General features: G+C 49.6%; 2 protein-coding genes and 1 long non-coding RNA gene across 6 annotated transcripts; 2 read left to right on the top strand and 1 right to left on the bottom strand.

The window, feature by feature from the left end:
* The first annotated feature begins 20,095 nt into the window (after positions 1-20,095).
* Positions 20,096-21,020, top strand: LOC147912429 (uncharacterized). Its single transcript, XR_015549853.1, has 3 exons — positions 20,096-20,328; positions 20,559-20,654; positions 20,951-21,020. It is a non-coding gene; the product is annotated as an uncharacterized LOC147912429 (long non-coding RNA).
* A 27-nt stretch (positions 21,021-21,047) lies between these two features.
* LOC101403029 (P2X purinoceptor 6-like) lies at positions 21,048-43,070 on the top strand. 4 transcript variants are annotated; one of them, XM_087423922.1, is made up of 5 exons: positions 21,048-21,107; positions 21,511-21,600; positions 30,891-30,984; positions 31,057-31,137; positions 32,421-43,070. In XM_087423922.1, the coding sequence occupies exons 3-5, from the start codon at positions 30,911-30,913 to the stop codon at positions 32,569-32,571; spliced, it is 306 nt and encodes a 101-aa protein (XP_087280048.1). In that variant the 5' UTR covers positions 21,048-21,107; positions 21,511-21,600; positions 30,891-30,910; the 3' UTR covers positions 32,572-43,070. The 4 variants fall into 4 exon arrangements, 2 of the variants coding, with proteins under 2 accessions (XP_087280048.1, XP_087280047.1); XM_087423921.1 differs by having other exon boundaries at positions 30,627-30,984; XR_015549944.1 differs by having other exon boundaries at positions 30,627-32,061.
* On the bottom strand, positions 35,306-37,926 carry LOC101403288 (cationic amino acid transporter 4-like). Its single transcript, XM_087423923.1, has 4 exons — positions 36,930-37,926; positions 35,976-36,616; positions 35,617-35,749; positions 35,306-35,516 (listed from the first exon to the last, which is right to left on the bottom strand). Exons 1-4 carry the CDS (start codon positions 37,909-37,911, stop codon positions 35,344-35,346), a joined length of 1,929 nt encoding a protein of 642 aa, XP_087280049.1. The 5' UTR covers positions 37,912-37,926; the 3' UTR covers positions 35,306-35,343.
* Positions 43,071-70,660: the final 27,590 nt, after the last annotated feature.

The following is a 70,660-nucleotide window of genomic DNA, read 5'->3' as shown; positions in this document are numbered from 1 at the left end:
AACAGAATTGAAAGCCCAGAAATAAAACCACATATACGGACAGCTAATTTTCAACAAAGGTGCTAAGAACATGCAATGGAGAAAGGAAAGTCTCTTCAATAAATGGTGTTGGGAAAACTGGACAGCCACATGCAAAAGAATGAAAGTGGACCATGTGCTATCGCCATTCACCAAAATTAACTCAAAATGGATCAAAGACCTGAAGGTGAGACCTGAAACTATAAAACTCATAGAAGAAAATATAGGCAACACACTATTTGACATTGGTTTTAAAGGAATCTTTTCAGATGACATGCCTACCCAGACTAGGGAAACTAAAGAAAAAATAAACAAGTGGGACTTTATCAGATTAAAGAGCTTTTATAAGACAAATGAAACCAGAATCAAGATGAACAGACAACCAACCAGCTGGGAGAGAATATTTGCAAAACATACATCTGACAAGGGGTTGATCTCCATAATATATAAAGAACTCACACAACTGAACAACAAAAAAACAAACAACCCGATCAAAAAATGGGCAGAGGAAATGAACAGACACTTATCCAAGGAAGATATACAGATGGCCAATAGGCACATGAAAAGATGCTCAACATCACTAATCATCAGGGAAATGCAAATCAAAACAACACTAAGATACCACCTCATGCCTATTAGAATGGCTATAATCACCAAGACAATAAACAACAAATGTTGGAGAGGATGTGGAGAAACAGGAACCCTCATACACAGCTGGTGGGAATGCAAATTGGTGCAGCCTCTACGGAAAATGGTATGGAGATTCTTCAAAGAATTAAAAATAGAGATGCCCTATGATCCAGCCATCCCACTACTGGGAATTTATCCAACGAACCTGAAATCAACAATCCAAAGAGGCTTAGGCACCCCTATGATCATTGCAGCATTATTCACCATAGCCAAGAAGTGGAAGCAACCTACGTGTCCCTCGACTGATGATTGGATTAAGAAAATGTGGTATATATACACAATGGAATACTACTCAGGCATAAAAAAAGACAAAATCGTCCCATTTGCAACAACATGGATGGGCCTGGAGCGTATTATGTTAAGTGAAATAAGCCAGAAAGAGAAAGACAAACACTGTATGATCTCACTCATATGTGGACTATAAACCAACACATGGACAGAGAAAACTGGACTGTGGTTACCAGGGGCAGTGGGGGTGGGGGGTGGGCACAAGGGGTGAAGGGAGTCATATATATGGTGATGGACAAACAAAAATGTACAACCCAAAATTTCACAATGTTAGAAACCATTAAAACATCAATATAAAAAAAAGAAAGTGAAAAGACAACTCATAGAATGGGGAAAATATTTGCAAATCATATATATGACAAGGGATTTATATCTGGAATATATAGAGAACTCTGACAACTCAATAATAAAAAGACATCCCAAATGAAAAAAGTACAAAGGACCAAAATAGACGAAAGATATATATCCACAAAAGATATACAAATGGCCAATAAGTACATGAAAATATGTTCAACATGATTAATTTAATTTCTATTAAATTAAAACTACAATGAGATACTACCTCACACCCACTGGGGTGGCTATAATCAAAAAGACAAATGCAGATGTCTCCAATTTATGATGGTTCAACTTACAATTTTTCGACTTTACAATGGTGTGAAAATGATATACATTTATTAGAAACTGTACTTTGAATTTTGACCTTTTTCTGGGCTGGCAAAATACAGTATGATAGCCTCCTGTGATGCTGGGCAGTGGCAGCGAGCCACAGCTCCCAGTCAGCTAGTTCATTAGAGGTGCCATGTGGGCAGCTGGTTTGGAAAGTCCTGGGCTCTGAGCCGCATGGGAGCCAAGCAGACCACTGGTCAGCCCCTCAGGAGGCTCACCTGGAGGTGGCTGATGTGTGAGGATGCCAGGGGAGAGGACACAGATTGGAGCCCCTGACCCTTCAATGGACTTCCTTTCAGGAAACGTCACAGCTTTGGGGGCAGGGATTGACAGGTGTGGGTGGAGGCTGGTGGGGTGTGTGCCCTCTCTTGGCTGACATGCCCCCTATGTCCCCACAGCAACCTTGAGGCAGGAAAGCGTGGGGAGTGGAGGGAGGGTACCCCTTGTTCATGAGTCCAGGACATGATCTAGAGAACTTGGGGGTTCAGGGGTCTCTATCCCCAGGGAATTAACTACATTCCTGTCCCAGATCCACTGCATCAGTGTTGTGACTCTGGGCACGTCACTTAAAATCTGTAAATTTCACTGCCGTGAACCACAAAATACGGGTCACAGCGCCTGCTCTGTGCATCCCACGGGGCCGATGTGGGATCATGGGAGATGACCACAGAAATTCTCCATGAGACGTAAAGCATCACCCACATGAAGGCTGAGAAGGAAGCTTCCACCCTCCCTGCCCTGTCGTCATCCAAGTCTCCTCTCTGGAGGCAGCCACTACTAGGTTTCTTGCTTATTCTTCCGGACATTTCATATTTGAACGCTTAGGTAGCGCTTATGAAGTACCAGTCATTCTTCTTCAGGCGCTATCTGAATTTTCTCATATTAAGCTTCATGACATAATACAGTAAGTAGACCCTATTGACATGTCCATATCACAGAACAGGGAACTGAGGACGGAGGGGTTAATCACTTTCCCAGGTACGTGTGGCTTCTAGAATGACTTGCTACAGGTCATCAGACACCAGCTCCCACACTCTCGGCCACTGTGCTGTCTTTCTAAGTTGTCTCATCTGAATAAAGTCATGTCCCCACACAACCAGTCTGCTGGGTATGTTAAGTGCGCACTACCTGGCAACATCCCTCTTCTGAGCCCAACTCTGATCTGCTTGGCTCCCTAGGCAGCTGGTGAACAAGGAGAATGGAAGTGTGACCTGGGAATGAATGAATACTTTCTCACGGCCTTCTGCCATCAACACATCTATTTGTAGTGTCTTTTCCAGGATCATTGCTCGGGTTACAAAAAGAAAAGGAAGATCACAGGGGATTCAAACAGGATGCACAAGAGAATCACCTGCGGTCACGGAGACCTCCTGGCCGTCCCTGGCCGTGGTTGAGCAGCATCCAAATGAGCATCCGGCCAAAGGGCAGGGTAGAGCCACAACTGTCACCCCACCACCCACTCCACGGAAGGTGTGGAAATTCAAGAGTAATGAGTTCAGTTTGTAGAGCAGAGACTGGGTCTTGGTGAGGAAGGACTTGGGCAGGGAAGGGGCACGCTCGGGGCCAGTGCAGCCACTGCCCGCTCTCACTGATCAGACGGCTGCTCAGCTCTTCAGTCAGCGAGACGTGGGGGCCTGCAAACGTCATTCATTAAACCACCTAAGCTCCAGCCCAGCAGACCCCCTTCCCAGTTAGTTAATAGTAACCGCTCGTCATCCAGCTTTGGTCAGTTGACGGTGAAGCTAATTCTGGTGCAGCTGTCGTGGGGGCAGTTCGTGTGGACTGTCCTGGGTTCTGAGGCAGGTGGAGGTCAAGCAGACTACTGGTCACTCAGGGTGGTCACCTGACCACTGGGCAGTTCTCTGCAAGGCAGCTGACAGAATCCAGGGCTGGGGGCACATGAGGGGGAGAAGGACACATGTTTGGATCCCCCAGGTCCATCAGGGCGTCTTTATTTGGGGGAAAGGCATTGAATTTTGGGTCATAGACAGAAATGTAGAGCCAGGCGTCTGGTCAGGATTGGAGCCATTCTCTTGGAACAGGCACCTCCTCGGGGCACCAGCGGTCTCCCCGCAGCAACTGGGGCAGGAGGATGTGGGGGAGTGAGAGAGCTCTTGGTTCACTGTCCAGGGCATGATCTCAGGTCCAGGTGTTCAGGGATCTCTATCCCAGGGAACCTTCCAGATCCCCTGCCTGAGATCCATCGCTCATCAGTGTTGGGACTCGGGGCAAGTCACTGACTCTCGCTACATTTCAGTGCCCTGGACCATAAAAGATGGGTCACAGCCCATCCTCTGCCCACCCCACAGCGCTGACGTGAGCCTCACAAGAAAGATGTTTCCATGAGCTCTAAAACATCCCACGTCAGTGTGGAAAAGGAAGGTTCCAGCCTCCTCCCTCGTGGCCTTCCACGTGCCCTCTCTGGAGGTGACCAGTACTGCACTCCTGCTTATTCTTCTAGAACTTTAATAACTGAACACTGATGGAGGTGGCACTTATGAGGCACCAATCATTTTTCTTCAAGCTTTGTATTTACTTACTTTCAGCTTCATAACAACAACACTGAGAAGCAGGTCCTATTAACATTTCCAGATCAGAGACCAGGGAACCGAGAAAGAGAGGGCTCAGGAATCTTCCCAGGTTCATGTGGCTTTCAGATGGGATTGATGTCAGGCCACCAGGCAGCGGCACCCACGCCCGGTCACTGTGTGTGCCTACCTCCTACTTGTCTCATCTACATAATAAAGTTATTGTCCCGTGTCAGCAGTCTGCTGGTGCTCTAAGTTCACACCAAACTCCAAGCCCCATCTTCCTAGGCCCCTTTGATTCTGGCTCCTTGGGCAGCTAGTGACAAGATCTGAAGTTTGACATAGGAATAAATTATTTATATAATAAACTATTAATACTTTTGCAGGAAGCTGTCGACAGCTCTCACTATTGTGAATGCATTTCCCAGGGCCTTGCTTCAGGAATATGAAAAGAAAAAGACAATGGATTCAAACCAAGGATATACATAGGGGTTCCTCCTAGTGAAGAAAATATTCCCGCTGGCCCTGCTGTCATTCAGCAGCGTCAGAATGGGCCCTGGTTGAGGGCCGGCCCAATGGCGTAGTGGTTAAGCACACTCTCTCCACTTCGGTGGCCCAGGGTTCGCAGGTTCGGATCCCGGGCATGCACCGAGGCACCGCTTGTCAAGCCGTGCTGTGGCGGCGTCCCATATAAAGTAGAGGAAGATGGGCACAGATGTTAGCTCAGGGCTGATCTTCCTCACAAAAAAAAAAACAGAATGGGCTCTGGCCAAACAAGTTGGGGCCTCAAATGCCATCCCGCACAAGCTGCTCCACTGATGTCACTGTGGGATTGCATCAAGTTGATTCAAGGATAACGACTGCAGTTTAATCAGTGCACCACATTGAGAGATGAACTACGAAAATGTTGTCACATTCTTTTTTTATCGAGATATAATTCCCATTCCATAAATATTTTTTTTTTTTTTTTTTTTTTTTGCTGAGGAAGATTGTCCCTGAGCTAACATCCGTGCAAATCCTCCTCTATTTTGTATGTGGGACGCCACCACAGCATGGCTTGATGAGTGGTGTGTAGGTCAGTGGCCAGGGTGCAAACCAGTGAACGCTGGGCTGCCGAGGCAGAGTGTGCAAACTTAACCATTATGCCACCAGGCCAGCCCCAATATCACCTTTTTTAAAGTGTACCACTTGGTTTTTAGTATCTTCAGGTTTTTGCAGTCATCATCTCTAATTCCAGTACATTTTCATCACCCCAAAATGAAACCCCATACCTCTTATCAGTTAATCTCATTCTCTCTGCACCCACCGCCCCCCAGCCCTGGCTCTTTCTGTCTCTAGGATTTTCCTATTCTGGACACATCATATACATAGAGCCAGTCAATGTGTTGCTTTTTGTGTCTGACTTTCTTTGGCAAGCAAACATTTTCAGTAAGCAATACCCATGTTGTAACACACATCAGTACTACATCCTTTTTATGGCTGAATAACATCCACTGTTTGGACATAACACATTTTGTTTTCCTGTTCCTTGGTTGATGGACAGTTGGGTTGTTTCCACCTTTTGGCTACTGTAAGTAGTGCTGCTGTGAACACTCATGTACAAGTTTTTGTGTAAACAAATGTTTTTTATTTCTCCTGGGCATATACCTAGGAGTGGAATTTCTGGGCCATATGGTAGCTTTGTGTTTAACTTTTTGAGGAACTGTCAAACTATTTTCTTTTGTGTATCTGCACCAGAAATGTATGAAGCTTCCAATTTCTCCACATCATTGTCAACACTTGTTTTTCTGGAAACTTATATCCATACTAGTGGGTGAGAAGTGGTACCTCACTGTGGTTTTGATTTGCATTTCCCTAATGACTAATGATTTTGAACATATTTTCATGTGCTTACTGGCAATCTGTGTCTCTTCTTTGTAGCAATATCTATGCAAATCCTTGATTAATTTTTATAATTTGGTTTTCTGACATTTTACTGTTGAGTTGCCAGTGTTCTTTATATATTCTGGATAATAGACCTTATCAGAGATATTATTTGCAAATATTGTCTTCCAATCTGTAGCTTGTGTTATACCTTTCTTGATGGTGTTCTTTGATTTTAATTTTGATCAAGTCCTATTTATTTTTCCTTTTGTTGCTTGCATTTTTGGTATCATACCTAAGAATTCAGAGCCAAATGCAAGACCATGAAGATTTATCCCCTTTTTTCTTGGAGATTTGTATAGTTTAGCTCTTACACTTAACTCTTTGATCCATTTTTGATTTAAAGTCCATTTTGTGTGATATTAGTATAGCCACTCCTGCTCTCTTTTGGTTACTATTTGCATGGATTATCTTTTTCTATCCTTTCACTTTTAACCTGTTTGTGTCTTTGGATCTCAAGTGAGCCTCTTGTAGACAGCATATAGTTGGATCATGTGTTTTTATCCATTCTGCCAATCTCCATCTTTTGATTGGAGAGTTTAATCCATTTACATTTAAAGTAATTACTGATAAGGAGGGACTCGCTTCTGTCATCCTGCTATGTGTTTTCTAGATGCCCTGTTGCTTTTTTGTCCTGCATTTCCTACATTCCTGTCTTCTTTTGTTTTTAGCTGATTTTATAGTGAAATGTTTAAATTCCTTCTCATTTCCTTTTGTGTATATTCTATAGCTATTTTCTTTGTGGTTACCACTGGGATTACGTTTAACATCCTCAAGTTATAACACTCTTAAGTTGAATTTAATACTAGGTTAACTTCAATAACATCCAAGTTCACAAAGCTGATAGATCACCCTATTCTCTCAATGCAAAAAGACTTTCTCCAAGACACATTGTAATGAAATTATTTAAAATCAAGGATAAAAAATGAATTCTAAAAGCAGCCAGGCAAAAAAAGGATGGCAACCTACAAAGGAACCCCCATTAGGCTATCAGCAGATTTCTCAGCAGAAACCCTACAGGCCAGCAGAGAGTGGAATGACATACTCAAAGTGTTGAAAAAAAAAGTTTTCCAGCCAAAAATACTCTATCCAGCAAAGTTATCCTTAGATGTGGAAGAGAAAGGAAGACCTTCCTAGACAAACAAAAGCTGAGGGAGTTCATCGCCACTAGACCTGCCTCGCAAGAAACACTGAAAGGAGTTCTTCCAGCTGAAGTGAAAAGATGCCAATCAGTGACATGAAAACATATGAAGGTTGACAGCACACTGGTAAAGGTGAATACACAGTCCGACTTACAAAACTCTAAATCTGCAATAGGATGGTTGATAACCACTTAACTATAGTAGAAAAGCCAAAGGAAAAGAGTATTAAAAAATAACTACAGCTACTATAATGTATTAATGAATATACAATACAAAAGAGGTAAACAATGACATCCAAAGTATGAAAGGGGGGAGTAAAAGGGTGAAGCCTTTGTAGGCAATTGAAGTTAACATGCTGTCAGCTTAAAATGGACTATTTTACCTATGAGATGCCTTATTTAAGCCTCACGGTAACCACGAAGCAAAGCCCTAGAGCAGACGCACAAAAGATAAAGAAAGGGGAAACAGAGCATTCCACCACAGAAAATCACCAATTTACACAGGCAGGCAGAAACAGAGGGAAAAAGAAACAATGGAAATACAAAACAATCAACAAGATGGCATTAGGAAGTCCTCCCATATCAGAAATCACTCTAAATGTGAGAGGATTAGATTCGCCAATCAAAAGGCACAGAGTGGATGGAAGGATAAAAAAACAGGACACAACCTGTGCTGCCTACAAGAGTCTCACTTCAGCTTTAAGGACACACACAGGCTCAAAGGGAGGGGATGTAAAGAGATATTCCATGCAATTGCGGTCAGACAAATAGACTTTAAACTGATAAGAACAGACACTACACTCGGGCTTAGCCAAAAGGCTGAGATGATAGACAAAATAAACTTTAAGCCAAAAATGCTAACAAAGGACAAAGATGGTTATTATATAATAATAAAGGAATCAAATAATCAAGAAGATATAACAATCGTAAATATATATACACACACCATTGGACAACCTAAATAGCTTTAGCAAATATTAACAGATCTGAAGGGAGAAATACACAAGGATACAATAATAGTAGGAGCCTTCAATACCCCACTTTCAGCAATGAATAGACCATCCAGACCAATCAACAAGGAAACAGTGGACTTCAACCATACACTGGACAAAATGGACCTAACAGGCATTTATAGAACATTCCATTCAAGAGAAGCAGAATACATATTGCTCTCAAGTGCACACAGAACATTCTCTAGGACAGACTTTGTGACAGGACACAAAACAAGTCTTGGCAAATTTGAGAAGACTGAAATCATACCAGCTATCCTTTCTCACCGTAATGGTATGAAATTAGAAATCAACAAGAGGAAAGCTGGAAAATCTGCAAATATTTGGAAATTAAAAAACATGTTCCTGAACAACCAATAGGCTAAAGAAGAAATCGAAATCAAAAATTTCTTAAAACAAATGAAAATGGAAACATAGCATATCAAAACCCATGGGACACTGCAAAAGCAATTCTGAAAGGGAAGTTTATAGTGATAAATGCATATATTAAGATAAGAGAAATATCTCAAATAAACAACCTAACTTTATATCTCGAGGAAGTAGAAAAAGAAGAACAAACTAAGCCCAAAGTTAGCAGACAGAAGGAAATAAGAAAAATCAGGATGAAAATAAGTGAAAGAGACCAGAATAACAATAGCAAAGATCAATGAAACTAAGAGCTGCTTTTTCAAAAAGATAAACAAAATTGACAAACCTTTAGCTAGACTAAACAGGAAAAAAAGAGAGAAGACTCAAATAAATAAAATCAGAAATGGAAGATGAGACAGTACAACTGACAGTCCAGAAATACCTGCATCACAAGAGACGACTGTGAACAATTACATGCCAACAAATGGGATGACCTAGAAGAAATGGATAAATTCCTAGAAACACAACCAACCAAGACTGAACGAACAGAAACAGACCATCTGAAGAGGCCCCAGTACTCCACAGACTAATGCTCCACTCTGTAAGGAGCAGTGGCCCAAATGTCTCATCCTGGCGGTCGCCTCTGAGCCCTTCCACATGCTCTTCCTTCTGCTTTTCAGGCCCTTCCGGGATCTGCCACGTCCCAGCAGCAGGTCCCCGGGCAAGTTTCTCAGGCCCACTGACCTCATGTACAGACGGGAAACATACAGGTTGTGACATCACCTCACAAGGTCATCGTGAGGACCAGGGGATGTGTGAGAGCACATTATAAACTGTAAAGCCCTGCGCCGCATGAGCTCACAGAGCACAAAACAATGGACGCCTGGGGGTTAAGACAGGGAGGGAACTTACGAGACAGAAACAACGACTGAGTGGCGCTGGTGGAAGTGACTGCTCCACATTCTGGTAGGAGAGGCTTCATGAAAGTACAAGTGCAGAGAGAGACAGTGGGATGAGGGCGGGGACAGAGGCCAGTTGTGGGGGGAGGCCGGATGGTTTGGACTCTGAATCCAGAGGGAGGAGAGAGCTGGTTTGGTGTCTAGAAGAGACAACTCCTCCAGGGGAGGGGGAACAATTTCTGCTTGACCCAGATGGATTCAAAGCTTGCCTCTGCCATTTTGACATTAGGACTCAGTTTCCTGACCTGTAAAGTGGGCATAATAACAGTACCAACCTCAGAGAGCTTCTGTGATGCTGAAATTCATTCTTTGTCATTCAAAAAGATTTCCTATAATACATTATAACCAAAGTATGAAATAAACATACATGAGTTTATATTGATATCAACAAATGAATCAACAAACAAGTAAATGGGGGAGAAGAGACTAATTTTTCTCAGAAAGAATTCCAAACAGTAGACTCCCCACTTTAGGAGGTGAAGCTGGATCCTCCCCTCCCCTTCCCCAAGGGTGGGCCAGATCTAGAACGTGCTTCCCAATAAGAGTATAGAGAAGGAAAGAGAGTAACTTCACAGTGGAGCAGCCTGGCACACACGACTTTCACAAGTGAGGAAGGTCAGCGTCCTGTCGCGTGCACCTCGTGCACTCCCTGCTGGGAGGGAGGACAAGGCACGGCGGCACCTCACCTCTGTGCTGTTCTGTCCAAAACCCCACACCCTCGTCTACTCACGAGAAGAGCCTCAGACAAACCAAATTGAGGCACATTCTACAAAACACCCACCAGCACCCTTCCAAACTGTCAAGGTCATGAAGAACAAGGAAAGAAGGAGGAACTGCCCAGACCAGAGGACCCGGGCAGCAGGACAACCAAGCGCAGGGTGGTGCCCTGGGCTGGATCCCGCAAAGGAAAAGGACGCTAATGGAGCAGCTGGTGCGAGGAGCCTGGAGTTGAGCTGATGGAAATACACCCACGCTGGTTTCTGAGCCGTGACAAATGTCCATGGCGACGTGAGGTGCTGACAACAGGGGAGACCGGGTGAGGGGACATGGGAGCTCTCTGTCCCGTCTCTGCAACTTTTCTGTAATTCTAAACTTACGGCAGCCTGAACGGAGCTTGGTGCCCCGCCGCCCCAAGGCAGCAGTTCCTTAACGACAAATTGGCACAGCCTCGTCCTTCGCGCCCAGCGTGTCCGTCCTCCAAACCCAGCCCCAGCAATGTCTCAGAACACGCGGGTCTGACTCCACCCCCCGATTAAGACCCCCGGTGGCTCCCCGTTTCCCACCGCCGAGAGCCCAGCCTCCCCCCGTGGCACCGGGGCCCCCTGCGGTCTGGCCTCCAGTCCACTTCCGGCTCCTTCCACCGCTCCCGCCACCCCCACAGCGGGCTCCGCCCCCCGCCCCACCCGCTGTGCCCGCTGTGTGCTCGCCGCCTCGCCCCTGCGCGTGCTGTTTCTCCTCCCTGGAGTGTTCCTTCCCTCCTGCCCCTTCTCCATCCAGCAAACTCCTGCTCAGCTTCCAGTTCATATGGTGCCTTCCCTCGGGATGCCTTGGTTTCCGGAACACGTAGCCTCACTCGCGTAGCTGTGTCAGGCGAGTAGAGGGAAACCAGTTTCGCCAATGAAATCTTATTATTCTCCTTATGCCTTTTGACGTAATCAGAGAAGGCAATTCTATGTCTCCGGTCCAGCTCAAAGAAATACCTTTCAACCGCCATTTACAGAGCTGGAAACCCTCCCTCCACCCCTCTCCCCACGTTTATTGGTCTACTTGCCCAGAAGAGCATATCCCATCGGTGGGACCTGCTCCTCCCCACTCCAACCTTGTGTGTCTGGAGGAAGCCAGCCTGGATATGGGGGGGCATCCTTGAGTCTAGCCGGGCCAGCCTGAGTCCCAGTGCCCTGGCCACAGTGATTGGTCCAGGAATTGGCACGTGACCCAAGCTCAGCCAATCAGAGGACTTCCCTGGGGGTTTCTGACTGATGTTGCTGGGAAGCAGCCCTATTTCATGTGGTCACGAGGCTCTAGGTTTGGAAGTCCAGATTACATCGTTATTTCTGCCTTCCTGCTCTCCTCGCCCCGCTCTTCTGGAAACAAACCTCCCCTTTCCTGAGAGGACACACAGATACTTAGATTCAGCCTGTGAGGGTAACAGCGCATTTGTTTCCTTTCTGAGAGCTGACCCCTGAAGCACAAGAAGTGTTTGATGACTGAGTGGACTGATGAGGAATTCTAGCAAAAACAAATAACAAATAATAATAAAAATAAATGACTATTGTGTACTCACTGTGTGCTAGGCACTGTGCTAAGCAGTTTCCATTCTATTCCCTGGTCCCCCAGCCCAGCCCTCCCAGCTCCTTGTCCTCTGGGGCTCTGGTCCTGCCCACAGAAGCGCTGCCCCAGGCTCTCTCTATCCCTGGGATGTGCTGTCTGCTGGGCACGGGCAGGCCTCGAACCTGGACTCCAGGGCTGGGTCTGCCGCTCAGGGCCTGCAGTGGACTTGGCCACTCCCCACCCCCCTCCTCCTCAGCCTCAGTATCCCTGTCTGTGAGATGGGCCAGTTGGAAGAGTCCATCTGTAGAGTCTCCTCCAGCTGGAAAGCTGTACTCTGTTCTATGGCAGGGATGTCAGAGATTCTGGGCAGGAGCCCCTTCCTGTGTCAGTCGTGGCTCCCCTGCCCCTCTGAGGTCAGCCTCTGCTGTGCATGAGCGCAGGCCCGTGAGCGAGAACGCACTAAGGAAGGACCCTCTCTTGCAGGCCTGGGTCCTGACCCGCCTCCTCCTGACCTGGAGCTCTCACGGGCCTGTGGTCAGGCAGACCCATGGAGGCCTGAAGGGCGTGGGAGGGAGGCAGTGGGACCACCCCAGTCCTGCAGGAGCTCGTCCTCTGGCTGGGGAGACTGGGTGCCCACACTAAGCAGCAAGGGGAGCTCGACCGGTCAGTGGTCCAGGGACAAAGAGCCACGGGCCCTCTGAGGAGGGGCCACCAGGCAGGAGGACTCTTGACACAGAGAGCATTGGGATGGAGAGAGGACGGGGCACGCTAGGCAGGGAGAATGGCTTGAGCAAAGGTGCGGAGTCAGGAATGTACTCACGTCTCAGGGGTGAGGAGGACACTGTGGAGTAGGGGGCTCAGAGCCCAGGCTGGAGCCAGTGGCTCCACCAGTGCCCCATCCTGGAACTGGCCTTGCACAGCCTCCACCTGAACCCTCCCTCCTGGGACCCTGGCCATCCCTCGGCACTTCCATGTGGCCCCTGCACAGCTGCTACCTGCCACACACTGGTCTGTGTTTTCTGGGATCCCGTGTCTGCCCCATGGAGCTAACAGGGACAGTCTTGGGCAGGGGCTGGAAGAGAGGATCCCTCACCCCCACCCCCTTCCCAGGTCACCGTGAACTAGTGGCACCAAAAGGGAAATGATAAAGGTACCCACATCCGGCAGTGGGTTGAACAGTCACTCCCCCAAAAGATACGTCCCCCTGGAACCTGTGAACGTGACTTTCTTTGGAAAAAGAGTCTTTGCAGATGTAATTGTCAAGGATGTCAAGGTGAGATCATCCTGAAGTAACCAGGTGGCCCTAAATCCAATGATAAGTGTCCTTATAAGAAGAGGAGAGACACAGACACAGAACAGAAGACACAGAGAAGGCCACGTGACGACGGAGGCAGAGTCTGGAGTGGTGCAGCCATGAGCCAAGGAACGTTGGGGCCTCCAGAAGCTGGAAGAGGCAAGAAGGAACCTAAAGACCCCAGAGGGAACAAGCCCTGCCGACACTGGGATTTCAGACTCCTGGCACAGGATGGGGGCCCAAGCCGCAGCACACCCTACTGCCCGGGCTCCTTGAACCCACCATGGTCCATCTGGCCCCTGGTGGTGTCCTGAGGGCCAGGTCAGCTCAGGCTGCTGGGGTGTCAGTGACGAAGTAAGGCACCTAGGGGGGTGAGTGGGTGGAAAGTCAAGGTTAGAGTGGATAGGTTGGGGGGGCGGGGTGGCCAGCCCTTGAACTGGGGTAGGAGATGGAGGCACCAGCCTTTCTCCCAGGGCCTGAAGTCACCTCCTTTTTGTGAGTGGATTAGCCCAGAAACTCCATGCTTTTGGATACGTCGTTCTACGTTCTTACGCTTCTCCCCAACGGCCCCACTGGGGGGGGACCTGGATCCAATGAGTCAGAGGGTCTCTTCTTAGATGCTGTAGTCACACATCTGAGGCCAGGCCTGCAAGCCCACAGGAGGGGCACAGGCCCCAGATTTATGAGGTGGAGGAAGAAAGGTGGGGGGCATCTTGGAAACACAATGAGGTGCCCTCCTACTAGCACAGCCTGCGGGTCATAGGTCTGGGGTCCAGTCTGGGATCCATCCAGGCCGCTCTCCCCATTGCCAAACTTCCCACAGAAGGTCCAGCTGCTGGGGTGTCCACAGCGGCAGGGGCCATGGAAGGTGACACAGAGGAAGCAGGGCCTGCATGGGGAGCGGGGGCTGGAGTGCTGAGGTCAGCCAGTTGACACCACCTGCCTTTCGACCCCGGGAAGCCCGTCCTTAGAAGGAACAGCCCTCTCGGCTTTGCCTGCTCCCCTAGAACTGAAAGTCTCCCTCGATCCCCACCGCCTCAGTTTCCTCATGTGCCCTCTTCCTCTGACCTGGTTAATGTATCTGGAACCTTCTCCCTCACCCCCACTCTGTCATCTGGGGACTCCAAGAATCCCAACTAAGGACTCTGGGACATGTGTCTTGTGTTAACTGCCCAGAGGTGCTGCAGCGTGAGGGAGGGTAAAGGAAACAGGCCCTCATCACCCCCGTCATCCCGAGTCTGCAGGACTTTCCGCACCAGCAGCTTAATTCCAGTGATGTCCGCCCCACCGGGAGGACAGAGCCGTCCTCCTCCTGACGCAAAGTCAAACAAGGACACTGTCTCCGCCCACGGGCTTCCTCCCACTGACGCCTGGAGGCAGAGACAGGCCTGTCCAGAGCTCCTTCGGTCCCCACTGCCCTCTGCTTCCTTCGCCCCCCTAGCCCTGCGACCCGCCATGGCCTCTACGAGGGCAGCCCAGGCCCTTGTTCTCATGGACCCGTGGCCCAGCCAGGAGGCCCAGGTCCTAGGGGATGTGTTCTCAGAGCAGGCGACATGAGGCTGAGGGTGGCTCAGGACAAGGTCCCCCTTCCCTGTGTGAATGCCGGCTTGGCGAGCAGCAGCGACAGGCTCCGCACCCTGACCCAGGAGGTGAGGTGGTGGCTGTCCTGATGCCGGCCATCCACTCTGCTCTGACGCTGCAGCAGAGAGGCCGTGAGGCAGGGCCGCCGGCACCCAGGGTCCTGCTGCTCTCGCCCTCACCTGGGCCCGGGTTCAGACTTCAGGTGGCCGCACCCAGGGAGATTCCCCCGCCTCTGCCTCCTCGCCCCACAGGCCCACAGGTCCCCCTGTGGGACATCGGCAGGAAATACAGTAGACTGGGAGGACGCACACCAACACTCGAGGGGGCTTTTATTTTCTTCTTTCTCTTTGTCCGTTCTTTCCAACTCTTCTGTGATGAGCACATCGTAGACTGGAAACCATGGCAGCAGGCCTCTTTCTATTAACTAGCTATTTTCTAGGGTATGAGAGATCGGGGCACATGTTACAAACTCAAGCAGACTAGAAAGACATCAGGTGAGAAGGAAAAGCCCCCTCCATATTCCTGTGGCCCACCGCCCAGAAGGGAGCGCGGTCCACAGCTGCCTGATGGACCTTTCAGGAAGCGTCTGTGCACAGGCCTCAGCCTTCCTCTGCTTGAAGTCTTCTACTCCTAGCCTCGTCTCTCGGATGGGGCCGCATGGAGCACACCTGCTCACCATTAGCTAATGTCATGGCAGAATACATCAATTGTAGGAGCCCGGGTTCACCCAGGTTCATGGCGGTATGATTCTAGTAGCCAAGAAGTGGAAGCAACCAGCATCCATTGACAGCTGAATGGATAAACAAACATGCTGTATCCATACACTGGAATACTATACAGCCCTGAAAATAATGAAGTACTGTCACATGCCACATGGATGAACCTTGAGGACATTATGCTAAGTGAAATCAACCAATCACAAAGGGACAAATACTGTGTGATTCCACTTCTATGAGGGACCTAGAGTAGTCAGATTCATACACACAGAAAGTAGAATGGAGGTTTGCCAGCACTGGGGAGAGGGGGTACAGGGAGTTAGTGTTTAATGGGAACAGAGCTTCAGTTTGGGAAGATGAAGATGTTCTGGAGGTGGTGACGGTTGCACAACAATGTGAATGTAGCTAATGCCACTGAACTGTACCCTTAAAAATGCTTAAAATGGTGCATTTTACATTAGGTGTCTCTTAGCACGATGAAAACAGAGTAAGTGCCTTAAATGGCAGCTCTTATCGTCACTGGAGCTCCTGGGATGACATCATAATAGGAGTTAACAGTGGGTGAGCGCATGCCAGGGACCTTGCTATGTGCTGTACACAGAAAGTGTTAACTTGGCCAATCCCATAATAATCCCGCGATGAGGTGTTATCATGACCCCATGTGACAGGGGAGGAGACCGAGGCACACAGCAGTAAGTGACCTGCTCTCTGTCACATAGAGGGGTGGAGAAGGGCTCACATGTGGGTGGTTGGAGCCCCAGCCCACACTTGGACCATTCAGCTGGGGGTGGGTGAGGGGAGGTGGGTGCACCCCCGGGGGTGAGACGGGAGGTGTTCCCTGCAGCAGAGGCATCGGTGGCTCTCCCTCCCCCTCACCCTCCTCCTGCCTCCCTCCCCCATCCCCTGAGCAGGTAGGTGAGGATGCTGCTGCGGCTGGGAGAGCAGCTGCTGGCGGAGGTGCAGGCATGGTGGAGGGTCAGGCTGCGGTGGGCCAAGGCGTCAGGGTGAACCGGCGGAATGGTGCAGCTGTTGCAGACGCCACTCTCAAAGCCTCTGTCGTCCACTGAGGAAGGTGGAAACACAAAGGACACACATGGTGGGCTGGGCTCAGGATGAGCAGCATGTGTGAGTGAGGAAGACCTGGGGTCCTGCTGAGGTGGCCTGGGCCAGCGATGCCCAGGTGGGTGTGATCCTTGGGTGGGCATCATATCTGGACAGCTGTGAGACCAGGCAGGTGTGATACTGAGGTGGTTATACACAGGTGATGCCCAGGGGGGTGTGATACCCAGGCAGGTGTGAGACCAGGCAGCTGTGATACCCAGGTGTGCATGAGAGTCAGCAGGCATGATACCTGATGGGGAATGCCACCAGGCAGGTGTGATACCTGGGTGAGCATGTTAGGCAGACATGTTAGCAGGTGGGCATGACACCTGGGGGGGCATGACACCTGGGGGGCATGATCCTCTAGCAGGCATGATACTCCGGCAGGCACGTCAGCAGGCAGCGGCTGAACGGGTGGACACAGAGCACTCCTGGGCCGTCCTGGGCTGTGCAGACACTGCAGGAGGCAGAGCAGGAGGGCCATGCCAAGGGCACGTCTGAGGACCTGGGTGAGTGTGTGCGCATCCCGCCCACTGCCTCTCACTGATGCACAGGACCCATCCCCAAACCTAAAGAGACCTTGAAGACTGTCTAGTCCACCCCTTCACCCTACAGGAAAGCGAGAGAGGCCCAGAGAGGCGAGGCGCAGCACCCAAGGCCGCACTGCTGGGCGGTGGGGACCAGGGACGGCCACCTGGCTTCTACAATCATACCAAGCTACTTCCAACCGCTCTGAAGTGGAGGAGGTCAGGGACACTTGAAAGCAGCTGGTGGGAACCCCCGGGGCCAGCACCTGCCCCAACTCCCCCAGCAGCAACTGGGGAGGTGTCCTTGAACAGAGGGGCATAGTCAACCTCCTGTTGGGCCATCATCCTCCCCCCACCAAACCCACTGGGGCGTGAGCTGATGGCTGCCGAGCAGACGGGGGTGCTGGGGTCGCACCCCTTTGACGCGCAACCTGCCCGCAGGCCCAGGAGGGGAAGCTGCCCTTCTCCAGACCTGCTCAGAGGGTCTCAGCACTTGGCTCTGCACCTGCCATGGATGGAGCTGTGCCCCCCAAATTCACGAGTGGAAGCCCTAACCCCAGTGTGACTGTGTCTGGAGACAGGGTCTTTAATTAAGGCTAAATGAAGTCATAAGGGTGGGGCCCTAATCCCACAGGATTGTGGCCTTATAAGGAGAGGAAGAGAGAGCTCTCCCTCCTCTCGTGAGGACACAGCGAGGAGGTGGCCATCTGCAAGCCAGGAAGAGAATCTTCACCAGCACCTGACCTCTCTGACCCTGATCTTGGACTTCCAGTCTCCAGAACTGTGAAGAAGAAACACCTGTTGTTGAAGCCCCCTGCAGATTCTGTGCCTGTGTCCCAGGGAGAGGGGAAGTTGATGGGAGCCCCTCAGGGGAGAGCTGTTCATGGTAGTTAGCTGAAGGGCCTGGCCCAGACCACAAAGTTCATCAGAAAGAGTGAACCTGACAGAGGGCCAGACCTCAAAATAGGAAAAAATCGAGTTGCCTTGTGACAGCTGGGCCTGGGTCACCCAGGTTGGAAGTCTCCTGAACAGAAGAGAGCTGGAGGAACTTGGGGTTTCTGGGAGGGGATGGGGTTCGGGGAGGTGGGGGGTGGGCTGCGCCCTTCAGCCAGGAGAAGGAGAGCTGAGCCACAGCGCTATGGGGTCTGAGAAAACGGTGGGGAGGAGGTGAGAGCCCCAGGGCACCCTGGCTGGTCTCTGGGGACTTGGGCACCAGCCCCTCTTCTGGCATCCCCTCTGGGATCTGTGGATCCCTGAGTTCCGGAAAGCCGCAGGAGCTTCCCGAGCTGGGGGTCCGCAGGGTTAGCCCAGGCTGCTCTGGGCACCGGTGGGAGTGCAGGGTCAGAGCCGGGGCAGGAGTGGGGTGCTGAATGCTGGGCCGATCCCTGCAGAGCCCGCGGAGGGAGAGGCCGCCCCTGCCTCTCTCCCAGGAGCCGACCACGAAGAGTCTGGGGGCAGCAGAGAGGCGAGATGGGGGGGCGGTAATACGGCTGCAGGGCACGCTGGAGGGAGCACTGACTGCCGGTGGGAGGGGCGAGTGGCCACTTCTGGGGGCGACAACAAGCGACCGTGGAGGCTGTGCCCGGGGTGGCGGCGGGTGGCGGGTCGCACTCACCGAGGGTCCACAGCACGTTCCGGGGCCGCCCGGTTCGCGCAGCGGAGCCCCAGGACCTGCAGCACAGCCCGGCCCCAGTGAGCGCAAGGAGGCGGCTCTAGACCCCAACCTCCCGCGGGCATCAGGTTAGCACCAGACCCCGCCCCGGATCCGCCCCGCGCCGAGGACACGGGCACGTCGGGCCCCGCCCCCGGACGCCCCGGCCCCGCCCCTCGCTCCCACTCTGTGGTTCCTGCGGCCCCGGCTGAGGCGACTCGACCCGGAGACCTCGAGCTGCGGCGCCAGGTGAGTCCGCGGTGGGCGGCGCGCCCGGGACGGAGTGGGCGAGCTGCCGGGGACGGGCCGGGGTCGCCCGGGGCGGCGGACGCGAGGGGCGGTGCGGGTCCGAGGGTGCGGGCGGCTCCCCCGGGGACCCCCATTCGCCACCCACCGCGTCTCCCCCTGGGACCCCCATTCGCCACCCACCGCGTCTCCACCGGGGACCCCTATTCCCCACCCACCGCGTCTCCACCCTGGTCCCCTCCGCCCTCCGCCTTGTTGGGCCGGCGGGCCGCGAACCGTTAGCCGGCGTGGGGTCTCCACCCTTAGACCCCAGGGTTCGGGCAGGCGGCTTCGGGGCTGGGGGCCGGGTTCTGTCCAGAGCAGGCTCGAGGGGTCCAGGGTGAGGGGGGTCTGGGGCCGGCTCTGCGACAGGGGGCGCCAGGATCCTAGAGGACGCTGCGCACCCTGAATTAATCGAGGAGCCTCTGGTTTTCTCCCAGAACCGACTAGAAGCCCTGGGGCTCCTCTGGGGATGTGAATGGCCCAGTGGGGGTTGGGGTAAGGCGGGGCCTCAGGATGGGAGACACCCCCTTCCAGCACTGCAGCCCCCCTTAGTGGGTGAAGCCCCGCATGGTGTGCACATGGAAATCCTCTAGTCCCTCAGGGCCTCCAGTCCCCCCACCCACACCCCGCCAGCCAGGTGAGGGTGCCCCCGGGCTTCTCTCTGCACTGCTCCCCATTAAATTCTCTGGGGAGGGGAAAAAAAAAGCAAACAAATTCTCCCAGGAGGAGAAGCCGTGAGTCTAATTAGTGTTTAGACTTCTCATTGAGAAAGCTTTTCTCACATTCTGCCTGGCCAGCGTTGATGGAGGGAGAGAAGGCCCCTAGGGTTTGGGCAGGTGGGGTTCAGGGGAAACAGTGAGCCGGTAGGGGGGACATTCCACCTTTAGTTGAGGCCTCCTCTGCACGGGTTGTTGCTTCCCCTCTCAGACCAGCAAGGGGGCGATTAACCATCTGGGTAAGACCTCCTGGAGGGGAGACAGATTGTGCCTCTCTTGATGCCCCTGGACCCTCCCCCCACCCAGCCTTGTTGCTGGGTTCTCTGAAGTCTAGACCCTGACTGCTGGTCTGTGTTGCCCCCTCACCCACCCAGGCGTGCCCTATTCTGTGAAGGTGCTGGCTCAGGCCAGGCCCTCAGGCCCCTGCGTGGCCCACCAGCCCTCTGCTGCCCGCCTGCAGCCCTTCAGAGACAGCTGCCCATCCCTCCCTGGCTGTCCCACTACTCTGTGCAGTGGGTGAAGATGGACTTCATGGTCAAGTTCTCGGTGTGGCTCACGGTCATTCCCCAGTCACCAGCCTATGCTGAGGTGGCCTGACTCCTGCCCCAGGTGAGATGTCTGTCCCTGCTGCCGGCCACATGCCCTGTGCAGGCCCTGACCCCACTCTGGGCCTCAGCTTGCACTTAGAAATGGTAGAAATGCATAGTATCCCCTCCAGACAAGCGGGGCACCCAGGGTTCCAGCCCCATGGGGCCAGGAAGCCTTGGTTTACAGCCTTGGCAGCCTGTGACTGCCTTTGGGCAGACACACGCCCCTGTACCTGCTCTTGTCACACACAGGCACCCAGCGAGTTCTGGTTGCCTGAGGGGACAGCGGAATGGCTCACTGCAGCCCTAAGAACGCTTTCTCAGACTCACGCTCACAGAAGCTCACAGGTCAGGTCTTTGTGCTCCTGCAGGTGGCACCCGGGGCCCCAGTTGGGTTGGGGGAGGAAAGAGGTCCCCTGATCCCTGCAGGTTACACCCGTGGATAATAGAGGGTGAGTGTTTACCCTGCCTGTGTGCACTGGTGTGCCCAAAGTACCCAGTGGGCACACAGACCCCTGTGCTCAGACGTCTACACCAGGGACCCTGTGGGCGTGCTGTGTGCCTCCTGGGTGCGCGTCCCTCTCTCTCCCCAACAGTACGGCCTCTACCATGCCTTCATGGGTGCTTCCTGCATTTCTTCCCAGGCACCTCCTGGGATGTGACTCTGGGCCCCACGGCCATCATGTCCCTCCTGGTCTCCTTCTGCACCATCCATGAGCCCGCCTGTGCTGTGCTGCTGGCGCTGTGCTGCTGGCCTTCCTGTGGGGCTGCATGCAGTTAGCCATGGGCTCCTGCGCTTGGGTAAGACTCTCGGGCCTTCCTGCTGTGGTGGGGGCTGCGGTTCTGCTCTTCCTGGGGACCCGAGGCACCTGCCTCCTGGTGATGCCCCTGCCCTCAGCTTTTCCTTCTTTGCATTTCGAGGGCTGTCCCTGCATGTGTGTGTGCGTGTGCGTGTGTGTGTGTTGGGGAGGATGTGCCCTCAGCCCTACCCCATTCTGCTTAGAGGCCAGGACACTTGGAGAAGTGCCCAGGGCCTCAGAGCTAGCCTCCCTTTCCTGCTCTCCAGACCAGCCCAAACAGGGCATGTCACCCACCACCTTAGCTCCAATCCCACCCACACTCCTTCTCCCAGCCCACATCCACCCGTGTCCTCTGGGACGGGGCAGAGCTGTGACCACCTCGGTATTTCCTCCTGGCCGGCCAGGGTTCCTGCTGGACTTCATCTCCTGCCCTGTCAGCCATTAAAGGTTTCACCTCTGCTGCTGCCATCACCATGGGCTTCGGGCAGATGAAGGTAGGCTCGCTAGTGGGCACCGGGGCACCTGCAGTGTAGCAGGACCAAGGCAGGGTCCTGATATGTGTGGGCCAATGGACATCTTGCTGTTCCAGAGCTCGAAGGACGTGGTGCTTGCGTGGGGCCATAAATGAAATGACCCTTTGGTTTGGCAGAGGGTCAGATTCTACATCAAGTTATTTGGGGACCGGTAATGACAGCCCCCGCTCTTGGTGGAGTGTTCCCCCGGTGCGCTTGGATCCATCACAGAGTGGTTCTGTTCCACTGTCTCTGCTGCACGCTCAGCCAGCAGCCTTCACAGGTCACAAGCATGCTGCCAAAATTTCCACGAGCAAATGATTCCCCCATGCTCATTTAGCTAGGTGATTTCATTTTTATGTTTTTTTCCAATTTCTGTTGACTATTTTCAAATGCCGTGTGTTTTTATATTTCTATTTAAACCTCTATAAGAAGTGCTAGATGGATGATCACCAGTTATCTGAGGACGTCATCTATTCTCCTTTCACTGGGTTGAAGTTCCTGGGAGGCAGGAGCTGTTTTGCTCTGACCGTGGCCGCCCAGCGTGTGCTTGGTATAAAGTGGGTCAGCGCTCAGGTGTGCAGGATGGACCCGAGCTGCATTGTATAAATGAAGCCATGGGGCACCTGCCTCGTGACCTGGTGTCCCCACCCGGGCCTCTCCAAGGCCTGGTTCCCACGGCAAGGCTCTGCTCCAGGCTGGCCCGTGACAGTCTTCCCTGACGGAGGGCAGTGAGCAGATCAAGGGCAGGAGGAGACGTGTGTGAGAATCAGGTGGCTGACACTTCTTCCCTCTTACTCTGTGCTGGGACTGGATCCAACACTGTCCCTGTGCTTAATTCTACCACACCCCTGGGAGGCAGGTTTCTCATCATCTCCATCTAGAGAGGAGGGAAGCCCTTAGAAAGGTGTGGGTGAGTGTGGTTTATATATTATGTACACACACACGTCAGGGGAAGCTTGGCAAATGCTGTTTCATGGGGAGGTCTGTCCTTTATTCTGGAAACAATATCCTTCCTTTTTAGTGTCAGAAGTGTTCCTTGAAACGATCATAGTGCGTGTAGAGTGTAGCTTCTTTGTGTGTTTATACTTGCTGATCCTAAGCTCTGCCAAACTCATTAAATCCTTGACTAGGTCACGACAGCCACCTGAGAGCCGCCAGGCTGGGGTGGGGGTGGGTCCTCCTGACCCGCCCAGGACAGAAGTGGAGGAGGTGGAGGTTGGAGGTGTCACCTGGCTAAGCAGAGGGGACTTCTGTGGCTCCACCACTTCAGGCACCTCAGCCCTGGTGAGCGGTGTGCCCCCAGGGGAGTGTATTGTGGTCAGTGATGGACACGTGAACTGAAGGGGGGCAAAGGTTGATGTCAAGAACAGGTACACGCGTCGTTGACAAATCCGAATGTGTTTGTATTTGTGTTTGATCACTCGGGAAAGGTACATTAAAGCCTGATGAATTTTAATAGACACATGCCCTGAAATATCCCTGCGAAAGTACTGAATTTTTCATGATCCTTTGTTACTGTGCCTGCTGGTTGTGCTGATCCACGTTTATGTCTATTATCTAATGTACAATTTAGGATTAGATTCAGGGTCAACAAATAGCCTTTAAAAGCACTGTTGGATTCTTTTTAGTTTTATCCTGATGGCATCCATCACTTCTGAAATCCATTCTAACCACGAGGAGGAGAGTCACTTCAGTGCCTATGACATGGAATCTTCAGAAGTTTTTAGTTTTAAAATCAGGAATTTAGAAGATTTAGTTCTTCATGATTGCAAAGTATTTATTTCTTAATAGTTTAGTTTTTGCACAAGTGATGCTTTTGAAAGAGATATTGTTCATTGGGCTGTTCGACTTCTGAGGTCATCTTTGGGGTGGAGCAGTGATAAATGTGGGTCCACTCTCATATTCAGGGTGCAGATCCCTGTGACCCAAATCTTACACTTCTTTCCCATTTGATGACTTCCCTGTGTTCCCTTCCCCCTGAGTGATGATGATTCTTTTTGACACTTGTGAATATGTTCTTTTAAATCTTAGATGCATTTTTTTTAATTAAAACGTGGAAATCCTCATGAATATTTCAGGATGTCCTGGTACCTAGAGTGTTAACTAATAGAACTCCTCTGGGTTTCCGTTGCCCTAGTTCAGATCCTTCAGTGAACAAGATTCTGGACTCCCTTCTGGGGGTTACTTTCTGTGTTGACGATTCATAATGCAGTCTGTTAAAATCATTGTCACAGCTTTAGTGAGATATGGTTCACATACAATACAAATCACACTTGAAGGTGTGCAATTCAGTGTTTTTTAGTATATTCACAGAATTGTGCAACATCACCACAGTCGATCCTGGAAGCTTTCCATCATCCCTCCAAAAGAAACACCTTCCTCATTAGGAGACAGTCCCATTTCCCCTAACCCCTAAGGCCTAGGCAAACACAAATTCACTTTCTGTTTCTATGGATTGGCCCATTTTGAACATTCCATATCAATGGAATCATACAATGTGTGACCTTCTGTGTCTGGCTTCTTTCACTCAGCATAATGGTGTCAGGGTCCATCCATGTTGTGGCGTGGGTCAGCCCTTCATTGATTCTGATGCTGAATAATATCCACTGTGTGGCTGTAGCACAGGGTATTTCTCCTTTCCTCAGTTGAGGGACATTTGAGTTGTATCCACTTTTCGACTGTTATCAATATTGCTGCTGTGAACATTCCTGTACAAGTTTTTGCGTGGACATCTGCTTTCATTTCTTCTGGGTGTGTACCTAGGAGTGGAATTGCTGGGTCACATGGTAACTCTGTTTCACTATTTGAATACCTGCAAGACGTTTTTCCAAGGTGACTGCACCATTTACATTCCTGCCAGCAGTGTGTGAGGGTTCCAGTTTCCCCATGTTCTCACCAACACTTACCATCTGTCTTTCTGATATAGCCATCCTTTGGGTGTGAAATGATATCTCGCTGGGGTTTTGATTGATATTTCTCTGACAGCTAATGATGTTGACATCTTTTCATGTGCTCAGTGGCCATTTGTATATCTTCTTGGAAGAAATGTGTGTTCAGTTCATTGGCCCATTTTTACATTGGGTTATTTGTCTTGTTATAACTGAGTTGTCATAGTGCTTTATATATTCTAGGTTATGTTTCTTATTAGGTGTTATGAGCTGCAAATTTTTCTCTGTATTGTGGATTGTCTTTTCACGTTCTTAATGGTGTCCTTTGAATCCCAAAAGTTTTGCATTTTGGTCATGCCTAATTTATGCATAATAGAGTCTTACTAGTTGGAAATGATTTAGACATTAAATCATATCCTCATCAATATTTTGTTTATACACATTAAAGGCTAAATGTGAAAGGGTTAGGGGAAGATTTGAATTAGTTCATTTGAAGATTCGCCGTAGATCCAACAGAACTCATCAGGGAAGATATCATTTCTCTGTTCAAATATTTCCTTATTATCCTTTTAATGTTCATGGAATCAGTAATTATAGCCCCTCTCTCATTTCTGATATTAGTAATTAGTGTTTCTCTCTTTTTTTTCTGAGTTAGCCTGGCTAGAGGTTTATCCATTTTTTCATCTTTTTTAAAAACTGGTTTTGTTTTTATTGATTTCTCCATTGATTTCCCGTTTTCGTTGTCCTTAATTTCTGCTGTAATTTTTATTATTTACTTTCTTTTGTTTGCTTTAGGCTTACTTTCTTCTTCCTCTAGCTTAGATTATTGTTTCACATCTTTCTTTTTTCTAATATGTGCATTTACTGCTATAAATTTCCCTCTGGGTACTGCTTTCACTGCATTCCGCACATTTTGATTAGTTGTATATTCATTTTCATTAAGTGGAAAATATTTGCAATTTCTCTTGAGACTTCTTTTTTTGACCCATATGTTGTTTAATCTGCAAATGTTTTGGTATTTTCCAGCTATCTTTCTACTTTTGTTTCCTACTTTAAAGTCCTTTTTGATCTGAGAACATACTTTATATGATTTCTATTGTTTTAAATTTGTTGAGGATTGGAATTTTTTTTTTTTTACCTGGAATGTGGTCTATCTGATGAATGTTTCATATGAGCTTTTGAAGACTGTGTATTCTTTGTTGGGTGCAGTGTTTTATACATGTGAATCAGATCCAGTTGATGGTGACACCGTTCAGTTCGTCCTTACTGATCTGCCTGCTGCATCCATCAGTTCCTGAGAGAGCAGTGTTTCCTGCTGTACTGGTGGATTTGTCTATTTCTGTGTCTGTCCACTAGGATAGTGGATTTGTCTATTTCCCCTTGCAGTTTTATCAGTTTTTCCTCACATATTTTGTTCTGTTCTGCATGTATGCATGTATGTTGAGAACTGTTCTGTCTTCTTGGAGAATTGACCTCTTTAACATTATGGAATGCCTCTCTTTATCCCTGAGAATTTTCCTTGTTCTGACGTCGGCTTTGTCTGACATTAATTCAGCTGCTCTAGCTCTCTTTGGATGTGTGTTCCTGGCTGATCTTGTTCTGTCCTTTACTTCTAACCTCTCTGTGTGTTCATAATGAAGGTGGGTTTCTTGTGGACAGCATATGGTTCCTTCTTATTGTTTTAATGTCGTCTGATAAAATCTGTCTCTTAATGGCTGTGTTTAGACCATTCCTATTTAAAGTGATTGATATAGTTGGATTAGTATCCACCATATTTGTAACTTTCTATCCGTTGCTCTTATCTTTCTTTTTTCGTCTTGCACTTTTTTTTTTTTTTTTGTGAGATCAGCCCTGTGCTAACATCTGCCAATCCTCCTCTTTTTCTGCTGAGCAGGACTAGCCCTCGGCTAACATCCGTGCCCATCTTCTTCCACTTTATATGGGACGCCGCCACAGCATGGCTTGCCAAGCGGTGCGTCGGTGTGCGCCCGGGATCCAAACCGGTGAACCCCGGGCCACCGCAGGGGAGCACGTGCACTTAACCACTTGCGCCACCAGGCCAGCCCCATATCTTGCACTTTTTAAATTATTTTTTGCTTTCTCTGGTTTTAGTTGAGCATTTTATGTGATTCCACTTTTTCCTTTAGCTTATCAGTTTTACTTCTTTTACAGTTTTTAAATGGTTTCCCTAGAGCTTACAATATAAATTTACAACTAACCCTCAGTTCACTTTGAAATGACACTGTGTTTCTTCGTGGTTAGTGCAGGTCCCTTGTAACAGAGTCTCCCCAGTTCCTCCCTCCCATCCCTTATAAAATGGCTCTCCTACATTTCACTTATCCATGAACTGTTATCACCAAAGGTATTTTTACAATTATTATTTTGAGCAAAATGAATCTGTTAGATCAGTTAAGAATAAGAAAAATAAAGACTGAACACTTGTATATTTTACCTTGGTTTATTCCTTCTCTAGGTTCTATATATCTGTCAGCTTAGTTTCTCCTGTGAGTTGGGAAAACAGAGCCCTGATCTCATTTCAGGAAGATGTGGGACACCCGTTCTTTGATGGTTTTGCTAGGGTTTTGCATTTTGACATCATTCTGGAAGTGTGTTCTGATGGTGGAACAACTAATGCTGCCAAGAGCATTTCTGGGAGGGCCCAGGGCTGAAGGGGCCGCCGGCTGCCCTGAAGGGGTCCCACGGAGGGAGGGATGCACTCTCTGCAGAACAGGGGTCCCCTGCCCCCTTGGCCCCAGCCTGCCCTCTCCACCCTTGCCTAGAAGCCCCCAAGGTGAGGAGACAGGCCTGACCCCCCTTCGCTGGGCACCTTCTGTCTTCAGATCAGAGTCCGAATCCACGTCTGAACCCCTCTCAGCCTCTGGGACTCCTGCAGGATGCCCAGCAGCCATTAGCCACCTCTTCCTGCTCTTCGTTCTCCCCAGGCCTCTCGCAGGGACCCCTCATGGTTACGCCCATTTCACAGTTGCAGGTGCTGAGGCTGGGACTGAGCCAGGCCCCTCCTAGAGCACATCCGGGGGTGTTGGCACACCCGCTGGCTGCATGGACCAATCCACTGTGGCATGCAGTGAACAGGTGCCCCGGCAGCCAGTAGAGACGTGATCCCCCCCGGCGGCAGTCGCCCTGGCAACCCCATGCTGTTGGTGCTGCAGAAACCAGCGCTGGCCCATGCTGACCTTGAGCCTGCTCCTGGCCAGGGTGCAGAAGGGCGTGCCACAGGCCAGGCGCAGGTCTGGGCACCTCGTGGGCGCTTGTTCCCCGTGCCGACTGGTGTGGGTCCAGGATCGCCCCCATTCCACGGACTGGGGACCCTGCCTGACTCCAGAGCTGGGCTTTAGTCCCTGCACTGGGGGTGGGGCAGCTCTGCCGGGCATCGCACAGGAAGGCCTGGGAACCTTGCAGAGCCAGCCAGCCTCCTCTCTGGAGCCAGAGTCCCGCTCCCACTCTGTGGGTCCCAGTTCTCTCTCAGGCTCCAGTGTCGCATATGCGGCTTCCTCCTCGAGGAACATTCCTCCCAGCTGTGCTTGTAGAACTTCAGAATCTGCAGGTGTCAGCTCAGAGGTCCCTTCTTCCTGAAGCTTTCCTTGTGCCCTCTGGCAGCCAGCAGGACCTGAGAGCATGAGCTCCCCAGGGGCCGCATCAGGCAGGGGGCTTCTGGGTTACAGAACTGAGAAGTAGGTGATGACCAGGAACTGGGTGGTGGGCGCCCCACAGAGGCTGCTGCAGCTCGGGGTCCTGGTCTGCGTGGTGGGGTAAGAGAGTGGCTCCTGGGCATGTTGGCTGGAGGGACCATGACTGGTCCTGCTGGGCTGAGGGTTGGGGGTGTGACTCCTCAGGGGCTGGGCTGGTGGTAGTGGAGGGGGCAGGTTGGGACAGGGTGGGGGCAGAAGGAAGGATCTCAGTCTGTGTAGAGGCAGCAGGTACAAGAGCAAGCCGCGTGCTCGTGTCCTCCTGTGTGCCCACCTGCCTCCTTTCCTGGGCCTTGTCCCCAGCCCCATGTTGGGCTCTGGGCACAAAGCAGGATGGGTGTCACTCTGCCCAGGAGGCCCTGGGAGGGGCAGGAGGTAGTCCCTGACACCTGTGAGAGCTGGAGCCCTGGGGCCCCTGAGAAAGACCACAGTGGTGGCTGGGTCAGGGGAGCCTTTAAAGAGGGAGCTGGGTCTGGCCGGGGCAGGGGAGGGTGAAGGCTGGTGAAGTAGGTGGTGGTGGGCGTCTTGGTGTGAGACCCTTGGCTCTCCGATGCATGGCCGGAACTTCTGGGCTGTGCAGGGTGTTTGGGGTGGAAATGGGGCTGGAGAAGAGGCAGGGGCCCTGAACACTGTGCTGGGAGCCTACTGGGTTTAAGGGCTGAGTGGGTGGGGCCCAGCTCTGCCACTGCTCACCGTGTGCTGGGGACACACCACACTGCCCATTGCCTCCTCCCCAGGTGGGCCCTCCTTGCCACAAAAGGCTACCAGGAGCAGGACCTGGACCCCAGATTTCTGTCATCGCCAAACTCAAAGGGGTTTCTATGACCCCGATCGAGGAGCTGGGGAACTGTTTGTGGCACATGGCCGACTTGGTGAAGCTGCTGCAGGTGGGTGCCTTGGTGCTGCTGCCAGGCGCTGACACCTCTGACCCCACCCTTGCAGCGAGTGTGTGCGAGAGGGGCACGTGATGCCAGAGGGGGTGCTGGCGCTGTCACAGGGCCGGGCTCAGGAAGAGCCTGACAGAGGAGTGGCCCTGTGCAGGGCTCTCGGGGATATGTATGAAGTTTCCAGGTGGACAGGGGACGGGGCAGGAAGCCAGGCCAGAGGTACTGCGTTCACACAGGCTGCATCTGGAAGAGCAGGGGGTCTGGGAACTCAAGGCTTGAGCTTGAGGGAGGGGTGGAGGGGCAGGGGGCCAGGGCCTGGGCCTCCTGAGTGCTCTCCTCCCTGACCTGGGGCACTGTGGTCGCTCCTCCTCTGCCCTTCTGACCCCTTCTCCATCCACCCAGATTCTCTACAGCCCCAGTTTCCACCTCTGTTCTGTTGATGCCCCAGCTGTAGCCCCGGTGACCACCTGCCCCGAGCACAGCTGCCTCCTGATGCGCACCCACCACGTCCAAGGAGAAACCCTCTCCCTCTCCCAGTGCGGCCTCTTTTCGTCCACTGAGGGCCATGCTGTCTACCAGGACCAAAGCTGGACCCGGTTCCCCACCTCCCTGCCCCTCGCTCCTGTCCATTACATTTCCTGACAGGTCTCCCTGCTGCCCCTGCTGTACCTCTGGTCTGCTTGTGGGCCCTCAGGTGCACTCCACACAGCAGCCAGGCTGAGCCCTCACAGGTGACACCATCAGAGCCTGCCAGCCCTTGCTTTCCACCCTGGGAAGGCTCCCTCCCCAAGATGGCGGCCAACAGGTCCCTGGCCCTTCCTGCCACCCTGGTGCTGCGATCCTCCTGCGGCCCCTGAGCCTGGGCCCCTGGACAACGGCATCCACCCTCCACCTGGCAGAACCATGTCTGTGCGAGTGCCTGACGCTTGAGGGCGCTTCCTCTCCGGGGTCTGATGCTCCCAGAAAGCTCGCCACCGTCCCCTCCTGGCTGATGCCCAGAACTCTGTGACCGTGTGCAGGCACTAATGTCCCTGTTTCACAGCAGAGCAAGCAGGGAAGGGACTAGCCTGTGGTCCCTTGGCCAGTTTGTGGGGACCCACATCCCTACAGGCCCCTCTGACAAGGGTCCCGCCCTTTGTCTGCCACGCCCAGCACCTCCACCCTGGCATGAACTTGCCCTCCCAGAGTCCCTCCACCTTCCCTATTCTGTCATCCGAATTGGACCAGAGGAGCTGGGCCTCGAGGAGTCACTTCTGCCGCCACCGGGGACAGAACTACCAGGAGGGCAGGAGTCTCGCTCTGCCTCGGGATATAGCACTGCACCCCAATCTGACGGGGCTGCTCTCCCTCCCCCTCTCACCACCTCCTTTTATTTGCACCCTCCAGCTTTCCCATGTGCCCCCAAACTCAGGGAACCCTGGGGGCTAAGCAGGGGAGGGGCACGTCCCTGGGGACAGCAGGGCTGTGTCACAAAGGGGAGACACCCCCTGGGCCTGGACAATGCTGCTCTCTCACCACCTCAGCACCCTCCATCCCACTGTGAACCGCTGGGCTGACGAGGACTGTCCTGAGGGGAGACGGGGACTCACAGCCATGGTAACTGTGGGCCTGTCTTCCAGCGCCTCCACTGGGAGGGGGTTCAGGGGGCTGTGCTGGGACCCTGGGTGGCTCCCTCGTGCAGGCCCGGTGGTGCCTCTGTGTGTCTTCTTTCTGCCAACAGCCCCCTGCCCACTCCCTCCCCAGGCCCTGTGGAGACTTGAGGGCCTGGAGTTTGTCTTGTTTTCAAGGAATAAAAACGGGCCAGTGCATGGAGTTCAATGGGACCCACAGGCCCTGTGAGATCCGGGGCTGGTGCCTCATGGAGAGTGACATTGTGCCCATGTAAGTGTCCCTGACACCCAGGGCTGGTCCTAGGACCAGCAGAGCCTGCCCCTGACCTCCCCCCTGCTGCAGGAAGCCCCTGCTGCTCCAGGCTGAGAACTTCATGCTGTTCATCAAAAACACCGTCACCTTCAGCAAGTTCAACTTCTCCAGGTCAGCATGGAGGGTCCTGACTGCCCCAGATCCTCCTTGTCCCCTGTCTGGTCCGATCCCCGGCCCCACCCCCTCTCAGGTCCAATGCCTTGGAGACCTGGGACGCCACCTATATCAAGTGCTGCTACTGTGACCCAGGCTTTAGCCCCACTGCCCCATGTTCCGCGTGGGGGACCTCGTGGCCGCAGCTGGAGGGGTCTGTGAGGACCTGGTATTGTTCGTGGGTCTGTGGGGGCCAGGATTCCAGGAGGGCTCCGGGAGAGGGTCCCGGCCCGAGCGCTGGTGGACCACTGATGCACTGTGTGCAGGGCGGGGCCGTGGGCATCCACATCCACTGTGATTGTGACCTGGACGCCTGGGGCGGTGCGGCCCCGCTGCCCACCTGCTGCTCCTCAGCCAGGTCCCCCTCCACCTGTCCTCCTGTGGTGGCTGGGACAGACCACAGCCTGGCCCATCCCTCTGAACGCTCTGCTGTGTGTGGAGGGGTCCCCAGGGGCAGGAGGGACTGCTCTCAGCTCCAGGTCCCCCTGCACAGGCTCCATCTGGCCTCCGTCCTGAGCCCTTTAGCATCCACCCCATATGTCCCCAAGCCCACTGCTGGTGTCTGTTTAGGGACCCTTCTGTCCCTCATCCCCTCAGCAGGCAGGGAGCTTCTGAGAGGCAGGTCCCAGCTTGCTTGTCCCCTGTGTCCTCAGCAGTGACACAGGGCTAAGACCCAGGACTCGGGCTGGGGGTGGATGGAGTCGATGGATGAGTAAGACCAGGCCTGTGACGGGCAACCCAGCCCAGGAGTGGGCAGAGCAGGTCACTAGACCCTCTCCTGCCACCAGGATAGCCGCTCACTGGTGGGAGGCCTCAGGAGTGGAGGCCCGGGGACTCCTCAAACTCTATGGGATATGCTTCAACACCCTTACCACTGGGCAGGTAGGGGACAGGTTGGGGCGGGTGCGAGAGGGTACGAGGTGGGATGAGGGCAACAGCCACAGCAGGAGAGGCTCAGCCCAGGTCTCCCTGAGGCAGGGAAGTTCGGGCTCATCCCCACAACTCTCACTCTGGGCACCAGAGCAGCTTGGCTGGGTGTGGTGGGTGTGGCCAATGTGTCTCCCTCTGGCTGCTGGCAAGCATGTGCCCCCTAAGTGTGCACCTGAGCCTCTGTGCTGACATGAGTCTCGGGGTGAAGGCTGAGGAGGCCACAGGACAGCAGGTTGGGGGTCAGGACGTGGGTCTGCCCTGCCTCTCCCAGATCACCTTCTTCTGTGACCTGCTGCTGTTTATGTGGACAGGGAAGCTCGTTTCTCCTGGAGGACCAAGTCTGAGGAGGGGAGCTGCGGGCCTGCCGGGACCCTGGGCCACACTTTGGAGGATGGTGGCTGGAGCCCCGGCCTGCCGTCCTCATCTGCAGGCAAAGGCCCTGAAGGGCACGGCCAACCCTGAGCAGACAGAGCCGGCTTCCCACCCCCACACCCGGCTGCCCAGGTGCCTTAGAGGGGGCCCAGCACCTGCCCTCACTGCTGCTGCTGGGAGCTGGACACTGTCTCCAGGGTGGCCCTGGCACCCACCCTCTGGCACATTCCTGAGGCCTGTAGCCTTTCTGCTGGTTCGGCGTTCAGGACTGGGAAGGGTGGGGACCCAACCTTGGGGACTGAGGCATGAAGGCCTAGCAGGACCAGGGCAGGGGTGGCAGGAGAATTCCACCCTTCAGTTCCCAGGCAGACTGCCCCTACCCCAACTCCAGCCTCGGCAGGGTGCTGCCTGGTGACTAGAAAACCCACTTTTGTCTAGAGACCTGCAGGGGAACACGACACAGGGTAAAGGTCCAGTGGGGCTCCTGTGGGGTCTGGGTCTGGAGAACGCTCTCCCAGTCTGTCTCCAGTGTTCCCAGCAGCTCCTCGCTTACCAGCTGTCCCCACACTGGATGTGGTCGACTCAGCCCTGCCTGGCCCCCAGCCTTCCTCACCCTGCCAGCACTTCCCTCGGAGTAGAGCCCCTCCCCTCTCAGCAGCCCTGCCCCGGGGTCTGTGCAGCCAGAGTCCAAGGCAAGGGAGAAGGAAGCCTGACAAGAGGAGTCGTCTCAGCTGCTCTGGGGCTGGGTTCCTAGGGCAGGTCCCTTCCCAGCTCTGGGCCTCATCCATGGAGTGAGGAGTGCGGTGGGCAGATGATCTGATTCCCTAGGACCCCACGCAAGGGCACAGGCACCTCTTGGGCCCAAACCTGCTCAGCTTGTGAGCGCCAGCCCCTTCGTGGTGGCAGCCCTCGGGCTGGGATGGGGAGGGTGGTGGGGCTGAGTTGGTGGGTTTGGGGTCTTTTGGGACCTTCTGTATGTCTCCTCGGTGACCCCCAGCCCAACGCCCTGGAGCCTGCTCACCGAGCGTGCTGGGAGCCATGGGGTGGGGAGGCTGCCTATCTAGATATTATGTCACTATACTCGAGGTCACACCTGAGAGCATGTCTGGGCAGCTGCCCACCTAGCCGAAGATAACTACACAAGGACCACGCTCTGACCAAGACCCCAGGTGGAGCCCAGGGGCTGGAAAGAATGTCCTTAACAAAGGACATGGAAGCCTCCAGCAGGCTGGCCTGGTTCTGGCTCTGGAATCCTCCAGGGAGCCTGAGTCCTGCCTGCTGGAGAATTTCCCCATGCTCTCAGGATCACGGTCAGGAGGGGAGGGACGGGGGCAGCAGGAGCCAAGCCCTCTCTCAGTCCCAGGGAGGGGCAAGGATTTGGGGGTACCCACCCCAGAGACACAAGGGGCTGCCTTCTCATTGGTCCCTGGTGACCAGGGACATGTTGACAGCTTGCTGGTGGAGTGATGTGGGCCAGGTTGGGGAGGGCCAGGAGTGGGGCTCAGGCTGGGCAGCATCTGGAATCATCTGGCACCTGGAGCCTCAGCAAAGCCTTGGGGTCCCTGCTCCTCTCAATCCCCAGAGTTGTGTCCATGGGAGGTGGGTTCAGAAGGGCCAGGGTGAGAGAACACGGCCCTGAGCCTGGCTATTGGAGCAGGGTCACAAGTACCTGGTTGTCCTTGGGGCCCCGAGAAAGCTGAGGTCAAGGCTGCAGAGAGCCGAGGAGTAAAGCTGCCAGAGCCAGCAGCTTCCTGTGTGGTCCTTACAGGCAGGAACAGGGAGGGGGAGGCGTCTATGGTAGACGTACCATGGCCTTGTGGAGACCAGTGGGGTTGCAGGGTGGGCCTGGGTACCTGCAAGGATGGGGCCCCACTGCCGTCAGGTGGGCTGGAAGGTGCCTGGAGCAGGCCCAGGCGCTTGTGCCCCCACCTGCACGCGTGTGTCCCGTCCCGAGCCTTGATCACAAAGCCCTGAGGGGCAGTCAGGGAGAGAGGCAGCTGGAGAGCTGCGGGCAGCTCTGAGCTTGGAACCAGCTGTGCCTCAGTCAGCACATGGGTGTGCACCCCCAGGGGAGCCGTGTGGGCCACGTGGGCCTGTGCCTGAGAGATGCGTGTACCCGGGCAGGTGGGCCTCTATACCCAGGGCAGGCCTCAGGCAGATTCCCTGCTCTCTAGGAGCCCTGGGAAAGCGAGGGAACCCCGGAACTCCACTGCCCTTTCTAGGCGGCCTCCTTGGGGTCCAGGCTGTGCTCTCTGTATCTGCCCCTAGGGTACATGGAGGAAGCCTGGGAGGGAGCCTGGCCCCGCCCTGTCAGGGACCTCTCTGTGCCTCGTGTGTGTAGCTCCTCTCTGAGCTGGGCAGAAAGCACTGGCCTGAGGGCAGGACCCCAGGACCCACGCCTGGCCATGTCCCTGACTCAGGCTGTCCCAGGGCTGGCACCTGCTCTTTACAGAACCTCAGCAACTTTGCTGTGGATTGGAGACAGTCATCTGGTTCCCAGGAGCAGGTGAGGACTCAATGCCATGAAGAACACCACAGTGAACATGGCAGCAGGCCACATGGCTGGCTGAGCATTTATTATTGTGGATCCCTGGGGCTGCGAGCCTCTTCCCTGCCCTCCCTACTTCACCTGCCCGGGTAGCTGGAGTTGGTCACAAACTGGAAGGCGCTGGGCAGAGTCCACCACACCTGTGCTGGCCGCAGCCCACTCCAGAAGACTTGAAGCTCAGCACGTGGGCTAAGTTCCTGAGGACCACCAGCATGGGCAGGCCTGCAAACCCGAGCTGCCCCCAGTAGAAGGGGCTTCCAGCACCTCCGGCCTGCCAAGGAGGTAGGGGATGGCAGGCAGGTCCCCAGCGATCCTCATGGACCAGCTGGCTGCTCCGTGTGTCTGGGCTCCTGGGCAGGTGTCTGGCTGGGGGGCTGCAGGGCCTGCACTGTCTCTTCCAGGCTGCTGCGTGTGGCAGTCAACCCCGGCCGCTCCCGCTGGTTCTCCTTGCTGTGCCGGATGCCGTAGCCAAAATACACCACGAATCCTGCAAGGGTGGCACAAGCCTGAGGGGCAGGTCCCAGCCCTGCTTGCTCTGCTTGCCTCCTCCTGCAGCTCACCTGAGTCCCAGGCTGGCCCCCACTCACCAATCAGCAGACCAATGGAGAAGCACATCCAGGCTGGGGAGCTCAGCGTCAGCATGAGGAAGATGTTGAAGAGGATGCTCAGGGCTGGAGTCAGGGGCATCAGGGGAACATGAGGGGCAAGGGCAGGGCTGGGCTGGCTATGGGAAGGTCTGCTGGCCCAGGGCCTGATTTCTCGGGAGTCCACAGAGCCTTCTCCACCTCTGGAGATTCTGAAGACAAGTGCCCACTCTCTGTGAGAATGAGGGCAGTGGGGTACCGGCCTCCCCCGCCCTGTGAGCCCTGGTACCTCCTGCCACAGCAGAGGAGGGGTGAGGGGAGCTGGCTGGGCTGAGAGTGATGGGTGCTGCTGGAGGAAGTACCTGGAAGGTGTCCTGTCGGCGCTGTTTCTGGTGGGCCCCCAGGACGAGGAGACTGAGCAGAAACATGACGGAGCTGAGCAGGAGCAGCAGGATGTAGCCCCAGAGCGGGAGGTGCAGGGCCGAGTCCCCAAAGACTAGCACGCAGTTTAGAGTGATGGCCGAGGCCACCAGGATACCCAGTGCCCAAGTTATGACAGCTCCAGGCCGGCATCCACCCAGGAAGCCGAGGTAGGGCCTCAGGGCTGGTCGCAGCTGCCCGGGCTCAGGGGCTGAGGCCGGCTCTGTACCCAGCAGTTCTGTGTGGCCTGATGAGTCGTTATACTCCCTGGCAACAGGGCCAGGGCTGACCAGGCCCGAGGAAGTGGATGGAGGGGACTTTTGGAAGCATAGCACGATGATGCTGGTGGCCATGAAGGTGTAGACCAGCAGTGCGCTGATGGAGTGGAACTGGAGCAGTGCCTCAGGATCCAGCAGCAGCGCCAGGAAAGCCATGAGGACCCCAAACACCAGGATGCCCACCACGGGCACCTGTGTTCGGGTGTGCACGTGGGCAAACACCTGGAAGATGAGCCCATCGACCGCCATGGCATGGAGCATGCGTGGCAGGAAAATGAGGATTCTGAGCAGGACAGTAATCATGGCTGTGGTAAAGGGTGGGAGACTGGTCAGCGTGGTGGACAGGCCCACCAGGGACCACTGCTAGGGTCAAGGCATGGGTGGCCCTTCAGGAAAATGGGCATGAGTTTGGGCTCTCAGAGTGACCCTGAGTATACGTGGGGTGCAGGATTGTTCCCCCCTACCTCCCTGGAATGGGATAGCCCAGTTTAGGTGACAGACCCAGTGGGCCCATTATGCAACTGGAAACAGGCACAGATGGAGATGTGCTCTGTGGGAGGCTTAGGGCGGGCCCCCACCGACCTGGTCCGTCCCACCTTGCCCAGAAGGGCCCCTTACTGCAGATTGAACCAGCTGCCACGATGAAGCTCGCCCAGCTATAGCCCCGCTGGTGGAAGGCATCAGTGAGTCCCCAGAAAGGCTCCAGGCTGTACCAGGGCACCATGAGGGTGAGCACACTAGAGACAAGGATGTAGATGCCAGCCACAAGGCCGAGAGAGATGACGATGGCCTTAGGCACAGCTCGCTTTGGGTTCTGGGCCTCCTTGCTGAAGGCAACAATGACATCAAAGCCTATGAAGGTGTTGAAGCAGATGGCGGCGCCGGCCATGATGCCGGAGAAGCCAAAGGGTGCAAAGCCGCCCTCCTCAGTGCTCCAGTTGTGCGGGCGGGCCAGGACAAACCCCAGGATGATGATGAAGAGGACGATGACCAAGTTGATGGCAAATACGGTGAGGTTGATCCAGGAAGAGATGCGGGCTCCACAGAAGACGAATATGGAAGCCAAAAGTATGATGCCAGCAGCCAAGAAGTCTGGGTACTGGGCCAGGAGGGGCACCTGCCAGATGCCCACATGGGCCTCAGTGAAGCTGCGGATGCGGTGGCTGAAGATGGTGTCCAGGTAGCTGCTCCAGACCTGGGCCATAGCAGCGCCACCAATGAGACCCCGAAGAAGCATGATCCAGCCAATGAGGAAGGCCCACAGCTCGCCCATGGACAAGTAGGTGAGCAGGTATGGAGAGTCCCTGTGAGATACACGTGCCCCCAGCTCTGCATAGCATAGGGCTGCCAGCAGGGAGGCCATGGCAGCCAAGCTGTAGGACACAAGCACTGCAGGGCCAGCCATCTCCTTGGCCACGATGCCTGTGAACACATAGAGGCCCACACCCACCATGGCCCCCACACCCAGCAGGGTCAGGTGCATCGTGGTCAGGTGGTGTCGTGGCAGTGTTTCCCTGGTGGACTCCTCCAGTGTCTTCAGCCTGTTCAGCTTCTGGCAGAAGTGCGCCAGGCTCGCAGTGCTGGGCAGTCCCTGGGCCATGGTTGGCCGCTGAGAGGAGCACCAAGCCAGCTGCCGGCACCTACGAGGGCCAGAGGGGAGTGGCAGGCTTCCCAGATGGGTCCTGACCAGCTTTCAGTCCTTGCTCTGACCCTGCCCTGGGGACCCAAGGCTGGAACCACTGGCTAGCTGCGGGGCTGGATGAGGAAGGGGTCAGGTCCCATGAGAAGGGTGGGCAGGAGGTCACAGGGAAGCGTGGGGATGCCTTTCGCCTGCTCTCCAGGCAAACAAGGGAGCCTGGTGGATCCAGATCTGGGCATGTTTGGGAGGGGCCCTGAGGTTGTGGAGGGGCAGCACCAAGGAGCCCAGCTAGGAACCCCTCCAGTGGTCTGGAATCCCAGAGCGGGGTGGAAGCCTGAGGCTTCCCCAGAGCTGGGTTAGGCCTCAAGGACCCAGAACAGGAGTGATGTCGTGGCCCTGGGCTATGCCTAGGTGGCCACCTGGCCTCAGACTGAAGCATTCACTACCCACCCCTATCACAGCACACCGCCAGGAGTGGGGGCCCCCTGGGCCGTGGGCCACGGGCCCCGGGCCCCACCCCTGCACGGAGATACTGTGCCATGGTGCTGTGGCCAGAGTAAGTTCCACTGTGCCCCTGTCCCCAGGTACCCTAACCTTGGCCTCCTCTCTGGCCTGAGTCAGTCCCTGCATGACTTGCTGCAACTCTCCTGCTGTCGCCACCACTGCCCCTCTGTGCCCAGGGCGTGCCCTAACCCCTGGGCACCAGATCCAGCACTGGGCCCTGCCTCACGGTCACACAGGCACTCAGCCCACCCTACCCACACGTCACACGGTCAAGACAGAGCTCACCAGATTTTAGGAAAACCCTATTACTGTACCCAGTTCACAGATGAGGGAGCTCAGGCCACCAGGTAGGTGACTAGCCCAGGTCACCGGAGTGGCCTTAGAGGCTGGTGGAGGTTAAGATCCAGGTCTAGGGGGGTATGTCTGGACCCCATCTGCTTTCCACTGCTGCAGACACCCACCTTGACCCCTCATCCTAACACATGTACTCCACCAGCTGGGCACCGTCCATATCTCTCAACACTGGGAGGTGTGGGGGCTGCGAGCGTCAGGCAAGACTCTGGTAAGAGGAGGGTATGAATCTGGCTGAGAGGCCCTGGGCAGTCCCTGACCTCCCGGCACAAGGGGATGGCGGGAAGCCACCCTCATCCATTGATGAGGGAGTGCCCGGCTTTGGGGAGTGTTCTGTAAGTTGGCAGAACTCATGCTGGCTGTTCTGAGCTTCTAGCTACAGACGGTGTCCTGAAAGGAGGCAAGCAGACTCCTGGGGATGACTACCAGCCCTCCAGCCTGGGGTACCCCTAGAGTGCCTCACACATCCATGGCAGCCCCTTCTAGCCCAGGAGCACCTGTCAAGCCTAGAGGGGTATGAAATTGTTTACAGCAAAATTATGACAATCCATCAAAGCAAAGCAAACCAAAACAGATATCCTCTTCCTCCAGAACTTTCTCCATGTTGTCAGGTTTATATGTGGTTTGTGGAATAGAACTTTAGGGGCACCTGCTGGCTGTCTGCCTCAGTGGGCTGGTGACAGAAAGGTGCACTTCCAGACAAAATGGTGCTACTTTTAGAACACTCTGCCTTAGCCAGCCCCCTTGCCTCCAGACATTTGGCTGATATCATCTTGAGGAACTTCTCAGGTGGGCTGCCACTTCCTGCAGGGGTGACATCTCCCTTACCTCGCTCCTGTGGGGCCTAAACATAACTGAGTAGATGTTCCTGTTCTGAAATGCCTTCATGGAAATCCAGAAAAATGCATTTCCAACCAAGAGGCCTGAGCAGTTTTGTAACAGGAGCTCCCCCAAGGCCTTACCGATGACCACCTGAGAGCTGGTGTGCAGGGTTTCAGAGCACTGACTTCTTACCTGCCCAGAGAGGGGCTCTCACCACACCCCTCCACAGGCACCAACATCCAATGGATATTGTGGCAAAGCCTGGTTGACGCAGTGAACTGTAAACTTCCAGGGCCATGTCTGGGCCAAGTGCAGGACCACAGTGAGCAAGGCAGTTACACAGAGCAACACCAGGAAGATGCAGTGAAGAGAAAGCACCAAAAAGTACAAGAAGAAGAAAAGAGAACACTTCCCACCTCATCCTACAAAGCCGGGATTGCCCTGACACTAAACCCAACAAAGACATCACAAGGAAGGAAAACTACAGACCGATATCTTTTATGGATATAGATGCATAATTGCTCAACTAAACCAGCAAATTAAATCCAGTGACATGTAAAAACAACCAAGTGGGATTTATCCCAGGAATGCAAGATTGATTTAACTTATGAAAATCAATGAATGTAATATGCCATACTAATAGAATAAAGGACAAAAGCACATAATCTTCTCAACAGACACAGAAAAAAAATGTCAACAAACCTAGAATAGAAGGGACCGCCCTCAAACTGACAAAGACCATCTACAAAAAACCAGGAGCTACTGTACTCCATGGTGAGAGACAGAAGGCTTTCCCTTTGATCAGGAACAGCATCAAGATGTCCTTTCTTGCCACCTGTCTTCAACATTTTACTGGAGGCTCTGGCCATGGCAATTAGGTGAGAACATGAAATAAAAGGAATCCAGATTAGAAAGGAAGAAGTAAAACTATCTCCAGCCTCAGATGACATGATCTTATGTAGAGAAAATCCTAAGGCATCCAAATAGAAAATATTAGAACTAATAAGCAAGTTCAGCAAAGGTGCAGAGTACAAGATCAACATACAACAATCAATTGTATTTCTATACACTAGCAATGAACTATCCAGAAATGAAATTAAGAAAACAATTCTGTCTACATAGCATCAAAAAGAATAAATTATTGTATAAACATACTTAAATAAATTTAACAAAAGAAATGCAAGACTTGTGCAGGAATATCTACTACTACTATACTGAAAACTACTAAATATCTTCGAAAAAAGTAGAAGAAGACCTAAATAAGTGGGAAGACATCCCACGTTCATGGACTAGATAACTTAATATTGTCACGATGGCAGTACTCCCCTAATTCGTCTGCAAATTCAGTGAAATCCCTATCAAAATCTCAACTGTCTATTCTGCAGAAATTATCAAGCTGACCCTAAAGTTCACGTGGAGAGGGGAGGGACCCAGAATAGCCAAAACAATTTTGATGAAGAGCAAAGTTTGAGGACTTACACATTCTGTTTTCTAAACTGACTACAAAGCTACAGGAATCAAGACAGTGTGTTACTGACATAAGGATAGACGTATGGATCAATGGAATAGACTTGAGAGTCCAAAAATATGGGCAATTAATTTTTAAAAATTTATGGCCAATTTAAATTTATGGCCAATTAAGTTTTTAAAAAATAGACTTTATTTTTTAGAGCAGTTTTAGGTTCACAACATAATTGAGCAGAAGGTGGAGTTCCCATATACCCCAGCCACTCACATGCACAGCCTCCCTGACTATCAACATCCCTACCAGATTGGTACATTTGTTACAATTGATGAACCTACATTGACATGTCATTATCACCTCAAGTCCATAGTCTACATTAGGACTCACTCTTGGTGGTGTACATTCCATGGGTTTTCACAAATGTATAATGACTTGTACACACTGTTACAGTATGCCCTAAAATTCATCCCTTCTTCACCTATTCATCCCTCCCTCCCCACTGACCTCTGGCAACTGCTGATCTTTTCACTGTCTCCACAGTTTTGCCTTTCTAGAATGCAATATAGTTGGAATCATACAGTATTTAGCCTTTTCAGACTGGCCTTTTTCACTTAGTCCTATGCATTTAGGTTGTCTTATGTCTTTTCATGGCTTGATATCTCCTTTCTTTTTGGTGCGGAGTAATATTTCTGTCTGGACATACCACATTTTATCCATTCGCCTACTGAAGGACATCTTGGTTGCTTCCAAGTTTTGGCAATTATGTATGAATGAAGCTGCTGTAAACATCTATGTGCAGGTTTTTGTGTGAACATAAGTTTTCAACTCATTTGGGCAAATACCAAGGGATGTGGTTGCTGAATCATGTGGTAAAAGTATGTTTACTTTTGTAAGAAACTGCCAAACTGACTTCCAAAATGCGTGTGCCACGTTGCATTCCCACCAGCAATGATGGATCGTTCCTGTTGCTCTGCATCCTCAGCAACATTTGGTGCTGTCAGTGTATTGGATTTTCACCATTCTAACAGGTTGTGTAGTGGTATCTCGTTGCTTTAATTTGCAGTTCCCTAATAACATATGATGTGGAGCATCTTTTCATTGGCTGATTTGCCAACTGTATATCTTCTTTGGTGAGGTGTCTGTTCAGATCTTTTGCCTATTTTTCATTGGGTTATTGGTTTTCTTATTGTTGATTTTTAAGATTTCTTTGTATATTTTGGATAAAAATTCTGTATCAGATATATCTTTTACAAATATTTTCTCCTAGTCTATGCTTTGTCTTCTCATTCTCTTGATGTCCAGTTGATTTTTGACAAGAGTGCCAAAACAATTCAATGGAGGAAACAATAGTCTTTTCAACACACTGTGCTGCAGCAACTAGCTATCCACATGCCAATGAATGAAGTCAGACTCCTACCTCACACCACACACATTATTAACTCAAAATGGATCAGAGACCTAAATCTAAGAGCTGAGACTATACAGGCATAGCTTGGAAATATCGTGGGTTCGGTTCCAGACCACTGCAATAAAATGAATGTCATAATAAAGTGTGTCAGATGAATTTTTTGGTTTCCTAGTGCATATAAAAGTTATCTTTGCACTATACTATAGTCTATTAAGTGTGCAATAGCATTACGGCTGAAAAAAGAATGCATATGCATTAATTAAAAACTACTTTATTGTTAAAAGAATGCCAACCATCATCTGATCTTTCAGCGCATTGTAATCTTTTTGCTGGAGGAGGGTCTTGCCTCGATGTTGATGGCTGCTGACTGATCAGGGTGGTGGTTGCTGAAAGTTGGGGTGGCTGTGGCAATTTTTTAAAATAAGCCAACAATGAAGTTTCCTGCATCATTTGACTCTTCCTTTCATGAACGATTTCTCTGTGTCATGTGATACTGTTTGATAGCATTATACCCACAGTAGAACTTCTTTCAATATTGAAGTCAGTCCTCTCAAAACCTGTAACTTAGTTTATTGCATAAGTAAGTTTATGTAATATTCTAAATTCTTCATTGTCATTTTAACAATCTTCACAGCATCTTCCCCAGGAGTAGATTCCATCTTAAGAAACCACTTTCTTTGCTCATCCATAAGAAGCAACTCCTCATCCGTGAGAGTTTTTTTTTTTTTTGGTGAGGAAGATCAGCCCTGAGCTAACATCCATGCCAATCCTCCTCTTTTTGCTGAGGAAGACGGGCTCTGAGCTAACATCTATTGCCAATCCTCCTCCCTTTTTTCCCCCAAAGCCCCAGTAGATAGTTGTATGTCGTAGTTGCACATTCTTCCAGTTGCTGTATGTAGGACGCCGCCTCAGCATGGCCGGAGAAGCAGTGCATCGGTTTGCGCCCGGGATCCGAACCAGGCCGCCAGCAGTGGAGAGCGAGCACTTAACCGCCAAGCCCCGGGGCTGGCCCCCGTGAGAGTTTTTATCATGAGATTGCAGCAATTCAGCCATATCTTCAGGCTCCACTTCTAATTCTAGTTCTCTTGCTATTTCTACCTCATCCACAGTTACTTCCTTCACCGAAGTCTTAAACCCTTCAAAGTCATCCAGGAGGGTTGGAATCAACTTCTTCCAAACTTCTGTTAATGATGATATTTTGTATTCTTTCCATGAATAACAAATGTTCTTAAGGGCATCTACAGCAGTGAATTCTTTCCAGAAGGTTTTCAATTTACTTTGCCCAGTTCCATCAGAGGAATCACTGTTTATGGCAGCTGTAGCCTTATGAAATATATTTCTTAAATAATAAGACTTGAAAGTCAAAATTACTCCTTGATCTATGATCAAAATGACTGCCCAGTTCCTGCAGAAAGGAGGTTGTGTTAGCAGGCATGAAAACAACATCAATCTCATTGTACATCTGCATCAGAGCTCTTGGGTGACCAGGTGCGTTGTCAATGAGGAGTAATATTTTGAAAGGAGTCTTTTTTTCTGAGCAGTATTTCTCAACATTGTGCTTAAAATGTTCAGTAAACCATGTTGTAAACAGATGTGCTGTCATCCAGGCTTTGTTCCATTTATGGGGCACAGGCAGAGTAGATTTAGCACAATTCTTAAGGACCCTGGGATTTTCAGAATGGTAAATGAGCATTGGCTTCAACTTCAAGTCACCAGCTGCATTAGCCCCTAACAAGCGAGTCAGCCTGTCCTTTGAAGTGTTGAATCCAGGCATTGACTTCTGTCTAGCTATGAAAGTCGTAGATGGCATCTTCTCCAATGTAAGGCTGTTTCATCTACATTGAAAATCTGTTGTTTAGAGCAGCCACCTTCGTTAATGATCTTAGCTAGATCTTCTGGATAACTTGCTGCAGCTTCTACATCAGAACTTGCTGCTTCTCCTTCCAGTTTTATGTTATAGAGATGGCTTCTTTCCGTAAACTTCGTGAACCAACTTCTGCTAGCTTCAATCTTTTATTCTGCAGCTTCCTCACCTCTCTCAGCCTTCCTAGAATTGAAGACAGTTAGGGCCTTCTCTGGATTAGGCTTTGGCTTAAGGGAATGTTGTGGCTGGTTTGATCTTCTATCCAGACCACTAAAATTTTCTCCATATCAGCAATAAGGCTGTTTTGCTTTCTTATCATTCTTATGTTCACTGGAATGACACTTAATTTCCTTTCAGAACTTTTCCTTTGCATTCACAGCTTGGATAACTGTTTGGCACAGGAGGCCTACCTTTCGGCCTACCTGGGCTTTTGACATGCCTTCCTCACTAAGCTTAATCATTTTTAGGTTTTGGTTTAAAGTGAGAGACATGGGAGTCTTCCTTTCACTTGAACACTTAGAGGCCATCATAAGGTTATTAATTGGCCTAATTTCAATATTGTTGTGTCTCAGGGAATAGGGAAGCCTGAGGAGAGGGAAAAAGATAGGAGAATAGCCGGTCGGTGGAGCAGTCAGAATACACACAACATTAATCAATTAAGTTGCTGTCTTACATGGGCGCAGTTTGTGGCAACCCATAACAATTACAATACTAAAATCAAAGATCACTAGTCACAGATCACCATAATAAATTAATACATTTTTCCATCAGATGAATGAAGCTCACCCATTTTATGGGACTGACTTATTCCCGGGATTGGGGAACTGGTTTAATGGCGTGTGAGGAGATGTGCTCTGATCCCTTCCTTTCTGCTTGTTCATCCTCATTCTAATCTATGTTCTTTTCTCCTTTTGCAGATTTCTCACCACTCAGCTACTAACTCATTTTCTCTCTCCACAGTCACCAACTCAGCTTTTAATATGTGAACCTGTAAGTAAGCATAAGTGAGGCCATCTTGTTATGCTAAATGGCCCCAGCCCCTCCTCTCTGTGACTACTTGCTGCTTTGCACATACTCTAAAATAATCCATGTGCCCTCCTGATTTACAGTCTCTGCTTACGTATGTACTCCCCTATAGCTTGATAAATTAAAACTTTGTTCTATGAGTTTCTCTCCAGGAACAGGTTGACCGCAGGCAGGAAACACACTTACAAGATATTCATCATCACTGACCTAAGAAAACAACAGTGAAAGACCATGGAGTCCATCATGCCTGAAGAAAACCCCCTCCTTACTGCCCATTTTCCCTATATAACTATCTCAAAATTCTGTAATTCTTGAAAATGGGTTTTTGAGACATTAGTCACCCGTCTTCCAATTATGCTGGCTAATTGTATTAAAGCTTCCTTTCTCGACTAACTCATTGTGATTAATTGGCTCAGATTGCAGTGAGCAGAGTGAACCCATTGCTCGGTAACAAATCTGGCACCCCAGATGGGATCATAGCCTCTGCCCATGGCTAATCGACTTGGAAGAAGCTGGTTTTGGACTTTCCCAGGAGCTGCCAGGCAGCTTGTTTTCCTGGGGGAATTCGCATGATGGCTTCTTCACTTGCTGACTGCCTCTAATGCTTCAGTGATCAGGAAATGAAGGACTGGTTTGTAAGCTGATGAGCTTGTGTCTGCAGCTAGGGGAGTCATCCCGGAGTGCACTCCCGGGTGCTATATTCCTTTTTCCTCGTCTGGGGGCCTTAGTCAGGCCAAGGTCCATCTGGTTTAGGGGCCATTATTGAGGGATAAAGGAAAGTACAGACTGCCTAGCATATTACCTGGAAGACTAGTTTCTGGTTTCTCAGTGGTGTGCACGCCTGCTTGTTCTGTTCTCCTGAATGTATGTGTCATTCTACTAGTCTGTGCACCAGTTTTTCTCTGTCAGAACCCTGCAGCACAATTCCAGTGCTTGTTACATCTTCTGTGGGGACATTTTCTGCAGAGTGTCAAGCCGGAATTGTATGGCTCAATGCAGGCACTGCTGTTCATGTGTTAACCCTCGGGAAGGAGCTGTGACAGCACAGCCTGACCATCTTTGCCCCGTCTTTGTCTTATCTGGCATCTTCTTTGCCATCAATTGTCTGGAAGTTAGGTTTGGGCTTAAAGTAAGCTGGACTTGGACTTCCTGCAAAACAGAAGATTTAAAAACTTTCTGTGAGGCATCTGACCTCCCACACCATTGTTGGGAAATTAGATCTTTACCCCACCTTAAAGGATTACCTTTTGCTTCTTTGGCTTGTTTAGCACTGGTGGGAGAACTGTATGCTCGGGCAGAATGGGATTTGGATAAGTCCTATAGCTATCTGGATGCTCGGAGTCAAGTCCTGCACCCTTCTCCCAGTCTGTTAATTGTTGGACATAAGCTTTATCGCCATGGGCACCACACCATCCATCCCAAGAAAAAAGCCCACCTGGGTGCATACTGGCCAATTGGGCTGATTTCAGTTATGAGCCCATGACAAGGAAAAGCATGATCTTTTACTGTAATGTAGCCTGGCCCCAGTATACACTGGGCTCCGGAGAAAAGTGGTCCTCAAAAGGGTCGCTTAATTATGACACCATTTTACAGCTAGAATTGTTCTGCAATAAGGAAGGAAAGGAAGATGAAATCACCTAGGTTCAAGCCTTTATGCTGCTATATCTAGATCAGCGAAGGAGGGGCAATGGACCAAGGAGTCACCTAATGGTACAAAGACCTTCTGTCATGAAGGAGGGGCAAAAGGAGGATGAGGATTTAATGGTCCTACAGGCCCTGAATCCACCAACAGCAGCCCCAGCTCCTCCTCCTCCTCCTCCCCTTTTCCCAGGTCCACTGCTTGCCCAAGGGGAGATGACCTGATGGATTTCCAGGTGTAAGAGAGGGACTTTCTCATTCTCAAACCTAGCAAAGGGCACAATTCGGTCAGGGGGCCCTTCTCAGAGCGGGGCAATTTCTGCTGTGACAATATCTCATAGGCGTAAATGGACAAGGGCAGCTGGCCAGCTTTGTTTGGATGCACTCTCCTTTCTCTACCTTGTATCTTTTTAACTAGAAAGGTAATAACCCACCATATGGAGAGGACCCTCATAGGATGACGGATTTGTTTTCCTCCATCTTTTCCACCTGTCACCCCACATGGGCAGATATACAGACTTTTTTATATATATGCCTAAATGCCCTGTTCCCCTCCTGGGATGAGACCTTCAGTGTAAACTGAATGTTCAAGTGACTTTTGCTCCAGGCCAGCTAAAGGTACAACTGCTGCTGGAACAATCCTTATGGTTCCAGATGGCCCTGCTAGGTGTTCAAACACCACTGCCAGACCCACTGCCACCGGAGACTCTCAAGGAGGTAAGACAGGATGTGTGGGGAGATGGGAAGCCTGGGAAAACAAAGAATGTTCAACCTATACATATACCCTTGAAAACCCAAAAGATAAAGCCTACCTTGAAACAGGAGGCTCAGAAGGGCATTCAGCCAGTGCTGCAGAAATTCCTGATGGCAGGATTAATCAGACCTTGCCAGTCACCATATAATAAGCCTATTTTCCCAGTCAAAAAAAAAAGCCCAATTCAGAGGAATATCAGTTTGTTCAGGACCTTCGTGCCATAAATGAGGTGGTTCAGGACCTGCACCCTGTGGTGCCCAGCCCTTACACCTTGCTAACCAACATTCTGGGTGAATATGGCTTGTTTTCAGTTTGGGGACTTAAAGGATGCATTCTTCTGCATACCACTCAACAGAAGAATCACAACAACTCTTTGCCTTTGAATGGCATGACTCAGACACTGAGGCCACTCAAAAGTATTGTTGGACAGTGCTCCCCCAGGGCTTAAACCCCGCCCCATACTATTTGGGGAGGCCCTAGCTAAAGACTTGAGCCACTTACAATTACAAAAAGGATTGCTGTTACAGATGGATGACTTGCTGATAGTGAGCCCCACTTATGAGCAGTGTCTGGCCAACACAATAAAGACCTTAAATCATTTTGCTGAATGTGGGCACAAGGTCTCACAAAAGAAAGCACAGATGTGCAAACAAAAAGTTACATATTTAGGATTTACATCATCAAAAGGCCATAAGGAACTGCTGACAGACCAAAAGAAAACTACAGCATGCCTAAGCCCTCTCACCACCCTCATCCTATGAGGATTCTTGGGCATGACTGGTTTCTGTCAGATCTGGATTCCTAACTATGGTCTCATAGTAAACCCCTCTATGAGGCTCTAAAATGGCTAGACTGGGAGCTACTAGACTAGACAAAGGAGTGTCAGGTGGACCATTGGTACCATTTGACAAAGTTAATTTCAGCCCCAGCCTCGGGGCTTCCTAACTTGGACAAGCCCTTCAGCCTATATGTACATAAAAGGCAGGGAATAAGCTTGGGGGTTTTAACTCAAAAACTGGGCATGACTCCCCAGCCGGTGGATCATTTTTCCAAACAATTGGATCAGACTGCCAAGGGCTAGCTGCCCCCACCTCAGGCAGTGGCTGTTGTCTGCAACATCCTACAGGAAGCTGAGAAATTCACCCAGAGCCAACCCACCATGGTATATGTGCCACATCAAGTACTAACATTATTGGAACAAAAAGGGAGATACTGGCTCACTTCAGGAAGGATGGGCAAATACCAGACCATCCTTTTGGTCCAGCCACCTTGATCCCTAATGAGACATCAGAAGCCTTAGAACAGGACTGATTACAAGTTATGGAGACAGTGTATTCTAGCCAACCTGATTTGTTGGACTGTCTGCTGGAAGAATCAGACTTGGAACTATTCACAGGGGGCAACAGCTTCATGGATCAAGGTAAGAGACTCATGGAGTATGAGGTCATAACTTTACGAAAGACTTTAGAGACTAAGCCTCACCCCCAGTGACATTGGCTCAAAAGGCGGAAATCATCACCCTCACTTGGGCTCTACATCTAGCTCAAGGAAAAAAAGTAAATATATACACAGATTCCAGTTATGCCTTTGCCATAGTTATGCTTATGGGGCAATCAGGAAAGAAAGGGGACTCAACAGCAGGGAAAAAGGAAATCAGACATGGCCCTAAAGTCTTAAAACTGCTTGATGCTATTAATGAGCCTGCTCAGGTAGCTATCACGCATTGCCCTGGCCACCAGAGGGACAATACCCCTGTTGCCCAAGGAAACAGACTGGTTGACCAAGTGGCCAAATGGGCTGCCAAGACACACACCTCTGCTATGATGGGATCCTTCCTGCCACAGATAAACTTTACTGTCTGCAAGCCGATATATTCTGAAAAGGATAAAGAACGGGCTAAAGAATGGGGATATGACATTGAACACCCAGCAGCCTGGAAAGGGGATGCCTGCGGGGTGATTCTAGTACCTGAGGCCCTCTTATATCCTATTTTGAGACAACTACATGAGAGCACCCATTATGGAAGAGATGCTACCCTCTAATGGGTCCAGAAGTACATCATAGGGCCTCACTTACAAAAGACTACACAACAGGTGACTAAAAATCGCATATTCTGTGCAAAGAACAATCCCAAGACTGCTTCCGATCCTCCACATCTGGGCACCCAATATAAAGAATATTGGCCTACTGTAGACTGGCAAATAGACTTTACCCAGATACCCCAGACAACTGGGAATTTCAGGTGTTTGTGGACACCTTCACCGGGTGGGTAGAAGCCTTTCCCAGTCAGACTGAGAAAACATCAGAGGTCACCCACATGTTGCTAAAAGAAATCATCCCTCGGTTTGGTCTGCCTAATACATTGCAGAGTAATGACAGACCAGCTTTTGTCTCCTGAATAACCCAACATGTGTCCAGAAGCTTAGCCATCCAATGGTTACTACACTCAGCTTAGAAACCTCAATCAACTGGAAAGACAGAGAAAATGAATCACACCTTAAAGAAAACCATTGCCAAAATCTGTCAGGAAATACAACTTGGGTTAAGGCGCTCTCCCTTGCCCTGCTGTTGGTTAAAGTAGCTCCCTGAAGTGGACTTAAATTGAGTCCTTTTGAAATTCTATATGGGAGATTCTTTCAGGCATCTTCCCCTGGGACTGAATCTCTGGACTTTTTAAGAAATGTTATGATTGCTAGTTTTGTCAAATCATTAAGCTCTGTATTAACTTCTATCCCTGAGTTTGCTTCTCATAGGTCTGCATAGCCGTCTGACGTTCCTCTACACGCCTTCCAACCTGGTGATCATGTTTCGCTGAAAACTTGGAAAGACCAGGGATCCAAAAACCAGTTGTCACCCAAATGGATGGGCCCCTTTGAGATTCTTCTCACCACTCACTCATACAAAAAACTTGCAGGCGTGAAACCCTGGATACATCACGCCAGATCAAGGCAGCCCCAAAATCACAGGAAGTTATCCCACCTGTATCGAGAGATAAGTGGGTGGCAGAGCCCCTTGCAGAGCTAAAACATGTCTTTAAAAGAGAACTTTGATCTCTTCTATCTAACCTTTCTTCTCATAGTCAAAAGGAAAGTAACCCTTTTCCATGCTATGGTCCCCCATGATGTCTTGATTCAGCAGGAAATAGCTAGAGGAATTATGACACTCTGTCTCCCCCTTGACCATAAGATTACGGGTTACAAATTGTAAGTAAGCAAAAGTGAGGCGATCTTATTACACTAAATGGCCCATCCCCTCCTCTGTGTGACTACTTGCTGCTCTGCACATACTCTAAAAGAATTCACATGCTCTCCTGATTTGTGGCCTCTGCTTACATATGTACTCCCCTATAGCTTGCTAAATTAAACTTTTTTCTATGAGTTTCTCTCCAGGAACAGTCTGACCACAGGCAGGAAACACACCTACAAGATATTCATCATCACTGACAGAAGAAAAGAACAATGAAAGACCCTGGAGTCCATCATGCCTGAAGGCTGACATTTCTTTTTTTTTTTTTTTTTTGTGAGGAAGATCAGCCCTGAGCTAACATCCGTGCTAATCCTCCTCTTTTTGCTGAGGAAGACCGGCTCTGAGCTAACATCTATTGGCAGTCCTCCTCCTTTTATTTTTTTTTTCCCCAAAGCCCCAGTAGATAGTTGTATGTCATAGCTGCACATCCTTCTAGTTGCTGTATGTGGGACATGGCCTCAGCATGGCCGGAGAAGTGGTGCGTCAGTGCGTGCCAGGGATCCGAACCCGGGCCGCCAGTAGTGGAGCACACGCACTTAACTGCTAAGCCACGGGGCCGGCCCAAAGGCTGACATTTCTAAATTCGCTCCTTATCGCTCATTTTCCCTATATGACTACATCAAGATTCTGTAATTCTTGAAAATGGGCTTTTTGAGACATTAGTCGCCCATCTTCTGATTATGCTGGCTAGTTGAATTAAAGCTTCCTTTCTCCATCCCTAACTTGTTGTGATTAATTGGCTCAGATTGTGGTGAGCAGAGCAAGCCCATTGCTCAGTAACAAACCTTCCAGGGAAGTTTCAGAGGAGGGAACTGATGGGGTCCAGGGCATGCTTCCCCAAGATGTGCAACTCTAGTATATGGATTATTTCAAGCTGAAGACAATCAAGGATCAGAAGACTCTGGAAGAACATTGGACCATACCCAAATTGCCTAAAAGAGTTTAAGATAGAAGGGCCTGTCCCAGGAAGGAGCTGTTACCATATATAACTCTAGGTAAGAGGAGGTAGGCAGGAAGGCATCTAGCAAGGATAAGGACCATTTTATTAAAAGATCTCTTTTGGGTCCCATTGTGTATAGATGGCCCAGCAAACATTTGCTTACCAAATATGAACTCTTTTCCTCTTCCTGTAAGTTGCTTTCTCCCCCTTTGAAGTCTCAGACCTCTATCTCCCTCTTCTTAGTTCAGAAAGACATATATACCTCATTTTTTCTGTCTTTGGAATTCTTCATGCTTATGTGAATTCCCCATGTACACCTATTAAACTTTGTTTTTCTCCTGCTAACCTGCCTTATGTCATTTTTAATTCTTTGACCAGCCATAAGAAGAAGAAGGGGAAAAGGTGGGGAATTCTCCCTCTTCCCCTAAAATTTTGGCATAGCTGGCAGGATCCCCACTGGCTGGCAAGCTGCCTTCTTTGGCTGGAAGGACTGATTTCTCCCCAGGGTGATCACAGTTAGGAGATCCTGGGTTGCCTGATGAAGGCAGGCAAGAGGTAAGATTTCTGACCACGTCAGCCTCCCTGAATCTCTATCTGTGTGGTCTGGTGGAAGCAAGTGGTGAGAATTTTTTCTCTCTTTCTAGATTTAGGTTGGCAGGAGAAAGTATTTGGGAAATTAGTTTCTTGTGCTTTTTATTGACTCTGGTAAATTTGATGGAGTACTCTCGTCTTTATTGATCCTTTTCCTCCCAGAGATGGTCACTGTTTTTTTTCTTTTTTGTCTCTGCATTTCATGTCATATGTCATAAGAAGGAAATACCATAGGGCAGGATGGTGGCATAGGCCCTATAAGCCTGTTGCCTGGGTGAGCCCCACAGGCTGGTGAGTTTACAGTCTCATCAGACCAGCATCTATTGAGACAAACATTGCTGTGTGTTCATATGCACATGAGGTAAAAGCTGTTGCTAAGGGATATCTTGGAAGCCAAAAGGCTGCAATATTGGTGGGCATGGGTCATGCAGTTAAGAGCCATTAGTGTGCTCACCTCCTCAAGAAGACTCCCGTGATAGTGTAAGTTGGTCACAGAACAGGGTAGATGACAAGAGGTCACCCGCCAACCTCAAGGAAATGTCCATGCAATGAAGTACTCTGTAAAACACACACAGTCCCCAAGCCTATAGCACATCCCTCCTAGGTGTTAGTTTGGCTCCAAGAGACCTAAACCATAGCTAAAACTGTTATTGTGCATATAAAAAACACAAACCGATGAGGCTTTTGCTTCCATCTTGTTCTATGTCCTGAGAACTTGGGTTTTTGACCAGTGAGACTATTCTCCTTGGTCTCCACCATCCAGAAGGTGCATTTGCCAGAGTGCACCTCAGTGGTCAGTCAAATAGTCTGGGGTTCTGAGCACTCTCTGTCTAGCTGTGCAAAGATCTCAGGGTAGTTTGTCATAAAGGGTCCAGTCCATAAAGGCCTTTGTCATCTTGACCTTCTTTGCTTGTTAGTGCTGGAAAAATCTCATTCCAGTAGTACTTGCCTTTTATCACAGATTCGTGGGTCTGTGACTGGAGGTGTCCCATGTTCTCATGAGAGACCAGAGACACCATTTTCACTACATCATCCTTCCCACCTGTGCAAAAAAGGTCTTTAATCTCTCTGACTGTTTTGGGGAGTGAACATTTTGGATCATGAGGCCTACATAGTCTGTGCCCTCCCCAGGGATGCCTCTTGCATCCATGGTAAAGATTTATTTTCAGCCTGGAAAGTCACCTCCTGGTCTTTCCTTAAGAAGGCTCATTGGATTCAGTGACTATTGAAATAAATATAAAAATGGAGATCCTACTCTTCAATGGTCAAATGATGGATCTTTTGAATTCGAAAAACTTTTAAATTTGAAAAATATTTGAGAGAGCTCTCATCACAAGTAGTTGCCTTATTGGTATTTATGGGAAGATCAAATTGACAAGAAAATCCCCCAAAATATAATGGCTTAGGGAATCCCTTAATAAAATGAATGAAGTGAAATCAGACATAGAAAAAATTAAAAAGCAAATTTAATGAAAATTCCCCTTCTCCTCCCTCCTATACTCCTCTATATCCCCCACTCCCTGAACCTGGCTCTGCAGAAGATCTGTTGGATCTCTGGGCCCCTGGTTTCATCTCCCACTCTTGAGACTTAGCTCCTCAGCTAGCTCCTCAGCCGATTCCCTTAGATCCTAAAACCCCACCTTCTCCAAACAGCACTCAGCTGCCCATTTTCCCTTCCCTCTCTTTAGCAGACTTACAGGGGCACTCAGGCCTGCCCTCCAAGCCAGGGGCATACAGGTGACTTGTGTAAATGCTGAAAGCCAGGAAGTGATTCAGTAGAAGCAGCCAGGAGAGGCAGGAAGGCTGGCTTTGCTGTCCCTCCTAAGTCCTCCTACTGTCCAGGGCTCTGTCATCAGGCTCTGCCAGCTTCAGGCATTCCTCCACAGTGTCCACTGTGGATGTGTCCTGGACCTCCACTGCAGAGAATTCATGTCCCCTGGACAGCAGCCGATCTATTAAATTATAAAACTCTCCTGCCTCCATTGTCAGATGATCCTACTACATTTAGAGAGGAATTAGACAGATTAGTGGCTATTCATAACCCCACGCACAGCCATTCAACACTGGCTGCTAAAGGGAGTTCTTCCAGCCCAAGATTACACTGTAGTTATCAGACAGGCCAGAGGGTCCCCTGGAGGAAACCCCTCTAGTAGGGGAAATAGATGGCCAGACCCTCTCCCAGGCCCTCCTGCAAATACCAGGAAGTGGCGCTGCTAGAGGCTGATATCCAAGGTTTAATAGGAGGGATTTTAGAGGCGCTCCTCCTAAAGTTAATTGGTCAATAATTGAACTATGCTCTCAGAATGAGGGGGAACATCCAAAACCCTTTGTTGAACATTTCATACAAACTTATTAAAGGCACACTGCATTAAACCCGGAAGCCCCAGAGCACAGGAATCTCCTAATTTCTGCTTTATTTGGAAATTTTCTTCCTGATATAAAAAACAAATTCAAAATAGTGTGGTTGGTTAGTCAGGGCAACCATTAAGAGTAATAATGGAGGCTACTACACAATTCTTTGAAAATAGTCAGCAGGAAAGGAAAAGGAAAAAAGAATTAAAAGCAACTCTTCTGGCTTCACAACTTGAATCTTTAGAGAAGAAAAACATAACTCTGAGAGTAAATTACAGCCCACTCAGAGGCCTTCCTATCTGCCATCAGACAGTGGCAAGTTTTGCAAGAAACCAGGGCATCAGAAAAGAGATTGTCCTGCTCTCAAGAGAGCAGAAAGTTGAAAAAATACCCCCCTTGGCCCCTGGACCCTCAGAAGGCTCGGTTTTCTCCTCCTGAGGGGCATTTCCCCCTTAAGTGATGAGGTCAGCTGATCCTCAGTGGCACTCCTGAGCCTACAATTAAACTTTAAATAGAGGATTGTTGGGGAATCCCCTCTGCCCTTTCCCTTAAGGTTCTTATGGCTGGCCAAATAATTAAAAGAGGTTAGCAGGAGAAAATAATACCAAGTTTAATAACATGTATAATAACACGTATGCATGGGAGAAACCAGGGAAACTGAGTTTCCCAACAAATGGCAGAGGTTCTCATCTTAAATACTATCTTCAGCTAAAGACAAAGGGGGATGTTGGGGGTGCGGGGTTTGGGATTTCAGAGAGGAAAAAGACAATTCACATGGAGAGGGAAATGTAAATGTTTGTCAGAGGATTCTTTGTAGGGCCACATATAGAGAATGTGGCCAGAGAGACAGGAATTATAGTAATCAAGAGTATGTAGATTTAAGTCGTCTTCTTCCATCCAGATAAGAGTTTCCAGAGATAAGGTCATTCTCCCCTCTTCCCAGGACACAGAATGAGATACCTTTACAAATGTAAATGTTTGGTAAACAGAACTTTGAAAAGAATGGGTTTAGCAAGGACCCTGCCAGTCTTTCCATAGCCAGAGTTAAATTCCTTTAGGCAGTTAGTGGGGGAGGTCAAATGTCCATCAGAGAAAATAATCAAGGTAAAGAGACATATTTCAGGGTGGCCAATTTTGATCTCCCACAGGATCAGGAATTGGATTTCTTAATTGATACCAGTGTGACTTTCTCTACTATCCCTTCAGAGGATTTCTCTCTTCCTATCACCTCTGATTCTACTCAAGCTGCTGGAGTCTCTAGGCAATCTGTTTCATGGCCCATATCTCAGCCCAATCCAATATCTTTAGGCCCCTTAGCACTCATCATGCCTTTCTAGTCTCCCACTGTTCACCAGCAGCCCATTTTGGCAGAAGTTTGTTATGTAAATTTAATGCAACTAGAAATTGTAGTGAGAAAGATATTTCATCTCCCTGCCCTCAGACCAAACCCCAAGTCTCCTACTTTCCTTGCTGGAAACTCATCCTGGTTTACATTCTTCTGAAGAGGATGAGTCTTTAAAAGATGTCCCAATTTGTCTTTGAGCTACACATGCAAATAAGGTAGGATTGTTAGTGCAGAACCCGTGCACTTGGAAGAAGAATGAACCCTGTCCATCATAGCCCAATAACCACTCTCCAGAGAGGCAGAGCAAGGAATTGAGTTTATAACAGCCTCCCTTCTGCAACAGGGTGCACTAGTTCTGACTTCCTCACCCTGTAATACTCCAATCTTGCCAGTGAAAAAAGAAGGCAAGCTTGACTCAGATGGGAACCAAATCTATAGATTTGTACAAGACTTCAGAGCCATAAAGTCTTTTCTATTCCTCAGCATCCTTGGCCCCTGATCCAGCCTTCACCCTGACCTCAGTTCCTGCAGGTGCAGCCTGGGTGACAGGAGCTGACCCTTGCCTTCTTTTCAATCCCTTTGTGCCCTGACTCACAAGTTCTTTTTGTATTTACATTTAAAGGGAGGCGATTAACATGGACTCCCCTACCTCACGGATATTGTGAGTCCCCCTCAATATTTTCCCAAGTCCTTACAGCCGACTTGGATTCTGTAGTCTTTACTCCAGGCTCTGAAACTGGCAAACGGCCATTGATGATTAAGCAGCTAGTAACTATGGGAGATTGGAATTTGCCAGCTCAGAATATATCTCTGCCTGAATGACATTTTGGCCCCCACCCCCACTAACTAACCACAGGAGTTTGGGATGGGAGGCCTGCCCCCAGAATAGGCCATCACCATAGACATCTCCGGTGTCTGGGTGGGTCTGTGCTAAGCTCAGTCTTAGTTCTGGTTACCCTTTATGAGATACATTTACATTTGAAAAGAAAATCTCCATCTGTAAAGGTATCTTCTTCCCTGTACCAGGAAGAAGGGGGGGATGGCCTTACCTAGAAACTTATCAGAACAGAAGATGAGGACTTAAATCTGCATAATAAACTTACCCATTGTTAACTGTGCTGTTTAGGTAATATGCTATCTGACTCCCACTACGTTCCTACAGGTAACATCCCCTTGGAGTCGGGGTCACCATGGTAATGGATGTTTGAGCTATTTTTTCAGGAACTGAACCCCTTGTCCACTTCAGGCTGGATTGAGACCACCAACCCATCAACCGGGCCCTTTTAATGGCAAGAGGTTGGAACTCCATCCTCAGGGCATGCTAATGCCACAATTCTGTGAAGATGTGTCCTACAAAGAGGCATGAAGGCTGACTACGCTTGCGCACATCATCAATTACCTGACCTCTCCTCACCTCCAATCATTTCAGACCACCATGCCCCCTTCCCTATAAATACCTCTGAGTCCCTATTTTCGGGGAGGTGGATTTGAGACTTGTTCTCCCATTTTCCCCACTTGGCTGCCTTGTGATTAAACCCTCTCTCTCTGCAATCTCGTCGTCTCCGTGATTGGCTTTCTGGGTGGCGGGCAAACATGGACCTGGTGTGGTAACAGCTCCATTTCTGTTCAATATGAAGATGACTTTCTACTCTGTAATAAACTAAACACTGAGCCCTTACAGACTCCCTGGTTCTCCTGAAGGCATGAGCTTCACGAAGCTGTAAAGCCTCAGATACCAGCTCAAGACAAGGTTGACATAAGGGAAGCCATATTGTAGAAAACAAAAACTCTGTTGTAACTTTGAATGACCTCTGACAAACTAACCCAGTTGGATATGCACCCTCCAGGAGATCTAACTGCTCTGTAGATTTTACAACCCCTGCTTGTGCGTGTACCTCCCAGTTGCAATAAGATGATAACTTGGTTCTTTTGAGTTCCATAGGAATGTGAAGATCCCTGAACAGAGAATCTATGCTAATAGCCATCATCAATGAAAAGTGGAAGATCTGGTGTGGCAACTCCCAGTCTACAAGACCAGAAGATGGGTTTTTTTAGACATTAGTCAGCCATCTTCCCTCTTGCTAGCAAACTGAAATAAAAAAGTCCTTTTTCTTCTGCCACCTTGCCTCTTGAATATTGGCATGTCTTGCGGTGAGCAGAAGGCCCCACGTTGGGTGGTAACACCTCCAGATCTACACTTCAGTGGGTGCAAATGACTGGTACCTACTGAGGACATAAGCTGTCTCAAGACATTCAAAAGCTGAACCCAAACACCTTGAGTCCATTTTGTCCATCTTTCTCCTCAAAATGAAAAAAACAGCTGTGTAAATTTCTAGGGGCAGCTGGTTACTGCCCCAATGGATTCCTAATTCTGCAGCCCTTGCTAAACCTCTGTATGCTCTTCTCCCAGATATCACCCCAGAGCCTGTTTCCTGGCCTTCAGAGCCATTACACTCCTTTGAAGCCTTAAAATTAGCTTTGTCCACACCCCCGGGCTCTCGGCTTACCTAATTTTGACAAACTTTTTCATCTATACTGCCATGGAAATAATGGAATTGCTTCAGCCATTCTAGGAGATCCTTTGCCTCTCAGATATGTCCAATAGCATATTTCCCATGCCAACTAGACCCTGTGGTGTCAGGCACGTCTCCATGCTTATGTGCAGCAGTCACACCTGCCACCCTGACTGACAAAGCCAGTACTCTAACATTAGGCTCTCCCATTCATCTCTATGTGCTCCATGCTCTGTCTGCTATTTTGCAAGGTCACAGGGCACCACAGGGTGACAGACCACCTATAATCAGGCTCTTTTAACTAACCCTCCCATCGTCTTACATCCTTAGAACACTTTGAATCAGCTACCTTATGACCCCTCCCTGCTGACGGAGAGACCCACTCCATCCCACTGATTGCCCAGAAACTACAGAAATGGTCTCAAAGCCACAAGAGGGTCTCTTGGACGTCCCTTTAGAAACTCCAGACTTACTTCTGTATTGTGATGGCTCCTGTAAGTGAAATTTCCAGAGAAACAATAACTGGTTATGCCACAGTTTCCCCACATGAAACATTTGAAGCTAATTCTTTGCCCACTGTAAAATCAGCCCAAGGTGCTGGACTCATAGCTCTTTCGAGAGCCTGCACATGAGCAAAAGGGAAAACTGCCACTCTTTACACTGACTCCAGGTATGCTTTTGAAGTCTGCCATGCTGTTGGCACAATTTGGAAATCGTGTGGATTCTTAACTTCCACAGGAACTTCTATTGCTAAGACACTAATTGCTGCCCCATTACAAGCTATTCACTTCCCTTCTCAAATTTCCATTCCTCCATCCAATTTTTAAACCTACCTTAATCCCTAACTGATATTATTAATTATCAGGCAAATGTGCCAGAATCATAAAAAGACTATTGGATACAAAAGGGCACCAAACAATGATCAGGTGGATTAGACACTGGACCAAACAGAATTCTTGTAGCTTCTTTTCCTTTACACTTATCTCCCCTTAAATGGGACATATGTGCAGACGGGGGGCAGTTGAGGAACTAAAAGACAATTGGTTTTGCCCTGTCTGGCATTCACAAAATTTCTGACCCACTTACTTCCCAGTGCACTACTTGCCAATCCCACCGAGTTTCTGGGAGAAATCAGTGTACCCCAGGAAGTCCTCCCAGGCCCACACCACCCTTTGCAGAACTCCAAATGGACTTTTTAGACCTGCCCCCAGCTTTAGGCTATTCTCACTGTTTGGTTATCACCTGCATGGTGAGTGGATGGACTGAATGCTATCTGACTAGACATGCAGTTGCCACAACAGTGGTAAAGAAATTAATGACTGAAGTTATTCCTTGTTTTGGCATTCCTTTATGGATCCAATCAGACCAAGGAGCTCATTTTACAGCTGATAAACCACTTGCTTGCAGAAACTCTGGGTACTCATTAAAATTTCCTACCCCATATCACCCTCAATCATCAGGGCAAGTGGAACGTAAAAATCTAGACATCAAAAAGACTTTAGGAAAGTTCTGTCAAGAAACTGGACTTAAGTGGGCAGAAGCTCTGCCCTTGGCCTTTATAAAGATCTGGAATATTCCAAATGGGAGACATGGATTGACTCCTTTTGAAATAGGTTTTGGATGCCTGATACCTACTGGCATCTCTAAACCTTCCATTCCTGGATTAAGTGAATATTATTGGAACTTAAGTGAATAATTTGATGGTATGACTAGCTATAGACAAAAATTAACTAGTATTCTTGAAGCATATCCTCAATGGGTAAAAGAGTCATGACTCCCACCTTCTGACAGGACTTGCCATCCCTTTGGACCAGGAGATCGGGTGTACATCAAGATCTTTAAAAGAGAAAATATGCTGTCATGTCACTGAGAAAAACTTATGAAGTCTTACTGACCACCTACACTGCCATCAAAACAAGGAAAAGTCTGCCTGGATCCATGCAAGCCACGCCAAAATAGACCCAGAACATCACTCTCAAGACAACTGGGAGACAGTCCCAACAGGTGACCTTAAACTAAGGATTTCCAAGGCCAATTCCCAGGATCTAAAAGCAGCTGGCCTCATGGAGTAGACTTTCCCAAGATCACAGATCGAGAAACCATGCTTTCAGTTCTTTTCACCTCTTGCTTTTAAAACCCCCTACACACACACACACAAACACACACAACACTTTTCCTATGAATGAATATATGTATTCCTCTTAATCATTTATTAGAAAGCTGACTGGAGAGCGCTGGTCTCTATCTGTCCTACTTCCCCTCTCTAAGTTTCCACTACGAGCTCTTTTCCAATCTGTGTCTTGCTCTTACTTACCCTCTCTTTCTCAACAGGTTGAGCACAGACCAAACACCTCCTATGCCAGTTTACCAAACCCTGACCATGCTAACTAATCAATCTGACTGCTGGTTATGTTGACAGTTAGGGAGCACAAAAGAACCTGAACTTGTCTCTGCTCCTGCTGATGTGAACACCTGGTGAACTAAGTACGGAAGATGGATGAACGACACAGTATGGTATCCACGACAAGGAAAACATCACTCTGCCTCTTCTCCTAGTGAGTCACTTGGGCCCCAGAAAACCTCTAGAGACTCTCAAGGACTGTCCCTTGCCCAGATAAAGACAATAGGTGAAAATTGTTCCCTTTGCATTGAAAGTAAACATGACACTGGACCTTTCCTGGGGGACGCACCCAGAAAATATGGCAATTAAACTCTGTGGTTAGCTTCCACAGGTGGCATCTTCAAATCTCTCAAGGAAGTTGTAACTGACGCTAACTCTACCCCCGTTGGTGCAAAAATTTGCCTAATCACCAAATGTTCTGGATGGCTTATGAGCCACCCTTGTACAAATTGGGGTGTTGCAGTTGCCCACATGGTTATGCTGCCCAATACCACAAACTATATATGGGTGGGTCAAGACTCTGGACTCACTTGGTCAGCTGACAGGACCAGGATTTATAGCTGTGAAAGTCAGACTGCAGGCCTCCTGTACCAGCTATTCCACAATGTGTTCTGCTCTCTCAGATTGACAGGATTGCATGGAAAATGGAGATGTTTAGGCACTAACAGTACCAGTGGCAAAGGTCATGGAATACTCTAGACCCTGGGAACTACAGGTTCAGTTCTAACCTTATCTGTAAACCACACTGATCTTTTTATTTTATGTGGCAACAAAGTATAGAAAGTGTTCCCACCTAATTGGCCAGGATGATGTGGACTTGGACACCTGGCCCCTTCTGTCACCAGATGCTCCACCCTAATGCCAGCCACATTGCAAACTTGGGTTCCTTTGTTCATAAGATTGTGCCACATAAATGTCTCAGTTGAGAAATCATAGAGAATCCACTTGTGTGTCACAACTCCAAGTTCTTTTCAACATTGAGTGTCTTATCCCCCAGCTTTAGAAATTATGAGTTGGAAAAGGTGATCTTAAATCTCTCCACGGTAATGGAACAAGAGTTCAACACCACTCTGGTGGATCAGAATTGGCTACCCCAAAATGTGTCTGTTTGACTTGATTATTTTTAAAGACGATAGACTCTGAAAGAAACTTTCACCTCCCCTTTAACAGCCTAAAAGAATTTAAGATAGAAGCCCTATCCCCAGAAAAAGCCATCACCATAGATAACTCTGGGTATAATAGACTGGGAGGATCCTTGCCAAGCCCACTTTTATCACAGTTCTCTCTCTCTCTCTCTCTTTCTCTCGTCGTCACACTGTCTATAGATGGCCAGCAAACATTTGTTTATCAAATATTTGCTTTTCCATCTCTATGTAAATTGCCCTCCTCCCCTTTAAGCCCCAAACCACTACCCCCAACATCCTCCTTGTCTTTAGCTGAAGATGGTATTTAAGGTGGTGGCTTCTGCCATTTTGTTAAGTTACTCAGTTTTGCTGAGTTTCTCCCACGTATGCGTGTTACTAAACTTTGTTTGATTTTCCCCTCTTATTCTGTCTCATGTCACTTTAATTCTTAGACAAGCCAGAAGGACCTAGAGGGTAGAGTAACAGTTCTTCCTCCCCTACACCACCATGCAAACTTTGAAAATACTCCAGTCAGAGTTTAACAGCTTAGCCTCTGTGGTCCTCAAACATCGATGTGCTCTGGACACACCGACTGCCTAGCAAGGAGAAGCTTGTGCAGTCATCAGTGAAAAGTACTGCTCTTATGTGAACCAAACAGGGCAAGTAGTATCTAACTTACATCTACTGGAAGAGAAAATTAATATTTTCCATTAGATGAATGGAAAAAAAAGTCAGTCCATTTCATTGGACTGACTTTAAGCCCAGGACTGGGGAACTGGTTTAATGGGGTGTGAGGATATGTGCTCTGATCCCTTCCTTTCTGCTTGTTCATTCTCATTCTAATCTGTGTTTTTCCTCACTTTGCAGATTTCTGACCACTCAGCTACTAACTCATTTTCTCTCTCCACATTTACCAGGTCAGCTTTTAAAATGTGAAACAACAGGGAACTTTCAGCAGAGGGAACTGATGGGTTCAGGACAGGCTGCCCCAAGATGCGTCACTCTGGTATGAGGATTATTTTGAGCTGAAGATAATCAAGGCTCACAAGACTGGAAGAACATTTGACCTTCTTCCAAATTGCCTAAAAGAATTTAAGAGAGAAGGGCCTGTCCCAGGAAGGAGCTCTTACCATGGATAATTCTAGGTGTGGTAGGCAGGGACCAGCAAGGGCCGTTTTACCAAAGGATATCTTTTGGGTCCCATTGTCTGTAGATGGGACAATGCAAACATTTATTTACCAAATATGAACTCTTTTCATCTTCCTGTAAATTACATTCTCCCCTTTTGAAGTCTCAGACCTCTATCTCCCTCTCCTTAGTCCAGAAGGACATAAATACCTCATTTTGCCTGACTGTCTGTGGAATTCTTCGTGCTTATGTGAATTCCCCAAGTACACATATTAAACTCTGTTTGATTTTCTCCTGCTAACCTGGCTTATGTCATTTCTAATTCTTTGGCCAGCCATAAGAACCAGAAGGGGAGAAGGCAGGGAATGCTCCCTCTTCCCCTACACCTTCCATTTGTAAAAAATGCAATATCTGCAAAGTGCAATAAAATGAGATATGCCTGTAATAGGTGTTGTGACTTTGTTAAATTAACATTTGTTAAGTAGAAACCCGGGGATGTTGGATGGTGAGCCTCTGTTCAACAACAGACCATGAAGGAATTGAAATAGAGAAGTCTGTTACTCACAGGTCCTGGAGAAGGTCCACAACACACCTTGAGGGGCCACACCAAGAGGTTCAGGCAGATTGCAGGCAGAAAGCAGGGCAGGACTGGGGGCATATGCCTTCATTGGGGTCCACAGGTGGAGTGTTTTGGGGTTCCTAGGCTCAGTCAGGATACGTCAATTCAAATCAAAAAGAGGTTTTGGTAAGCTTCACAGGGGTCTTATCTAAGAGGTGCACAGGGGAAGCCCCGGGGAGGCAGGGAGAATGTTTCTCACAAGAACAGTGGCGGGAGTCATATCAGGAACTGACATTTACTTGTGACTCTGTCTGTGGTTATCTAGGGTGTGCACTCTTGGGATGGGCTAGTGTCAGTTCAAGGCTCCTGCAGGACTTTTGGCCACACAAAATGGATGCCGAGGCAGCAACGCTGAGGAGTAGTTCAGCTAAACTCCAAACAAACTCTTAGAAGAAAACATAGGAGTAAATCTTCACGACTGTGGATTAGGCAATGGTTTCTTTCTTCATTTTATTTTTTATATTTACTGAGGCAACATTGGTTTATTACATTGCATGTGTTTCAGGTATACAGCATTATAACTCGACACTCGTATACACTACAGCGTGCTCACCACCAAAAGTGTAGTTTCCATCCATCACCATATAATTGACCCCCTTTACCCATTTCACTCTCCTCCTGACCCCTGTGGTAGCTTCCAAACTTTATAAAAAGTATGTAACTATTGTCGGGGGAAGAGGGAGAATCTCCCTCTGCCCTTTCCCTTAAGGTTCTTCTGGCTGGCCAAATAATCAACAAGACAGGTTAGCAGGAGAAAATAATACCAAGTTTAATAACATGTATACATGGGAGAAACTCAGAAATGAGCAACTCGTCCCTCTGTCTAAGCTGCTTGCTTAAGTATTGTAGCTAAAGGCGAAGGAACGTGTTGGGGGTGGGTAGTGGCCTGGGACTTCAGAGGGCAGAAGGACAATTCTTTCCAGGGTCATCTATTGATAATTTGGTCAGGGAGAGATAGAGTTTTTTGATAAAAGGTGCTTGGTGCCCCTCCCATTGTAACATCTATTTTACATTATCTTTATAGCCATCATGATAGAAGATCTGTTCCAGGAATGAGCCACCATGTCAGATTTTTTTTAGGCAGTTAGTGGGGGAGGTCAAATGTCCTTATTGTCTTTAGCTCGAAATAATCCGCATACCAGAGTGGTGCTTCCTGGGGCAGCTTGCCCTGAGCACCATCACTATATAATAACTCACACTGACCTCTGCATTCTCCTTTTGTAAAAGTTGGTTTTGAGGTTTTTCTTATTGGTGATTGCACAGCATGAAATCAAGCTGTTCAAAAGATGTTTTTTAGAGGTGAAGTATTCCATGTGTAAAAGGAAAGTATCTTCCATTACCTGACAGGAAGCTTCAGGACTGGAAGAAATTTGTGTGTTTCATTATGTTTAGGAGCAGTTATTTTTAGCAAAGGCTTTGTCTTGAAAAAGAAACATCCCATGATTAATACTTTCAGAAGAGCTCTTCAGCCATTGTTTGTTGGTATAATAGGGTCTTCTCAAGTTGAAATGCCTAAATATGATTTTAAGAGTTCATAGTACTTAGTTGAACCAACTAAATTGAGAAACTTCAGGTGAGGGGAGCTTGTGAGCAGTTGGTGTGAATTTAATATGGGACAGAAACCTTGCCATCGTTCTCCAGCTTTATCCAATCCTGGGCCACCGAACCCTGTGGATTCTTTCCCTTGGGACTGTGCTTTCCTGAGCCTTTTCAGGCCTCCTCTGCTAGCTCAGACCCTCACTGCTTCTGCTGGGCCTGCTACAGACAAGGTTTGCTGACCCTTCGTGCTACTGCCAAAACCTCGGGTCACGTTGTCCCTTGGATCTGAAACTTGGAATGCCTCCTGTTTGGTCCCAGCCATAGAACGTAACCCCCTTCCTCCTACTTAGCACACACACAGACCACCTCCTGGTGCAGTGGTGGCAGCAGTCCCAGGAACTCTGATGGTGTGCCTTTCACCCTGCTCTGCGCAGGCTGGCTCATTTGGTGGGAAAGCAGGGGGCATGACCTTCCCTCGTGATACGACCACAATTGTGTACTCTGAATCTGTCTGGTTGGAAAAGGTTTCAGCCACAGAAATTAATCCCCATCTTGTTGAAGCCTGTGGAGACAATAACGTATGAAGAATCCAAAGCAATGTGCCTTTTGAGAAAGAAGACAGTCCTGTCACCTGGGCACCTATCACATGTCACAGTTGCTGGGACACAGCCATTCAGGCAGCTTGGGACCTAGCCAGGGTGGCCCACAGCATTCTAAACTTTTTTCTACATCATTAAGGGAAACTTAGATTATGTTTATTATGGCATCAGCCTCCCCTATCAGTCAACATATCTTGGAATGGCTGAATTAAAAAGAGTGAACTTTACTAAACTGTCAGTGCACTGGAAAGTGAGAAAGTGCCGTCAGGACGCTAGAAACTGTGAGAAAGTCCTGAAAGAAGGAAAGCAGACAGGGCCACCTTTACAGAGAAATGAGTCTGGAGGGAACCTTATTCAAGGTGGGTGCAGGAGAGAACTCCCATAGAAGTGGAGAGTGCATCCTGGGGGATAAAGGTGCCAGGAGAGGCTCAGGGGCCGTCATTGGGTGACTTGTCAGGATATGCTCTTCGAGCAGCTTGGCCAGTTTCTGACTGGGCTGAGCAGCAGACGACAGTGACATCTGCTCTCAGGATGAAGCAGACACCTGGGCTCTGGAGAGGCTGGAAGTACCCTGGTAGCTGATGAACCCCTACTGTAAACTACCAACACGACCTTTCTAACATTGTTAGAACCTGCCCTCTCCCCCATAGTCACTGTCAGCGAGCTGCATCCACCAACAAATGAGGGTCCTCAGACACAGAGAGAGACAGAGAGTCAGCCTGTATTTGAGGAGATTCACCATGAAAGCAGAAATGCAATAAAAAGCTAGTAGAAACAGAGTTAATAGAGCAATCAGAAAGAGAGTCAGAAATAAATATAATGATATCCTCAAAAGTATTCAAAGGCTGTTTGTGTTCATGAGAAAGACATAAAGATTCCTGGAAACTAGAAGCAGGTCTCTCCCCTCCACCACGGCCAACTCCTGCTGCTGCTGCCCTGGCTGCCTGGGTGCTCCTTGGGGCACGTCGTCTGCTGCTTGTAATGGGGCGGCTGAGAGGCTGGTGCCCACCCAGGCCACAGAAGGCCCCAGGAAGGAGTGGACAGGCAGAGTGACCTCCTCAAGGTGGCGTCAGATCACATTCACCCCCCTCGTATAAAACTGTTAAGGACTTGCGGACACTCTGAGGATGGACACCAAACTGTCACCGTGGGCTTTAAGGGTCTGCGTGAGCCAGCACCTCTCTGCCCCTCGCCTCGCTCCAGGCTTCCTCTCACCCTCTCCACCCCATCCTCTCCCCGCACTCCCTCCTGGGCCTCCTTGTGCTGCATCTTCTACCTGAAACACATTCCCCCATCTCTCAGGGAAGTGAGCCCTGCTCTGCCTTCAGACCTCGGATCAGTCAGTCTTCTGGAAAAACAGGCTCCCTGACCTCCGTGGTGGGGTCGGGTCTTCCTATTATTGCTCCACTGGACCTATTTTGGGAGCATTTATCAAAGTTTCACGTTCACATTGATCTTTCTGACTCAACTCCCGGCGGTCAGATGTCGGGTCTGTTTTTGTTCACTTTTATATCCCAGCACTCACTGGGGACCCGGATGTTTGGTGGATGTAGTAAGAATAACCCTTCCAGATTCCTGTACAAGGAAGTTCTCAGAATACGTTCCCAGAGGTAAAACAGCCCAGGATTTGACACATTCCATAATTAAAAAAAAAAAAAAAAGCTTTAGTGAAATAGAATTCACATACCATACAATTCCTCGAGTTAAAGTGAATTCAGTGTTTTTTAGTATATTCACAGAGTTTTGCAAACATCGCCACAATCTAATTTTGGAACATTTCTGTCCTTTCCAAAAGAAACCCTGTACCCATTAACAGCCACTCCCTGTTCTCCCTCCTTGCCCCAGTCTTAAACAACCACTGGCCTACTATCTGTCTCCATAGATTTGCCTATTCTGGACATTTCATATAAACAGACTCTCACAATATGTGGTCTTTTGTGAACAGCTTCTTTCACTTAGCATAGTGATTTCAAGTTTACCTGTGTTGTAGCACCTATCCGTACTCCATTCCTTTTTATGGCCAAATAATATTCCATCACAGATCCATGCCAGTTTTTATTTATCCATTCCTCAGTTGGTGGACATTGGGGTTTCTTCCACTTTGGGGCTATCACGAATAACGGTGCTATGAACATTTGTGGACAAGTTTTTGTGTGGACATGTTTTCAGTTCTCTGGGGTATATACCTAGGAGCAGAATTGCTGGGCCATGTGTTTATCTTTCTGAGGACTTGCCAAAACACTGTCGCATCATTTTACATTCCCACCAGCAATGTGTGAGGATTCCAATTTCTCCACGTCACCAACTCTCATTATTGTATGTCTTTTTGATTATGCCCACCCTGGTGATTGTGAAGTAATATCTTGTTGTGGTTTTGATTTGCATTTCAGTAATGACTAGAGATGCTGAGTATCTGTTCACATGCTTCTTGGCCATTTGTATATCTCCTTTGGAGAAATGTCTATTCAAATCCTTCGCCCATTTTTAATTTGGGTTATTTACCTTTTTATTGTTGAATTATAAGTATTCTTTGTATAGTCTAGATACAAGCGCCTTATCAAATATATGAGTTGCAAATACTTTCTCCCATTCTGTAGGTTATCTTTTCACTTTCTTGATAGTATCATTTGCAGTACCAAAATTTTTAATTTTGATGAAATCTGATTTATCTATTTTTTCTCTTGTTACTTGTACTTTTGATGTCATATCTAAAAAATGATTGACTGATGCAAGGTTATGAAGATTGCCTCTTACATTTTCTCCTAACAGATTATAGGTTTTGCTCTCATACTTAGCTCTACGATTGGAATATTGGACAGATCCCTCCCAAGGCAGTGACCGTGTCTTTCCCCAACAATTTTTGTTCAACTTTAGACTCAATAGCCCTGTCCCTGTCACAATCCTTGTCTGTTCATGTACAAATTAACTTACCCAAGTAGTTCATATGTTGGTTCCTGAGAGGTTAGGAGCTGGATGTGTATGTAACAGGTAGAATAAGTATCTGTCAGACAATGTGTTTATTGGGCAGCTACTGTGGTGCTGGAGCTAGAAAGATGAGTGAGCTCTACTGCTTGTCCTCAAGGAGCAAATACACCCATTGGAGATTCAGCCACAATATTTATTTATTCAGCATCTTGAAGGGCCCGGCACCAAGCGGTGGTAAAGAAGTACCTCTCTTTTATTTGTGGAGTGTGGACTAAGTGCAGAGGGGGGCAATAAATCCAACCCGGGAGGAGGGGTAGGTGGGTGGGAGGTGGAGGGAGGGTGAGGAGGTGCTGACTGAATGGGAGGAAGTCAGCTGGCTGAGGAGGCAGGGGGGCCGAGGAGAACTTCAGAGACCTGGCCTGAGGACCAGAGGACTGTGCATCTCAGCAGTGAGCACGGGGCTGTGTGCAGTGAAAACAGCACCCCTTTCACCTGGAAAGGGGACACAGGAAATCAGTGCCCGGCTGTTGGGGGCCTACCGAGGCAGACAGCTGGTTTCACCCACCTTCCTGCGTTGCCTAGAACATAGAGCTTAACGGGGAAGATTTCAGAGGCACAGACTCAGAGCTTTCCGGGTGACGTTCTGTAGAACACAGCACGCTCGGGATATTACCAGCTGCCACTAGAGAAATGCCGAGGAACAGCGTAGCCTGAGGGGCTGGTGAGTCGCTGGAGCGGAGCCTCAGGAGAACCATGGAGCTGTGGCTCCCGGGGTGAGCACTGCCAGAAGGCCCAGGACCGTGTGGTCTGAGACATGTCTGGATTTGACCCTTTGGCATCGGTCAGAGTACTGGCCAGATAGCAAAAAGTCGAGGCGTGAGTGGGAGCTGATGAAGTGGATGCAGAGGGCACAAACACTCCTAAAGGTCCCAGAGGAGGTGAAGAGAATGGCACGGCAAGGATGCCCATCCTCACCTGACCTCCCCTGAGCCGGGCCAGCAGCCTCTCCCCTTGGATGTCCGTTTCCTCCTCGATGTGTCCCCCTGTCCCCCACCCTGTCTCCCCAGCTGCCGTGACTGCAGGACTCATCCCAAATTCCATGTCCAGCTCCCAGAGCATCCTCCCAACTGTACTTCTGCCTCTGCTCTCAGCCCCCATTCCTTTCTCAACTGCAGTGAAAGCCCTTTGCAAACTTGAACTCGGGATCATTGTGAAGGTCAGGTCCCCATCGCTCTCACCTGGAAGCAGCTGGTGCCCCAGCCACCCACTCTGCTCCTGCCTCCCTGGGCACCAGCCACTGCGGCCGGTGGGCTGTCCTTCCCACATGCTGTCTGCTCTCCCCCAGATACTGCCTCTCAGGCCCCCGACCACTGGACCCTGTCCCCTCCTTGACCTTACCATTCCTCTTTGCTCTTTATGACTTCTGGGCTCTGCAACACGAGGTCCCGGGGCAGTGGGTAGTCCTGCCTCTTCCCCCCGTGTCCCCAGCACAGCTGAGGTGCACATAGTAGGTGGCTGTTTCACAGTTAATGGATGTGTGGGTGAAGTGGAGCTTT

The sequence above is a fragment of the Ceratotherium simum genome, chromosome 35 (assembly GCF_057802395.1).
Source record: "Ceratotherium simum simum isolate JZ-2026a chromosome 35, ASM5780239v1, whole genome shotgun sequence".
Taxonomy (NCBI): domain Eukaryota; kingdom Metazoa; phylum Chordata; class Mammalia; order Perissodactyla; family Rhinocerotidae; genus Ceratotherium; species Ceratotherium simum.
The sequence above is the reverse complement of the archived record's forward strand: the minus strand, read 5'-3'. Positions and strand labels throughout refer to the sequence as shown.

Bases quoted from the DNA above. Each gene is read 5' to 3' on its own strand.
- LOC101403029 (XM_087423922.1), top strand. From the start codon at position 30,911: ATGGAGTTCAATGGGACCCACAGGCCCTGTGAGATCCGGGGCTGGTGC. The intron at 30,985-31,056 runs GTAAGTGTCCCT...CCCCTGCTGCAG, and splicing joins GAGAGTGACATTGTGCCCAT to GAAGCCCCTGCTGCTCCAGG. The intron at 31,138-32,420 runs GTCAGCATGGAG...TTATGTGGACAG, and splicing joins AGCAAGTTCAACTTCTCCAG to GGAAGCTCGTTTCTCCTGGA.
- LOC101403288 (XM_087423923.1), bottom strand. From the start codon at position 37,911: ATGGCCCAGGGACTGCCCAGCACTGCGAGCCTGGCGCACTTCTGCCAG. The intron at 36,617-36,929 runs GTAAGGGGCCCT...CCTTTACCACAG, and splicing joins GGCAGCTGGTTCAATCTGCA to CCATGATTACTGTCCTGCTC. The intron at 35,750-35,975 runs GTACTTCCTCCA...TCCCATAGCCAG, and splicing joins GCCGACAGGACACCTTCCAG to CCCAGCCCTGCCCTTGCCCC.